Raw genomic sequence first — 72,089 nt, 5'->3', positions numbered from 1 at the left:
GCTCAAAGAGCTTGTGATTTCAAATAAAGCTGTTGGATAATAACCTAGTGTTGTGTGACTTCTTACAACTGCTCAGAGTTACACACCTTTCTCTCTCGCTCCTTGTCTCTCTCTATCACAGCACAGAGTTACACACCTTTCTCTCTCGCTCCTAGTCTCTCTCTATCACAGCACAGAGTTACACACCTTTCTCTCTCGCTCCTAGTCTCTCTCTCTATCACAGCACAGAGTTACACACCTTTCTCTCTCGCTCCTAGTCTCTCTCGATCACTGCATAGAGTTAAACACCTTTCTCTCTCGCTCCTAGTCTCTATCACTGCACAGAGTTACACACCTTTCTCTCTCGCTCCTTGTCTCTCTCTATCACTGCACAGAGTTACACACCTTTCTCTCTCGCTCCTAGTCTCTCTCTATCACTGCACAGAGTTACACACCTTTCTCTCTCGCTCCTAGTCTCTGTCACAGCACAGAGATACAAACCTTTCTCTCTCGCTCCTAGTCTCTCTCTATCACTGCACAGATTTACACACCTTTCTCTCTCGCTCCTAGTCTCTCTCTATCACAGCACAGAGTTACTCACATTTCTCTCTCGCTCCTAATCTCTCTCTATCACAGCACAGAGATACAAACCTTTCTCTCTCGCTCCTAGTCTCTATCACAGCACAGAGTTACACACCTTTCTCTCTCGCTCCTGGTCTCTCTCTATCACTGCACAGAGTTACACACCTTTCTCTCTCACTCCTAGCCTCTCTCTATCACAGCACAGATTTACATACCTTTCTCTCTCGCTCCTCGTCTCTCTCTATCACAGCACAAAGTTACACACCTGTCTCTCTCGCTCCTAGTCTCTCTCTATCACAGCACAGAGTTACACACCTTTCTCTCTCGCTCCTAGTCTCTCTATCACAGCACAGAGTTACAAACCTTTCTCTCTCGCTCTTGGTCTCTCTCTATCATAGCACAGAGTTACACACCTTTCTCTCTCGCTCCTAGTCTCTCTCTAGCACTGCAGAGTTACACACCTTTCAATCTCGCTCCTTGTCTCTCTCTATCACAGCACAGAGATACACCCCTTTCTCTCTCGCTCCAAGTCTCTCTCTATCACAGCACAGAGTTACACACCTTTCACTCTCGCTCCTAGTCTCTCTATCACAGCACAGAATCACACACCTTTCTCTCCCGCTCCTAGTCTCTCTCTATCACAGCACAGTTACACATCTTTCTCTCGCTCCTGGTTTCTCTCTATCACAGCACAGAGTTACACACCTTTATCTCTCTATCACTGCAAAGAGTTACACACCTTTCTCTCTCGATCCTAGTCTCTGTCACTGCACAGAGTTACACACCTTTCTCTCTCGCTCCTAGCCTCTCTCTATCACAGCACAGAGTTACACACCTTTCTCTCTCGCTCCTAGTCTCTCTCTATCACAGCACAGAGTTACACACCTTTCTCTCTCGCTCCTTGTCTCTCTCTATCACAGCACAGAGTTACACACCTTTCTCTCTCGCTCCTAGTCTCTATCACAGCACAGAGATACAGACCTTTCTCTCTCGCTCCTAGCCTATATTACTGCACAGAGTTACACAACTTTCTCTCCCGCTCCCAGTCTGTCTCTATCACAGCACAGAGTTACACACCTTTCTCTCTCGCTCCTAGTCTGTCTCCATCACAGCACAGAGTTACACACCTTTCTGCTCGCTCCTAGTCTCTCTCTCTCACAGCACACAGTTACACACCTTTCTCTCTCGCTCCTAGTCTCTCTCTATCACAGCACAGAGTTACACACCTTTCTCTCTCCCTCCTAGTCTCTCTCTATCACAGCACAGAGTTACACAACTTTCTCTCTCGCTCCTAGTCTCTCTCTATGACTGCACAGTTACACACCTTTCTCTCTCGCTCCTAGTCTCTATCACAGCACAGAGTCACACACATTTCTCTCTCGTTCCTAGTCTCTCCCTATCACAGCACAGAGTTATGCACCTTTATCTCTCTGTCACTGCAAAGAGTTACACACCTTTCTCTCTCGATCCTAGTATCATTCACTGCACAAAGTTACACAACCTTCCCTCTCGCTCCTAGTCTCTCTCGATCACTGCGCAGAGTTACACACCTTTCTCTCTCGCTCCTTGTCTCTCTCTATCAAAACACAGTGTTACACACCTTTCTCTCTCGCTCCTCGTCTCTCTCTATCACTGCACAGAGTTACACACCTTTCTCTCTCGCTCCTAGTCTCTCTCTTTCACAGCAGAGTTACACACCTTTCTCTCTCGCTCCTAGTCTCTCTCTATCACTGCACAGAGTTACACACCTTTCTCTCTCGCTCCTAGTCTCTCTCTATCACAGCACAGATTTACACACCTTTCTCTCTCACTCCTAGTCTCTCTCTATCACAGCACAGAGTTACACACTGTCTCTCTCGCTCCTAGTCTCTATCACAGCACAGAGTTACACACCTTTCTCTCTCGCTCCTAGTCTCTCTCGATCAGTGCGCAGAGTTACACACCTTTCTCTCTCGCTCCTTGTCTCTCTCTATCAAAGCACAGAGTTACACACCTTTCTCTCTCGCTCCTAGTCTCTATCACAGCACAGAATTACACACCTCTCTCTCTCGCTCCTAGCCTCTCTCTATCACAGCACAGATTTACATACCTTTCTCTCTCGCTCCTCGTCTCTCTCTATCACAGCACAAAGTTACACACCTGTCTCTCTCGCTCCTCGTCTCTCTCTATCACAGCACAGAGTTACACACCTTTCTCTCTCGCTCCTAGTCTCTCTATCACAGCACAGAGTTACAAACCTTTCTCTCTCGCTCTTGGTCTCTCTCTATCATAGCACAGAGTTACACACCTTTCTCTCTCGCTCCTAGTCTCTCTCTAGCACTGCAGAGTTACACACCTTTCAATCTCGCTCCTTGTCTCTCTCTATCACAGCACAGAGATACACCCCTTTCTCTCTCGCTCCAAGTCTCTCTCTATCACAGCACAGAGTTACACACCTTTCACTCTCGCTCCTAGTCTCTCTATCACAGCACAGAATCACACACCTTTCTCTCCCGCTCCTAGTCTCGCTCTATCACAGCACAGTTACACATCTTTCTCTCGCTCCTGGTTTCTCTCTATCACAGCACAGAGTTACACACCTTTATCTCTCTATCACTGCAAAGAGTTACACACCTTTCTCTCTCGATCCTAGTCTCTGTCACTGCACAGAGTTACACACCTTTCTCTCTCGCTCCTAGCCTCTCTCTATCACAGCACAGAGTTACACACCTTTCTCTCTCGCTCCTAGTCTCTCTCTATCACAGCACAGAGTTACACACCTTTCTCTCTCGCTCCTTGTCTCTCTCTATCACAGCACAGAGTTACACACCTTTCTCTCTCGCTGCTAGTCTCTCTATCACAGCACAGAGTTACACACCTTTCTCTCTCCCTCCTAGTCTATCTCGATCACTGCACAGAGTTACACACCTTTCTCTCTCACTCCTAGTCTCTCTCTATCACAGCACAGAGTTACACACTGTCTCTCTCGCTCCTAGTCTCTATCACAGCACAGTTACACACCTTTCTCTCTCGCTCCTAGTCTCTCTCGATCAGTGCACAGAGTTACACACCTTTCTCTCTCGCTCCTTGTCTCTCTCTATCAAAGCACAAAGTTACACACCTTTCTCTCTCGCTCCTAGTCTCTATCACTGCACAGAGTTACACACCTTTCTCTCTCGCTCCTAGTCTCTATCACTGCACAGAATTACACACCTTTCTCTCTCGCTCCTAGTCTCTCTCTTTCACAGCAGAGTTACACACCTTTCTCTCTCGCTAATAGTCTCTCTCTGTCACAGACCAGAGTTACACACCTTTCTCTCTCGCTCCTAGTCTCTCTCTATCACTGCACAGAGTTACACACCTTTCTCTCTCGCTCCTAGTCTCTCTCTATCACAGCACAGAGTTACACACCTTTCTCTCTCGCTCCTTGTCTCTCTCTATCACAGCACAGATTTACACACCTTTCTCTCTCGCTCCTAGTCTCTTTCTATCACAGCACAGAGTTACACACCGTTCTCTCTCGCTTCTATTCAATTCAATTCAATTCAAATGCTTTATTGGCATGAAAGTTTACAGAGAACCATATTGCCAAAGCTTACATTGCAAAAAGGTACAGTTTTCTAACATTCTGTAGGTGTCAATCGATTTGACATTTGTTGGGTACATACAATATTACTTTTAAACAATATTAATTTTAAACAGTCTTTGTACTTCATTTGGTACGTTCAATATTAATTTTAAACAGTCTTAATTTTAAACAGTCCTCAGGTTGTGACATGTTGTTACATATTTGGCCCCAAGGTATGGTCTGTCTCCTTCTCCTAGGACTAATCTCAATTTTGACAGATCATCCAATTCCTTGAAATCTGGGGTTGTTTGGCTTAGCGTGTTGAATAATATGTTTCTTCTCTCTCTATCACTGCACAGAGTTACACACCTTTCTCTCTCGCTCCTCGTCTCTCTCTATCACAGCACAGAGTTACACACCTTTCTCTCTTGCTCCTAGTCTCTCTCTATCACAGCACAGAGTTACACACCTTCGTCTGACGCACTCGCTCCTACTTTCTTTCTATCACAGCACAGAGTTACACACATTTCTCTCTCGCTCCTGGTCTCTCTCTATCACAGCACAGAGTTACACACCTTTGTCTGACGCACTCGCTCCTAGTCCCTCACTAACACTGCACAGAGTTACACACCTTTCTCTCTCGCTCCTAGTCTCTATCACAGCACAGAGTTACACACCTTTCTCTCTCACTCCTAGTCTCTCTCGATCACAGCACAGAGTTACACACCTGTCTCTCTCGCTCCTAGTCTCTCTCTATCACTGCACAGAGATACACACCTTTCTCTCTCGCTCCTGGTCTCTCTCGATCACAGCACAGAGTTACACACCTTTCTCTCTCGCTCCTAGTCTCTCTCTATCACTGCACAGAGTTACACACCTTTTCCTCTCCCTCCTAGTCTCTATCACTGCTCAGAGTGGTGTGGAGATGCCGGAGTTGGACTGGGGTGGACAAATGTAAGAAGTCACACAACACCAGGTTATAGTCCAACAGCTTTATTTGAAATCATAAGCTTTCGGAGCGCTGCTCCTTCTTCAGATGAAGTGGAGAAATGCATAAAGACACATCTGACATGATTCTCTGACTATATAAGCTGTGTCTTTATGCATTTCTCCACTTCACCTGAAGAATGAGCAGCGCTCAAAGAGATTGTGATTTCAAATAAAGCTGTTGGACTATAACCTGGTGTTGTGTGACTTCTTACAACTGCTCAGAGTTACACACCTTTCTCTCTCGCTCCTTGTCTCTCTCTATCACAGCACAGAGTTACACACCTTTCTCTCTCGCTCCTAGTCTCTCTCTATCACAGCACAGAGTTACACACCTTTCTCTCTCGCTCCTAGTCTCTCTCTATCACAGCACAGAGTTACACACCTTTCTCTCTCGCTCCGAGTCTCTCTCGATCACTGCACAGAGTTACACACCTTTCTCTCTCGCTCCTAGTCTCTCTCGATCACTGCACAGAGTTACACACCTTTCTCTCTCGCTCCTGGTCTCTCTCTATCACAGCACAGAGTTACACACCTTTCTCTCTCGCTCCTAGTCTCTCTATCACAGCACAGAGTTACAAACCTTTCTCTCTCGCTCCTAGTCTCTCTCTATCACAGCACAGAGTTACACACCTTTCTCTCTCCCTCCTAGTCTCTCTCGATCACTGCACAGAGTTACACACCTTTCTCTCTCGCTCCTGGTCTCTCTCTATCACTGCATAGAGTTAAACACCTTTCTCTCTCGCTCCTAGTCTCTATCACTGCACAGAGCTACACACCTTTCTCTCTCGCTCCTAGTCTCTCTCTATCACTGCACAGAGTTACACACCTTTCTCTCTCGCTCCTAGTCTCTGTCACAGCACAGAGATACAGGTCTTTCTCTCTCGCTCCTAGTCTCTCTCTATCACAGCACATAGTTACACACATTTCTCTCTCGCTCCTAGTCTCTCTCTATCACAGCAGAGTTACACACCTCTCTCTCTCGCTCCTAGTCTCTCTCTATCACTGCACAGATTTACACACCTTTCTCTCTCGCTCCTAATCTCTCTCTATCACAGCACAGAGATACAAACCTTTCTTTCTCGCTCCTAGTCTCTCTATTACAGCACAGAGTTACACACCTTTCTCTCTCGCTCCTAGTCCCTATCACAGCACAGAGTTACACACCTTTCTCTCTCGCTCCTCGTCTCTCTCTATCACTGCACAGAGTTACACACCTTTCTCTCTCACTCCTAGTCTCTCTCCATCACAGCACAGAGTTACACACCTCTCTCTCTCGCTCCTAGCCTCTCTCTATCACAGCACAGATTTACACACCTTTCTCTCTCGCTCCTAGTCTCTCTCTATCACAGCACAGAGTTACACACCTGTCTCTCTCGCTCCTAGTCTCTCTCTATCACGGCACAGTGGTGCACACCTTTCTCTTGCTCCTAGTCTCTCTCAATAACAGCACAGAGTTACACACATTTCTCTCTCGCTCCTAGTCTCTCTCTATCACAACACAGAGTTACACACCTTTCAATCTCGCTCCTTGTCTCTCTCTATCACAGCACAGAGATACACCCCTTTCTCTCTCGCTCCAAGTCTCTCTCTATCACAACACAGAGTTACACACCTTTCACTCTCGCTCCTAGTCTCTCTATCACAGCACAGAATTACACACCTTTCTCTCCCGCTCCTAGTCTCTCTCTATCACAGCACAGTTACACATCTTTCTCTCGCTCCTGGTTTCTCTCTATCACAGCACAGAGTTACACACCTTTATCTCTCTATCACTGCAAGAGTTACACACCTTTCTCTCTCGATCCTAGTCTCTATCACTGCACAGAGTTACAAACCTTTCTCTCTCGCTCCTAGTCTCTCTCTATCACAGCACAGAGTTACACACCTTTCTCTCTCGCCCCTAGTCTCTCTCTATCACAGCACAGAGTTACACACCTTTCTCTTTCGCTCCTAGTCTCTCTCGATCACTGCACAGAGTTACACACCTTTCTCTCTCGCTCCTGGTCTCTCTCTATCACTGAATAGAGTTAAACACCTTTCTCTCTCGCTCCTAGTCTCTATCACTGCACAGAGTTACACACCTTTCTCTCTCGCTCCTTGTCTCTCTCTATCACAGCACAGAGTTACACACCTTTCTCTCTCGCTCCTAGTCTCTCTATCACAGCACAGAGTTGCACATCTTTCTCTCTCACTCCTAGTCTCTCTCTATCACAGCACAGAGTTACACACCTTTATCTCTCTGTCACTGCAAAGAGTTACACACCTTTCTCTCTCGATCCTAGTCTCTATCACTGCACAAAGTTACACAACCTTCTCTCTCGCTCCTAGTCTCTCTCTATCACAGCACACAGTTACACACCTTTCTCTCTCGCTCCTAGTCTCTCTCGATCAGTGCGCAGAGTTACACACCTTTCTCTCTCGCTCCTAGCCTCTCTCTATCACAGCACAGAGTTACACACCTTTCTCTCTCGCTCCTAGTCTCTCTCTATCACAGCACAGAGTTACACACCTTTCTCTCTCGCTCCTTGTCTCTCTCTATCACAGCACAGAGTTACACACCTTTCTCTCTCGCTGCTAGTCTCTCTATCACAGCACAGAGTTACACACCTTTCTCTCTCCCTCCTAGTCTATCTCGATCACTGCACAGAGTTACACACCTTTCTCTCTCACTCCTAGTCTCTCTCTATCACAGCACAGAGTTACACACTGTCTCTCTCGCTCCTAGTCTCTATCACAGCACAGTTACACACCTTTCTCTCTCGCTCCTAGTCTCTCTCGATCAGTGCACAGAGTTACACACCTTTCTCTCTCGCTCCTTGTCTCTCTCTATCAAAGCACAAAGTTACACACCTTTCTCTCTCGCTCCTAGTCTCTATCACTGCACAGAATTACACACCTTTCTCTCTCGCTCCTAGTCTCTCTCTTTCACAGCAGAGTTACACACCTTTCTCTCTCGCTAATAGTCTCTCTCTGTCACAGACCAGAGTTACACACCTTTCTCTCTCGCTCCTAGTCTCTCTCTATCACTGCACAGAGTTACACACCTTTCTCTCTCGCTCCTAGTCTCTCTCTATCACAGCACAGAGTTACACACCTTTCTCTCTCGCTCCTTGTCTCTCTCTATCACAGCACAGATTTACACACCTTTCTCTCTCGCTCCTAGTCTCTTTCTATCACAGCACAGAGTTACACACCGTTCTCTCTCGCTTCTATTCAATTCAATTCAATTCAAATGCTTTATTGGCATGAAAGTTTACAGAGAACCATATTGCCAAAGCTTACATTGCAAAAAGGTACAGTTTTCTAACATTCTGTAGGTGTCAATCGATTTGACATTTGTTGGGTACATACAATATTACTTTTAAACAATATTAATTTTAAACAGTCTTTGTACTTCATTTGGTACGTTCAATATTAATTTTAAACAGTCTTAATTTTAAACAGTCCTCAGGTTGTGACATGTTGTTACATATTTGGCCCCAAGGTATGGTCTGTCTCCTTCTCCTAGGACTAATCTCAATTTTGACAGATCATCCAATTCCTTGAAATCTGGGGTTGTTTGGCTTAGCGTGTTGAATAATATGTTTCTTCTCTCTCTATCACTGCACAGAGTTACACACCTTTCTCTCTCGCTCCTCGTCTCTCTCTATCACAGCACAGAGTTACACACCTTTCTCTCTTGCTCCTAGTCTCTCTCTATCACAGCACAGAGTTACACACCTTCGTCTGACGCACTCGCTCCTACTTTCTTTCTATCACAGCACAGAGTTACACACATTTCTCTCTCGCTCCTGGTCTCTCTCTATCACAGCACAGAGTTACACACCTTTGTCTGACGCACTCGCTCCTAGTCCCTCACTAACACTGCACAGAGTTACACACCTTTCTCTCTCGCTCCTAGTCTCTATCACAGCACAGAGTTACACACCTTTCTCTCTCACTCCTAGTCTCTCTCGATCACAGCACAGAGTTACACACCTGTCTCTCTCGCTCCTAGTCTCTCTCTATCACTGCACAGAGATACACACCTTTCTCTCTCGCTCCTGGTCTCTCTCGATCACAGCACAGAGTTACACACCTTTCTCTCTCGCTCCTAGTCTCTCTCTATCACTGCACAGAGTTACACACCTTTTCCTCTCCCTCCTAGTCTCTATCACTGCTCAGAGTGGTGTGGAGATGCCGGAGTTGGACTGGGGTGGACAAATGTAAGAAGTCACACAACACCAGGTTATAGTCCAACAGCTTTATTTGAAATCATAAGCTTTCGGAGCGCTGCTCCTTCTTCAGATGAAGTGGAGAAATGCATAAAGACACATCTGACATGATTCTCTGACTATATAAGCTGTGTCTTTATGCATTTCTCCACTTCACCTGAAGAATGAGCAGCGCTCAAAGAGATTGTGATTTCAAATAAAGCTGTTGGACTATAACCTGGTGTTGTGTGACTTCTTACAACTGCTCAGAGTTACACACCTTTCTCTCTCGCTCCTTGTCTCTCTCTATCACAGCACAGAGTTACACACCTTTCTCTCTCGCTCCTAGTCTCTCTCTATCACAGCACAGAGTTACACACCTTTCTCTCTCGCTCCTAGTCTCTCTCTATCACAGCACAGAGTTACACACCTTTCTCTCTCGCTCCGAGTCTCTCTCGATCACTGCACAGAGTTACACACCTTTCTCTCTCGCTCCTAGTCTCTCTCGATCACTGCACAGAGTTACACACCTTTCTCTCTCGCTCCTGGTCTCTCTCTATCACAGCACAGAGTTACACACCTTTCTCTCTCGCTCCTAGTCTCTCTATCACAGCACAGAGTTACAAACCTTTCTCTCTCGCTCCTAGTCTCTCTCTATCACAGCACAGAGTTACACACCTTTCTCTCTCCCTCCTAGTCTCTCTCGATCACTGCACAGAGTTACACACCTTTCTCTCTCGCTCCTGGTCTCTCTCTATCACTGCATAGAGTTAAACACCTTTCTCTCTCGCTCCTAGTCTCTATCACTGCACAGAGCTACACACCTTTCTCTCTCGCTCCTAGTCTCTCTCTATCACTGCACAGAGTTACACACCTTTCTCTCTCGCTCCTAGTCTCTGTCACAGCACAGAGATACAGGTCTTTCTCTCTCGCTCCTAGTCTCTCTCTATCACAGCACATAGTTACACACATTTCTCTCTCGCTCCTAGTCTCTCTCTATCACAGCAGAGTTACACACCTCTCTCTCTCGCTCCTAGTCTCTCTCTATCACTGCACAGATTTACACACCTTTCTCTCTCGCTCCTAATCTCTCTCTATCACAGCACAGAGATACAAACCTTTCTTTCTCGCTCCTAGTCTCTCTATTACAGCACAGAGTTACACACCTTTCTCTCTCGCTCCTAGTCCCTATCACAGCACAGAGTTACACACCTTTCTCTCTCGCTCCTCGTCTCTCTCTATCACTGCACAGAGTTACACACCTTTCTCTCTCACTCCTAGTCTCTCTCCATCACAGCACAGAGTTACACACCTCTCTCTCTCGCTCCTAGCCTCTCTCTATCACAGCACAGATTTACACACCTTTCTCTCTCGCTCCTAGTCTCTCTCTATCACAGCACAGAGTTACACACCTGTCTCTCTCGCTCCTAGTCTCTCTCTATCACGGCACAGTGGTGCACACCTTTCTCTTGCTCCTAGTCTCTCTCAATAACAGCACAGAGTTACACACATTTCTCTCTCGCTCCTAGTCTCTCTCTATCACAACACAGAGTTACACACCTTTCAATCTCGCTCCTTGTCTCTCTCTATCACAGCACAGAGATACACCCCTTTCTCTCTCGCTCCAAGTCTCTCTCTATCACAACACAGAGTTACACACCTTTCACTCTCGCTCCTAGTCTCTCTATCACAGCACAGAATTACACACCTTTCTCTCCCGCTCCTAGTCTCTCTCTATCACAGCACAGTTACACATCTTTCTCTCGCTCCTGGTTTCTCTCTATCACAGCACAGAGTTACACACCTTTATCTCTCTATCACTGCAAGAGTTACACACCTTTCTCTCTCGATCCTAGTCTCTATCACTGCACAGAGTTACAAACCTTTCTCTCTCGCTCCTAGTCTCTCTCTATCACAGCACAGAGTTACACACCTTTCTCTCTCGCCCCTAGTCTCTCTCTATCACAGCACAGAGTTACACACCTTTCTCTTTCGCTCCTAGTCTCTCTCGATCACTGCACAGAGTTACACACCTTTCTCTCTCGCTCCTGGTCTCTCTCTATCACTGAATAGAGTTAAACACCTTTCTCTCTCGCTCCTAGTCTCTATCACTGCACAGAGTTACACACCTTTCTCTCTCGCTCCTTGTCTCTCTCTATCACAGCACAGAGTTACACACCTTTCTCTCTCGCTCCTAGTCTCTCTATCACAGCACAGAGTTGCACATCTTTCTCTCTCACTCCTAGTCTCTCTCTATCACAGCACAGAGTTACACACCTTTATCTCTCTGTCACTGCAAAGAGTTACACACCTTTCTCTCTCGATCCTAGTCTCTATCACTGCACAAAGTTACACAACCTTCTCTCTCGCTCCTAGTCTCTCTCTATCACAGCACACAGTTACACACCTTTCTCTCTCGCTCCTAGTCTCTCTCGATCAGTGCGCAGAGTTACACACCTTTCTCTCTCGCTCCTTGTCTCTCTCTATCACTGCACAGAGTTACACACCTTTCTCTCTCGCTCCTAGTCTCTATCACAGCAGAGAGATACACACCTTTCTCTCTCGCTCCTAGTCTCTATCACTGCACAGAGTTACACACCTTTCTCTCTCGCTCCTAGTCTCTCTCTTTCACAGCAGAGTTACACACCTTTCTCTCTCGCTCCTAGTCTCTCTCTATCACTGCACAGATTTACACACCTTTCTCTCTCGCTCCTAGTCTCTCTCTATCACAGCACAGATTTACACACCTTTCTCTCTCACTCCTAGTCTCTCTCTATCACAGCACAGAGTTACACACTGTCTCTCTCGCTCCTAGTCTCTATCACAGCAGAGAGATACACACCTTTCTCTCTCGCTCCTAGGCTCTATCACTGCACAGAGTTACACACCTTTCCCTCTCGCTCCTAGTCTCTCTCTATCACAGCACAGTGTTACACACCTTTCTCTCTCGCTGCTAGTCTCTCTCTATCACAGCACAGAGTTACACACCTTTCTTTCTCGCTCCTAGTCTCTCTCTATCACAGCACAGAGAGATTAGCGTGTAAGATTAAGGCACATGGGATTGGGGGTAATGTATTGAGTTGAATAGAGAACTGGTTGGCAGACAGATAGCAAAGAGTTGGAATAAATGGGTCCATTTCCGAGTGGCAGGCAGTGACTAGTGGGGTACCGCAGGGGTTCATCCTTGGACCCCAGCTATTCACAATACATATTGATGATCTGGACAAGGGAACTAGATGTAATATCTCCAAATTTGCAGATGACACAAAGCTGGGTGGGCTTGTGTGCTTTGAGAAGGATGTTGAGAAACTCCAGGATGATTTGGACATGTTGGGTGATTGGGCAGAAACATGGCAAATGCAATATAACGTGGATAAATGTGAGGCTGTCCACTTTGGTGGTAAAAACAGGAAGGCAGATTATTATCTAAATGGCAATAGATTGGGAGAAGGGGAAGTGCAACGAGACCTGGGTGTCCTTGTGCACCAGTCGCTGAAGGTAAGCATGCAGGTGCAGCAGGCGGTTAAGAAGGCAAATGGTATGTTGGCCTTCATAGCGAGAGGGACAAGGATGTCTTGCTGCAGTTGTACAGGGACTTGGTGAGACCACATCTTGAGTATTGTGTGCAGTTTTGTTTGCCTTATCTGAGGAAGGATGTTCTTGCCATGGAAGGAGTTCAGCGAAGATTCACCAGTTTGATACCTGGGATGGCAGGAATGACGTATGAGGAGAGATTGGGTCGATTGGACATGTTTAGAAGAATGAGAGGTGATCTCATTGAAACTTATAAAATTCTGACAGGAATGGACAGACTAGATGCAGGAAGGATGTTCCGATAGTCGGGGAGTCCAGAACCAGGGGACACAGTCTAAGGATAAAGGGTAGGACATTTAGGACAGAAATGAGGAGGAATTTCTTCACCCAGAGAGTGGTGAACCTCTACCACAGAAGGGGGTGGAGGCCAGTTCATTAAATATATTCAAGAAGGTGTAGGATATATTTCTTAAGTCTAAAGGGATCAAAGAGTATGGGGAGAAAGCAGGGACCGGGTACTGAATTTGGATGATCAGCCTTCATCGCATTGAATGGTGGAGCAGACTCGATGGACCGAATGGCCTACTCCTGCTCCTATCTTCTATGTTTCAAGTCCCCGATCACCAACCCCACGGGAGGGCAGCATGGGGGAGAGCGGCTCACTACAATATCAACCCCAGTGAGCCCAGTGTAGACAGTGTGTGAGTGAGTTTGTGAATGACCCCGATCACTGGCCCCACGGCCCGGGTGAGAGCGGCTCACTACAATATCAACCCCAGTGAGCCCAGTGTAGACAGTGTGTGAGTGAGTTTGTGAATGACCCCGATCACGAGCCCCGTGGAGGCCTGAGGGCGTGTGGCTAACCACAATATCAGGACCAGGGAGCCCAGTGTAGACAGTGCGTGAGTGAGTGCATGAATGTCCCAGATCACTGGCCCCGAGGCCTGGGGGAGATCGGCTCACAACAAGATCAGACCCAGGGAGCCCAATGTGGACAGTGTCTGAGTGAGTGTGTGAATGTCCCCGATCACTGGTCCCACAGCCTGGGGGAGAGCCGATCGCCACAATATCAGACCCATGGAGCTCCGTGTAGACAGTGTGTGAGTGAGTGTGTGAATGTCCCCGACCGCTGGCCCCGCAGCCTGGGGGAGAGCGGCTCACCACAATATCAGACCCAGGGAGCCCAGTGTAGACAGTGTGTGAGTGAGTGTGTGAATGTCCCCGATCACTGGCCCCGCGGCCTGGGGGAGAGCGGCTCACCACAATATCAGACCTAGGGAGCCCAGTGTAGACAGTGTGTGAGTGAGTGTATGAATGTCCCAGATCACTGGCCCCGCGGCCCAGGGGAGAGCGGCTCGCCACAATATCAGACCCATGGAGCTCCGTGTAGACATTGTGTGAGTGAGTGTGTGAATGTCCCCGATCACTGGCCCCGCGGCCTGGGGGAGAGCGGCTCACCACAATATCTGACCCAGGGAGCCCAGTGTAGACAGTGTGTGAGTGAGTGTGTGAAAGTCCCCGATCACTGGCCCCACGGCCCGGGGGAGAGCGGCTCGCCACAATATCAGGCCCAGGGAGCCTAGTGTAGACAGTGTGTGAGTGAGTGCGTGAATGTCCCCAATCACCAGCCCCACGGCCTGGGGGAGAGCGGCTCACCACAATATCTGACCCAGGGTGCTCCGTGTAGACAGTGTGTGAGTGAGTGTGTGAATGTCCCCGATCACTGGCCCCACGGCCCGGGGGAGAGAGGCTCACCACAATATCAGACCCATGGAGCTCCGTGTAGACAGTGTGTGAGTGAGTGTGTGTGAATGTCCCCAATCACCAGCCCCACGGCCCGGGGGAGAGCGGCTCACCACAATAACAGGCCTAGGGAGCCCAGTGTAGACAGTGTGTGAGTGAGTGTGTGAAAGTCCCCGATCACTGGCCCCACGGCCCGGGGGAGAGCGGCTCGCCACAATATCAGGCCCAGGGAGTCCAGTGTAGACATTGTGTGAGTGAGTGTGTGAATGTCCCCGATCACTCTCCCCACGGCCCGGGGGAGAGCGGCTCACCACAATATCAGACCCAGGGAGCCTAGTGTAGACAGTGTGTGAGTGAGTGTGTGAATGTCTCCGATCACTGGCCCCACGGCCCGGGGGAGAGCGGCTCACCACAATATCAGGCCCATGGAGCTCCGTGTAGACAGTGTGTGAGTGAGTGTGTGAATGTCCCCGATCACTGGCCCCGTGGCCCGGGGGAGAGTGGCTCACCACAATATCAGGCCCATGGAGCTCCGTGTAGACAGTGTGTGAGTGAGTGTGTGAATGTCCCCGATCACTGGCCCCGTGGCCCGGGGGAGAGCGGCTCACCACAATATCAGACCTAGGGAGCCCAGTGTAGACAGTGTGTGAGTGAGTGTGTGAATGTCCCCGATCACTGGCCCCGTGGCCTGGGGGAGAGCGGCTCACCACAATATCAGACCTAGGGAGCCCAGTGTAGACAGTGTGTGAGTGAGTGTGTGAATGTCCCCGATCACTGGCCCCACGGCCCGGGGGAGAGAGGCTCACCACAATATCAGGCCCAGGGAGCCCAGTGTAGACAGTGTGTGAGTGAATGTGTGAATGTCCCCATCACTGGCTCCACGGCCCGGGGGAGAGAGGCTCACCACAATATCAGGCCCAGGGAGCTCCGTGTAGACAGTGTGTGAGTGAGTGTGTGAATGTTCCCGATCACTGGCCCCACGGCGTGGGGGAGAGCGGCTCACCACAATATCAGGCCCAGGGAGCCCAGTGTAGACATTGTGTGAGTGAGTGTGTGAATGTCTCCGATCACCGGCCCCACGGCCTGGGGGAGAGCGGCTCACCACAATATCAGGCCCATGGAGCTCCGTGTAGACAGTCTGTGAGTGAGTGTGTGAATGTCTCCGATCACCGGCCCCATGGGACGGTGGCCTGCGTGAGCGTGGTTCACCACAATATCATCCCCAGGGAGCCCAGTGTAGGCAGGTTGTGAGTGAACATGTGAATATCCCCAATTACCGGCCCCGTGGCGGCCCGGGAGCGAGTGGCTCAGCAGAATATCAGACCCAGGGAGCTCTCAGGCTGCAAAGTCTCCGCTTCTTCTCATCCTTTAATGAATTTTACAAACCGAGTAAAGGGATATTTCCCCACATTCTTCAACTGCTCTCTGAACTTAGTCTGGGTCACGGCATAAATCCCAGTGTTTGTGCAGCAACTCAGCAGCTGCAGCCCGAATCCCACTTCCCTTACATAATATGGTAGATATACGGAGCCATACCGCAAATACCTCATCCGGTACCATATAAAATAAACCATAAACACTGCCCATAAAAGGATGAAATTGCCCGAGATAACAAATAGTAAAATGATCGATTTCCTGCGGCTCTCCATCTCTGGGTCTCTGGGACTCTCCCCACTGCTGGGACCCCGGAGTCTCCTGCGGGCTCTGCTGGCCACTAAAATGTGTCTGACCGTGACAGCATTGAGTAGCAGAATTAGAACAAATGGGACCCCCGGGGTGAGAACATAATGAAGGAACTCGATTACTGCCCAGATCCGAGATTGCAAAACACCCAGTGTTGCAGCACAAAACCAGGGGAGATTCGCAAGGTAATATTGATCTGTGAACATAAAATACCAGAAAATGTTCTTTAAACCGCTCAGCACAGTCACTGTTCCCAGAACCACAGCCGCCGTTTTCTCGGTGCAATATTTAGTTTTCAGCTTCTGCCAACAAATGGCCACAAATCGATCGAAGGTGAAAGTGACGGTGAACCAGACAGAACAGTCTGTGGCTGCATAAAGCAGAACGGCGTGGATATTACACACGGGGATGGACCGCACGAAATCAAAGTGTACCCAATAAACAATCGGAATGTGCCTCAATATCAGGTCCAATATAATGACCAGTAGATCCGCTGCTGCCATGGCCACCAAGTAGCGAGTGACACATTTGGAGAGACCGCACTTTCCCCGAGACAGGATCACAATCGTCACTAGGTTCACTGTGAGCAAGGGAAATAACAGGGAAATTATACATCAGGCTGGGGAAAAAATTGCAATTTGATGGAATTCGGGGTGAAATATGCAATTCATTGGCGAAATTCAATGATATATTCTAATTCTTTTACATGTGGAGCTGAGTACAGGGTTCATTGTAAGAATAATCGGAATACATTGTGGAATCAATAAATGAAATGGGAATAAATATATCATTAAATTAAAAGATGTTTGATCAATGAGTGATTAAATGATCGATCTATATTTAGACAAGCAGACAAAAGCACCGTCCGAGGTATCAGGGACACAACGGAACAGAACCTCTCAGGATGCCTTCGTGCCCCGGGATCAGTCAGCATTTGGACCGGGGAAATTAACTTCTGTGCCCCTGTGTTAGGGAGGGGGGAAATCCCGCTTGTACTCCTGCTCCTGGTTAGAATATCCATTATATCTAGAACTGAAAATGAATGCAACAGCAAAACCCAGAAACTGCAACGATGGCAATAATTACAGTCAATTGTATTTAAAATGTACGGGTGTAATAGGACAATGCTAAAATAATAAATACAAGTGCACTGCAGTTATAAAGATAACTGGGCTTTCAGAAGTGTTTTGAAAATTGAGTTTTCTTTTTTGTTGAAACACATAAATTGTACCTCATTGAAATGAATATTGGCCAAGTAACATTGCAAATAATGGACGCTGAATTAAAGTAAATAGCTATCCATCACCAGGTAATGTCCCACTAAATGCATTTATCAGCATCAGAATTAGATGACTGATCCCACAGGCAAAGTGCCGCCAAAAGCTTTTGTAAATTACCTGAACACAAATGGAAGAGATTTATCCTTGTACTTTTTCAACTGTTGGTTTCCAACTTGTGCAGAAAATATTAGACAAAAAGATATCAAAGGATTTTGTATCCTCAGTACTTCAGTCACAATCAGCTGGGATTAATTATCCTGAAGTACAGCAGGGGGCTGGGTCTCACTGAGAGATCCACTGAACTGTGACAGACGGGTATGGGATACAATTGTAAAGTCAGAACCAAGATTGGAAATAAATGTATTGAATCTGTCTGAATGAGCATTTTGTGAGAATGTAAATTAGCCTTGTATTCCTACTTCAACCACCAGCAGCAGCGCCACTAATGCAGAACTGCAGATGGTGGGAAACTGGCTGGAACTGAATGATTAGCGGATATTTCAGGCATTTAATGATGTGTTTATGATCTGCCAGGATTTGTTCCTGTGATTCTGTAAGTAACCATAACGAGCATTAGGTGAAAACAAAAGCAAAATACTGTGGATACTGGAAATCTGAAATGAGAACAGTAAATGTCGGAAATATTCAGCGGGTCAGGTATCGTCTGTGGAGAGAAAAAGAGAGTTAACGTTTCAGGTCGATGAACATTCGCCATTCGGTGAAGTGTCTCCTAAACCAAGACAACATTCTTCTGATCTGTTACAAATGTTCAGGGTAGATACTAGACTGAATATCGTTAAATAAAGAGTCACGGACAATAAATTTGCTTGAGTTGAATATAAAAGATTAGAATCTTGGTAACACGATATCACCTTCAGAATCAATAGCTGACCGAAGCGGGGATGGGATGGGATGGCGAATGACAAAGAGAGAAATACAGTTAAACATGATCTACAGAATTAATAGCTGGATAATGAGCAAATGCGCAATATCTCACCCGCCCATAAACAAAAACCATAAGAATTAAGAGCATAGAAGGCCACACGGCCCTTCGAGCTTGCTCGGCCAATCAATAAGATCATGGCTAATCTTCGGCATGAAATCTAAATGTCACCCCACCCCCTCCACATCACCATATCCCATGATTCCTGTAGAGTCCAAAAATACGGATGATAGAACAGGGAGAACGGAGTTTCTCTCCCTGGATTGATCTAAATCTATGAATAAAAGGCGAGAAAGTGACCGAAAAAGGAAAATATAAAACATGGAATCATAGAATGGTTACAGCACAGAAAGAAGCCATCATCCCATAGATCCCGTGCTGTCGAATGCCTTTTGGAAGTCCATGTACACAACATCACTCGCATTACCCTCATCAACCCTCTCTGTTACCGCCTCAAAAAAATCCATCAATCTAGTTGTCAGGGTCCCAGCTACACTTTCCTCTGCTGGCCACCAGAGGGCGGTTTAGGATGCCTCAGTACACTGCTGCCATGTCTCTGGAGCTCTCTCCTCACCTGTGTCTCATTAGAGTAATTGTCTCATTAAAGTAATCAGGCCTGTTTTTTAAGCTGACTATTTCAAGCCGCTGTCACTCAGTCTTGAGTTCTCATGCCTGCAAGTCACAGGTTAGTTTATCATCCTTGCCCTGCGTTTGGTATACTCGCTTTTGTTTCTTTGCATTGTTACTTTGATCTTTTGTTTGAAGAATTCTCTGTATGTCCTATATTTGAAGAGCCTTCTAGTAAAGCATCTTTTGAGTTTTACTCCATCTCAAGTCTCTGGCTGTCTGTCTGCATTTGGGTCCACTACCGCACCCGTAACAGCAAGACTGAGTCATCAACATGGACCCAGCAGAAACCAGCAAACCAAGGGAGGACATTAATCAACTGCACTCTGCCCTGATGAGCCAGGGTGCCATGGTCGGGAGGCATGACCAACTGCTGCAGGAGATTCGTGACAGCCTGCATTCCCTAACCGAGGCTGTCAGGCACGGCCAGCAGTCGGGTTCCGCACAACCATCAGCATCTAATCCTCGACAAGACAAGGATCCAGACCTTCCAGCTCCCGAACGATACAACAGTCACCCGGGCAAGTGTCGCGTCTTCCTCATACAGTGTTCACTGCCATTCGAGCTCCAGCCTTCCAGATTCCCCTCCGATCATTCTAGGGTCGCGTACATCATCTCCCTGCTCACTGGGAGAGCCCTCGCTTGGGCCACGGTCATGTGGGAGCGACAAACCCCTGCCTGCTCCAACTGTCGGATGTTCACCAAGGAGATGAGGCGAGTCTTCAACCATCCAGTTAGCGGCGAGAGGCGGCCAATAGACTGCTCCATCTCCATCAGGGGAATCATTGTTTATCGGACTACGCCATAGAATTCCGTACTCTCGCCACTGAAAGTCTTTGGAATATGGAGGCACTCATCGCCACTTTTTTTCACGGACTTTCGGAGGAGGTCAAAGATGAACTGGCCTCTCACAGATCTATCAACAATTTCGAGGCTCTTATCGATGTGGCCATTCGGATTGACAATCGACTCCGCGGGCAGCGAAGAGAATGCCGCCGTCCGTTTCTCTCACCCCCAGACCCAAATGCAGCACCCCCGAGCCCAACGCCACCTACCGCCGTGGAGGAGCCCATGCAGCTGGGCAGAACTCGACTCTCCCAATCTGAACGGGAGCGACGAATGCGCGAGAGTCGCTGCCTTTACTGTGGGGAATTCGGGCACTTCCGCGATTCCTGTCCCAAGTTGGCGGGAAAAGCCAGGACTTGTCCAGCAGTGGGAGAACTGTGATGAGTGAAAACACCACTCCCGAATCTGCTTCTTCCGGTCTCCGTCTCTACTCTTTCCTCTCCTGGGGTAATCAGCAACACACCCTCCGTGCTTTCTTGGATTCCAGAGCGGTAGGGAATTTCATGGAACTCAACTTCGCTAGACAGCTCAAGATCCCGACGGTCGACCTCGACCATCCTCTTACAATTACTGCCCTTGATGGTAGACCCCTTGGCTCTGGTAACGTCCACCGAATTACTGACCCCCTGTGGCTATTTGTGGAGAAGCACCACCAAGAGACAATCCAGCTCCACCTCATTCATTCTCCCGAGTTTCCTCTGGTCCTGGGCTTTCCCAGGTTGTCTCTCCATAATCCACATATCAACTGGTTTACCGGGGTGCTCATGGAATGGGGTCCTACCTGCCATGCCACCTGCCTGTTCTCAATGCCACTTCTTGATTCTCCCGAGCTTTCAGTTTCCCCGATCCTTCTCGAGTCCCAGCTGCCTTTACTGACCTTATAGAGGTCTTCAGTACGAGACAGGCCATCTCCCTTCCTCCTCACCGCCCGTATGACTGTGCCATCGACTTGCTACCAGGCACTTGTCCTCCTCCGGGTCGCCTCTTTTCTCTCTCCGCTCCTGAGATCGCTGCCATGGAGGAGTATATCCGTGACGCCCTCGCCACTGGTGCTATCCATCCTTCCACCTCTCCTGCCGGGGCAGGCTTCTTCTTTGCAGTAAAAAAGGATGGGGGTCTCCACTCATACATTGATTACCGCGGCCTCAACCGGGTCACTGTGAAGAACCGCTATCCCCTTCCTCTTATGTCCACGGTGTTCGAGCTCATGCAGTGGGCCAAACCTTTACCAAGCTGGATCTTCGCAATGCCTACAATCTGGTCCGCATAAGGGAGGGAGACGAGTGGAAACAGCTTTCAACACCCCTACTGGCCATTATGAGTAATTAGTAATGCCATTCGGTCTGGCCAATGCACCCGCGGTCTTTCAAGCCCTGATTAACGACGTTCTCCGTGATCTGCTTAACCGGTTCGTCTTTGTCTACCTCGACGACATTCTCATCTTTTCGAGCTCCCCCCAAGAACATGTTCAGCATGTCTGAGAGGTACTGCACCGGCTTCTTAAAAACCACCTTTATGTCAAGCTCGAAAAATGTGAGTTCCATGTCCCCACTGTCTCCTTCCTGGGCTTCGCCATCACCAATGGCAGCATCCAGATGGACCCAGACAAGACCCAGGCCGTCCGTGAGTGGCCAACACCCACTTCAGTCAAACAGGTCCAACGCTTGCTCGGCTTGGCCAACTTCGACAGAAGGTTCATCAGAAACTTCAGCTCCATAGCGGCACCCCTCTCGGCTTTAACCAAGACAACATCCACCCTTTTTCACTGGTCACCCGTGGAGGAGAAAGCATTCAAAGAACTCCACCGGCGCTTCACGACGGCTCCCGTTCTGGCCCTCCCCGATGCATCTCTTCCCTTCAGGGTCGAGGTGGATGCCTCTGTAATTGGAGTAGGGGCCGTCCTGTCCCTACGTTCTGTCACAGACCAGAAACTCCACCCGTGTGCCTTCTTCTCCAGGCGGCTCTTGCCTGCAGAGCACAACTATGACATCGGGACCAGAGAACTGCTTGCTGTCAAGTTGGCGTTGGAGGAATGGAGGCACTGGCTAGAGCGGGCCAAACATCCATTCGTGGTCTGGACTGACCACAAGAACCTCGCCTACTTCCAGGACGCCAAACGCCTCAATTCTCGCCAGGCCCGGTGGGTGCTCTTCTTCACTCGGATCAACTTCATCCTCTCTTACCGCCCCGGGTCCAAAAACCTGAAAGCTGACACGCTATCCCGGCAATTCGACCCCCCGGATATAAGTGAAACACTGACACCCATCCTTCCGAGCTCCAGGATTTTGGCTCCGGTTCGCTGGGGCATCGACACAACCATTCGAGAGGCACAACGGCGGGAGGCCGATTCAGGCGGCGGACCCCTGAATCGACTGTTTGTTCCCACAACAGTCCAATCCCAAGTCCTGCAGTGGGGACATTCGTCCCGGCTGACTGGGCATCCAGGGGTCGCCCGGATGCTCCAGTTTATCCACAGTAGATTCTGGTGGCCGTCGATCAAGAGGGATGTCCGGTCATTTGTCTTAGCTTGCAGCACCTGTGCCCAGCAGAAGAACCCCAGGACACGACCACATGGCCTCCTTCACCCACTCCCCATTCCAAACCATCCTTGGTCCCACCTTTCCCTGGACTTTGTCACCAATCTGCCACCGTCCCAGGGTAACATTGCCATCCTAGTTGTTGTCGACCGGTTCTCCAAAGCCTGCCAGTTCATCCCCCTGCCCAGGCTGCCTTCCGCCCGAGAAACTGCAGAACTCATGGTGCAGCATGTCTTCCGCCTACACGGCCACCCCCTAGACATAGTGTCAGACCATTGTCCCCAGTTCACCTCCCGGTTCTGGAAGGCTTCCTGTCGTCTCCTGGGTGCGGCGGTCAGCCTCTCCTTGGGTTATCATCCCCAGTCCAATGGGCAGACCGAGAGGATGAATCAGGACCTGGAGATGACTCTGCGCTGCCTTGCCTCCTCCAACCCCTCTACTTGGAGCAAACACTTCATTTGGGTGGAATATGCTCACAACACATTACAGAACTCCTCCATTGGGATGTCACCGTTCGAGTGTCAGTTCAGTTACCGACCTCTGTTGTTCCCCAAGCAGGAACCTGAGGTGGGGGTACCGTCGGCAGAGTCGTTCGTCCGGTGCTGCCAGTGGACCTGGAGAAAGGCCCGTCCTGCGCTGCAACTGGCATCAAGTCGACAGAGGATCCAGGCCAACCGATGATGCAATCCTGCCCCTTTGCTCCGGCCTGGGCCAATGGTTTGGCTCTCCACCCGGGACCTTACCCTGCGGGTCGAGTCCCGCAAATTGGCTCCTCGCTTCGTCAGTCCATTCAAGATACTCCGGAAGATAAACCCAGTTACCTACCGTCTCCTGTTGCCTCGATCCATGAGGATCCATCCATCCTTCCATGTCTCCTGTCTCAAACCTGTGCAGACCAGTCCCCTATCCCCAGCCACCAGACCACCTCCAGCCCCTCGACTAGTAAGGGGCCAGCCCGCCTACACTGTCAGCCGTCCCCTTCGCTCCCGCCTGGTCTGCGGAGTCTCCAGTATTTGGTGGACTAGGAGGGTTACAGTCCAGAGGAGCGCTCCTGGGTTCCGGCTCGTGACATCCTGGATCCTGGGCTTATCTGGGAGTTCCACCGGCGCCAGCCAGAGGCTACTGCGGGTACATCAGGTGCCGTCCCTAGGGGGGGGTGGGTTCTGTCAGGGTCCCAGCTACACGTTCCTCTGCTGGACGCCAGAGGGCTGTTAGGATGCCTCAGTACACTGCTGCCATGTCTCTGTAGCTCTCTCCTCACCTGTGTCTCATTAGAGTAATTTACTCATCAGAGTAATCAGGCCTGTTATTTAAGCTGACTATTTCCAGCCCCAGTCACACAGTCTTGAGTTCTCATGCCTGCAAGTCACAGGTTAGTTCATAGTCCTTGCTCTGCGTTTGGTATACTCGCTTTTGTTTCTTTGAATTGTTACTTTGATCTTTTGTTTGAAGAATTCTTTGTATGTCCTGCATTTGAAGAGCCGTCTAGTAAAGCATCTTTTGAGTTTTACTCCATCTCAAATCTCTGGCTGTCTGTCTGCATTTGGGTCCACTACCGCACCCAAAACACTAGTTAAGCACGATTTGCCTTTGACAGATCCATGCATGCTTTCCTTAATTAATCTAAACTTAACCAAGTGACTGCTAATTTTATCCTTGATCATCGTTTCTAAAAGCAACCCCGCCACCAAAGTTGCTGGATTTATCCTTGCGCCCGTTTTTGAACTAGGGTATAACATTTGCAGTTCTCCAGTTCTCTAGCACCACACCGTATCTAAGGAGAGCTGGAAGATTATGGCCAGTACCTCCGCAATTTATACCCTTACCTCCCTCAGCATCCTAGGATGCATCCCATCCGCTCCTAGTGACTGATCTACTTTCAGTACAGCAGGACTTTATGTTCCTCGCATTTATCAATTTTTAGCCCATCCAATATCTAAACTACCTCCTCTTTCACTATGGCTTTGGCAGCAGCTTCTTCCTTGTTGAAGACAGATGCAAAGTATTAATGTAATATATCAGCCAGGCCCTCTGCTTCCACTCCTAGTTCTCCTGTTTGGTCCCTTTTCGGCCCCGCCCCTCCTTTTCCTACCCATTTACTATTTATATGCATATAGAAGACTTTTAGATTCCATTTTCTGTTAGCTGCCAATCCATCCTCAAACTCTCTCTTTGCCACTCTTATTTCCTTTTTGACTTCATCTCTGAACTTTCTATGTTCAGCCTGTTTCTCACTTGTATTCTCAACCAGACATCTGTCATACTCCCCCTTTGTCTGTGTCATCTTACTCACTATCTTTTTCGTCATCCGGGGTGCTCCGGCTTTGTTTGCCCTACCTTTCCCCCTCGTGGGAATGTACCTCGATTGTACCCGAATCATCGCTTCTATAAAGGCAGCCCATTGTTCAATTACAGTTTTTCCTGTTAATCTTTGTTTCCAATTTACCAGCTCCGTTCTCAACCCACTGAAACTGGCACTCCTCCATTTAAGTATTTTTTACTATAGATTGTTCCCTGTCCTTTTCCATAGCTAATCTAAAGCTAATGATGCTCTGATCGCTGTTCCCTAAATGTTCCCTTACTGAAACTTGCTCCACCTGACACACCTCATTCCCCAGAACCAGATCCAGCAATGCGTCCTTCCTCTTTGGACCAGAAATGCACCAATCTCGAAAATCCTCTTGAACTCACTTCAGAAAGTCTTCCCCTTGTCTGCCCTTTATACTTTTACTAACCCAGTCTATATTAGGTTAATTGAAGTCCCACATTATTACTACTCTACATTTCTTCCACCTCCCTGTAATTTCCCTGCACATTTTCTCCTTTGTATTCTTCCCACTAGTTGGTGGCCTACAGAATAAACTAGTCGTGTAATGGCACCTCTATTGTTTCTTAACTCTAACCAAATAGATTCTGTCCTTGACCCTCCTAGACATCCTCACTCTCTAGCTCTGTAATTTGCTCCTTAATCAGTACTGCTACCCAATCTTCTTTCTTTCCTGCACTATCTTTCTCGAACATCGTATATCCAGGAATATTTAGTATCCAATCCTGCCCTTTTTAGAGCCAGGTCTCTATTATCGCCATGACATCATTTTCCTAGGGGAATGAGTGACCAACAGGCAGAGTAATAGGTGCAGGCAGTTAGTGCAGTGGACCCTGTGGCCATCCCCCTCTCCAACAGGTACACCACTTTGAGTACTGTAGGGGGGGATTGCTTATCAGAGGAAGGCAAGAGCAGCCAACTTCCTAGCACCAGGGGTGGCTCTGCTGCACAGCACGGGAGGAAAAAGGGGTAGAGCTATAGTAATAGGGGATTCTATTGCAAGGGGAATAGATAGGCATTTCTGCGGCTGCAAACGAGATTCCAGGATGGTGTGTTGCCTCCCTGGTGCAAGGGTCAAGGATGTCTCCGAACGGCTGCAGAACATCTTGGAAGGGGAGGGTGAACAGCCAGTTGTCGTGGTGCATATAGGCACCAACGATATAGGTAAAAAGCAGGATGAGGCCCTAAAAGTGGAATATAGGGAGTTAGGAGATAAATTATAAAACAGGACCTCAAAGGTAGTAATCTCGGGATTGCTACCAGTGCCACGTGCTAGTCAGTGTAGAAATAGAAGGATACTTCAGATGAATATGTGGCTCGAGGAATGGTGCCAGGGGAAGGGATTCAAGTTCCTGGGACATTGGAACCGGTTCTGTGGGAGGTGGGACCAGTTCAAACCGGATGGTTTGCACCTGGGCAGGGCTGGATGATGTCCTAGGCGGAGTGTTTGCTAGTGCTGTGGGGGAGGGTTTAAACTAAAATGGCAGGGGGTTGGGAACCTGAGCAGGGAGGCAGAGGAAAGGGAAACAAGGATAAAAGCAAAAGATAGGAAGGAGAAAAACAAAAGTGGCAGTCAGAGAAATCAACGGTTTAAATCAAACGTGGCCACAGTAAATAATAATTCTAATAGGTCTAAGAGCGTTAAAAAAAACAAGCCTGAAGTGTTTGTGTCTTAATGCGAGGAGCACTTGTAATAAGGTGGATGAATTGGCTGCGCAAAAAGAGGTCAACGAATATGATTTGGTTGTGATTACAGAAACGTGCCTCAAGGATGGCCAAGACTGGGAACTCAACTTCCAGGGGTATTCGATATTCAGGAAAGATAGGCAAAAAGGTAAGGGAGGTGGTGTAGCATTACTGGTTAAAGAAGGGATTAACACAATTGTAATGAAGGATATTAGCTCTGATGATGTGGAATCTGTATGGGTAGAATTGAGAAATACTAAGGGGAAAAAACGTTAGTGGGGGTGGTATATAGACCTCCAAACAGAAAGGCGGAGGTTGGGGATGGCATTAAAAGGGAAATTAAAGAAGCGTGCAATAAGGGCTCAGGAGTCATCATGGGTGACTTTAATCTGCATATAGATTGGTCCAACCAAATTAGTTAAAATAATGTGGAGGAGGAATACCTGGAGTGTTTACGGGATGGTTTCCTAGACCAATATGTCGAGGAACCAACCAGAAATCAGGCCACCTTAGATTGGGTATTATGTAATGAGAAAGGATTAATTAGCAATCTTGTTGTACGAGGCCCCTTGGGTCGGAGCGATCATAATATGACCGAATTCTTCATTAAGATGGAGAATGAAGTAGTTGACTCAGAGACTAGGGTCCTCAATTTAAATAAAGGAAACTACGATGGTCTGAGGAGCGAGTTGGGTAGGATTGATTGGGGAATGGCACTCAAAGGGTTGACGGTGGAGAGGCAATGGCAAACATTCAAAGACCGAATGGATGAGCTACAGAATTTGTTCATCCCAGTTTGGCATAAAAATAAAACAAAAAAGGTGACTCAACCGTGGCTAACGAGGGAAATTAGGGATAGCATAAGATCGAAGGAGAGGACATATGAATTGGCCAGAAAAAGCAATAATCCTGAGGATTGGGAGCAGTTTAGAATTCAACAAAGGAGGACAAAGGTATTAATTAAGAAAGGGAAAATAGAATATGAGAGTAAGCTTGCAGGGAACTTAAAAACTGACTGTAAAAGCTTTTACAGATATGTGAAGAGAAAAAGATTGGTGATGTCAAGCGTAGGTCACTTGCAGTCAGAATCAGGGGAATTTATAATGTGGAACAAAGAAATGGCAGACCAACTAAATATATATTTTGGTTCTGTCTTCACAAAGGAGGACACAAATAACCTCCCAGAGATGCCGGGGAACATCGGGTCTGATGAAAGAGTGGAACTGAAAGAAATCAGTATTTGTAGGGAAATGGTGTTAGGAAAATTGATGGACTGAATGCCGATAAATCCCCAGGGCCTGATAATCTATATCCCAGGGTACTTAAGGAAGTGATCCTAGAAATAGTAGATGCACTGCTGGTCATCTTCCAGAACTCGATAGACTCTGGAACAGTACCCATGGAGTGAAGGGTAGCTAATGTTACCCTACTATTCAAAAAAGGTGGTAGAGAAAAAGTGGCGAGTTATAGACCAGTAAGCCTGACATCAGTAGTGGGGAAAATGCTGGAGTCCATTATAAAAGATGTAATAGCAGAGCACTTGGAAAGCAGTGACAGGATCGGACAAAGTTAACATGGATTTACAAAAGGTAAATCATGCTTGACTAATCTACTGGAATTTTTTGAGGATGTAACTGGTAAAATAGATCAGGGAGAACCAGTGGATGTCGTGTACTTGGACTTTCAGAAGGCTTTCGATAAGGTCCCGCATAAGAGATTAGCGTGCAAAATTAAGGCACATGGGATTGGGGGCAAGGTATTGACTTGGATAAAGAACTGGTTGGCGGACAGAAAGCAAAGAGTTGGAATAAACGGGTCATTTTCTGAGTGGCAGGCAGTGACTAGTTGGGTACCTCAAGGATCGGTCCTAGGACCCCAGCTGTTCACAATATATATTAATGATCTGGACGAGGGAATTGGATGTAATATCTCCAAATTTGCAGACGACACAAAGCTGGGTGGGAGGGTATGCTGTAAGGAGGATGTCGTGAAACTGCAGGACGATTTGGACAGGTTGGGTGATTGGGCAGAAACATGGCAAATGCACTATAATGTGGATAAATGTGAGGTTATCCACTGTGGTGGCAAAAACAGGATGGCAGATAATTTTTTGAATGGCAATAGATTGGGAGAAGGGGAAGTGCTAAGAGACCTGGATGTCCTTGTGCAGCAATCGCTGAAGATAAGCATGCAGGTACAGCAGGTGGTTAAGAAGGCAAATGGTATGTTGGCCTTCGTAGCAAGAGGGTTCGAGTACAGGAACAAGGATGTCTTGCTACAGTTGTACAGGGCCTTGGTGAGACCACACCTTGAGTATTGTGTGCAGTTTTGGTCGCCTTACCTGAGGAAGCACGTTCTTGCCATGGAAGGAGTGCAGCGAATATTTACCAGGCTGATACCTGGGATGGCAGGAATGACGTATGGTGAGAGATTGGGTCGATTGGGCTTATACTCACTGGAGTTTATAAGGTTGAGAGGGGATCTCATCGAAACCTATAAAATTCTGTCAGGCCTGGAGAGACTAGATGCAGGAAGGATGAGTCTGCTGGCCGGGGAGTCCAGAACCAGGGGTCATATTCTAAGGATAAGGGGTAAGCCATTTAGGGCTGAAATGAGGAGGAATTTCTTCACCCAGAGAGTGGTGAACCTGTGGAATTCTCTGCCACAGAGGGCGGTGGAGGTCAGTTCATTAAATATATTCAAGAAGGAGTTGGATATATTTCTTAAGACTAAAGGGATCAAGGGATATGTGGAGAAGGCAGGGACAGGGTACTGAATTTGGATGATCAGCCATGATCTCATTGAATGGCGGAGCAGGCTCGAAGGGCCGAATGGCCTACTCCTGCTCCTACCTTCTATTTTTCTATGTTTCTATGTGTCTATGTTTCATTAAGTGTATATTGCCTCTCCCTGTTGGTTCTAACGAACTCCATCACCTCACACTTCTCTGTATTAAATTCCATCTGTCACTTGTCTTTCCACACTACTAGCCTTTCTATGTCCTGTTGCAGCCGATTGATATCATCCTCACTGTTTGCCACACCCCCAAGTTTGGTGTCACTGGCAAATTTAGAAATTCAACACTATATTCCAATATCCAGGTCATTTATGTATATCAAAAAAAGCAGTGCAGTGACCCCAGCACTGGCCCTTGCGGAACACCACTGGCTACCATCCTCCAATCTTAAAAACAGCCATTTACCACAACACGCTGTTTTCTGTCATTAAGCCAATTCCTTATCCAAGCTGCCACTGACCATTCTATTACAAGAGCCTCAATTAATTTTGTTAACCAGCCTTCTATGTGGTACGTTGTTAAACGCCTTCCTAAAATCCATGTAGACAACATCCATTGCATTCCTTTCATTAATCCTCCCTGTTACTTCGTCAAAAAATTAATTTAGATTAGTCAAACACGATCTGGCTTTCACAAATCTGGGTTGGCTTTCCTTAATTAGCTTAAACCTCTCCAAATGCCCGTTAATTTTTTTCTTGATTATTGTTTCTAAACCTTTACCCAACACTGCTGTTAAACTGACCGACCTGTAGTTACTAGGACTGTCCTTACACCCTTTCTTGAACAGTGGTGTCATTTTTGCCACTTTCCAATCCTCGGGCACCTCCCCCGCATCTAGGGAAGATTGGAAAATTATGGCAAGCCCTTCCGTTATCTCATCCCCCAATTCCCTTAGCAACCTGGGATGCAAGCCATCTGGACCAGTCGACTTATCTACACTAAACAAACCCAGCCTTTCTAATACATCCTGTGTATCTATTTTTACCCCGTCCGTTGCTGCTACCTTTTCCACAACTACCGATTTTTTGACGGCATCCACCTCCTTTGTAAACACCGATACAAAGTATTCAATGGGGCAGTAAATCCTCCCCAAACGCGTGAGTACGGAAGGGGTACTCACGCGTCTGGCCGGAGGAAATGCCGGTTTTCAGCATGCACAGCGCATGCGCTGAAAACCAGCATTTCCTCTCCTCTAACCCAAGAGGTGAAGAGGCTAGTGTGTGCGCTGTAGGGGGCAGCGCATGCGTCTTGGATTTCCTCTGTTTTGGGGAATTTGCGCATGTGTAAATGCCTCCGCTCTTTATGCTTGTAAAAAGCACATGTAAGTATTTATTTTTACAGGTAAGTTGTGTTTTAGTGCAATTTAGAATTTTTTTTCCACAGGTTTATTATTTTAAAGAATCTACAATAACGTAAGTTTAGTTTTAGACACTTATTATTAAAAATTTATTTTTTTCAAAAAAAAAATTATTGTTTAAATTATTTTTAAAAACTTATTTATACTTAATTTAATGATTGGGGTGTTTAAAAAAATGTATTTAAAGTTTAAGTAGTGTTTTGGGGTGCAGTACTTCTCATGAGTTTGACAGTTCTTACTCTCAAACTTATGAATGAAGTTTCCCCTCCCCTGATTGGCTGAACAGTGCTCACCTGATCCCAGCCGGCACATCGCACTAACTACGCCGCTGGGTCAGGTTAGCACAGCGCGCCGACATCAGAACCGGGCCACTGACAGGAAATCCACTGCAGGCCAGGTTTCAGATGTCGGCGCACCGGGTAAGTGCACACCGGGGGCTTGAACGCGCGGCAAGCCCCCGACACCAAGTTCTGGGCCATTGAGTATTCTAGACTTGCCCTGCGTGTCTAAGCATATATCAGCTTCTTTGTCCTTAATTGGCCCCACCCCGCCTCTTACTACCCGCTTGCTATTTTCATTCCAGCAGAAGATTTTTGGGTTCCCTTTTATGTTTACTGCCATTCTACTCTCATATTCCCTCTTTGCCAATTTTATTTTCATCTTCACTTCCCCTCTCAACTTAACGTATTTGGTGTGGTTCTCCCTTGAAGATTTAAACTGACATGAATCACACACCCTCCTTTTTTGTTTCATCGTCGTCTCTGTCTCCCTCGCCATCCAAAGAGCCCTTGCATTGGTTCCCTTACCCTTACCTCTTATTGGAATGTACCTAGCCTGTACTTGGAACATCTCCTCCTTAAAGATCACCCATTGTTCTGTTACAGTTTTTCCTTTCAGTCTTTGGTTCCATTTTACCCTGGCTAGATCCTTTCGCATCCCATTGAAGTTAGCCCTATTCCAGTTTAGAAAGTCCACTCTAGATTGTTCCTTTCTCCTCTCCATTGCTAATCTAATTCTTATGATACGATGATCACACGTGCCAAAGTGTTCTCCCATAGTCACTTGGTCGAGCTGGACCACCTCTTTCCCCAGCACCAGATCCAGCAATGCCTCCTTTCTAGTTGGGCCAAGAATATACTGGTCAAGGAATTTATCCTGAACACATTTCAGAAAATCCTCCCTCTCATTTCACTTTACCCTAGCATTATCCCAATCGATGTTTGGGTAATTAAAGCTCCCCAATATCAGCATGCACTAGCTCTTGCATATCTCTGTGCTTTCCCTGCAGATTCACTCCTCTACCTCCCTCTCACTATTTGGAGGCCTATAGAATACCCCCCCTAGCGTGATCATACACTTTTTGCTCCTCAGCTCTAACCAAATGGATTCTGTCCTTGTCCCCTCAAGAACATCCTCCCTTTGCAACACTACAATGTCTTCCTTAATCGGCACTGCCACCCCACCTCCCTTTTTTTATTTCTCTATCTTTTCTGAACACCTTGTACCCTTGAATATGAAGTGCCCAGTCCTCATCGTTTTTAAGCCACATTTGCGTTATTGCCACAACATCATATTGCCACACTGCTAATTGGGCTTGTAGCTCACCAAACTTATTCACCACACCTTATGCGTTTATGTACATGCATTCTAGACCCATTTTTCGATTTATTGTAAATTTTCTTAGTCTGTTCCTATCTAATATAATACTACTTCTGCCTCTAACACTACTTTCTTTTCTTGTACTAACAAACACACTCACTGCTTTATGCACCTTATTCCTCTTTTCTACTCCTATATGCTGGTGCCCACCCCCCTGCCAAGCTAGGTTAAACCCTCCCCAACAGCACTAGCAAACCTCCCCGCGAGAATATTGGTCCCGTCTCCGTTGAGTTGTAACCCGTCCAGCTTGTACAGTTCCCACCTTCCCCAGAAAGGATCCCAATGCCTCGGGAATCTAAAGCCCTTCCTCCTGCATCACCTCTCCAGCCACGGATTCATCTGTTCTATCCTCCTATTCCTGTAGGCGCTAGCACTTGGCACTGCGAGTAATCCAGAGATTGCTACCTTTGATGCCCTGCCTATTGATCTCTTTCCTAGCTCCCTTTCGTCTGCCTGCAGGACCTCATCTCTCTTTCTGCCTATTTCGTTAGTGCCAATATGGACAATGACGTCTGGCTGTTTACCGTCCCCACTCAGAATGTTCTTCAGCCGCTCAGTGACATCCTGGCACTCTCTCCACTTCACCTGACGAAGGAGCAGCACTCCGAAAGCTTGTGACTTCAATTAAAGCTGTTGGATTATAACCTGGTGTTGTGTGACTTCTTACATTTGTCCACCCCAGTCCAACTCTGGCATCTCCACACCATGTAGGTGAGTCACATCGTTCCATCAGTGGTATCAGCTCTAAGATCCTGTCGTTTAGGGCAATTCATTGATTGTTATTTTTTTGATCCTGAAATCCTGGTATGGAGTAAATCATAGAACAAGTTTTGTGGAAATCCATTTTTTTCAGTGGCCTGCACAGAGTGATCCTAAAAGGAGTGCTTCTAAACAGAGTGCTATGGTTGTGAATTTGGAGAGAGTAGGAATTAGGGGCAGAGGGGGGAGGAGGAGAGAATGAGAGGGGCAGCTGCAGATAAAGGTAGGCCAGAGAACCCGGAGCCGGGAGCGAGCATAAGGGAGCGAGGTAAGTGACGTCAGCACAAGGAAAGATGCTGAAACAAGAAATGGTGAGTAGATGATGACTTTTTTAAGTCTTGAGTTTAATTCTGTTAAGTTAATTAATAGTCAATTAAGTAGAGGCATGAGCCAGCACCTCAGTAACGTGGAGTGCACATCCTGTGCCATTTGGGAATCCCAGGACACTTCCCACAAATTTTGGAGCTTGAGAAGCCGCTGATGACAGTGCGGTCCATCTGTAGGCTGAGAGCTACGTGGATAGCACGTTTCAGGTGGTGGTCACCCGGCAGCTTAAGACTGTGTAGACAGAGAGGGAATGGGTGACCATCAGACAGACGTAGTTCATAGCCCATCTAAAAGAGGGAGGTGCTGATTGGTGAGAAGCTTTTGAGAGTTTCTTGTAAAGTTTTAAGTTTATTTCTGCGAAATTATCCCAATAGACTGGTAAATAGAGGCATGGCAGGGTAGCTCAGTACTGTCATTTGCACATCGTGTGCATGTGGGATATCCTGGATGCTTCTTATGGCCTAGACGACCACATGTGCAGGAAGTGTCGCCAACTGCATCAACCTGAGCTCCGTGTTTGGAGCTTGAGCGGCAGCTGGAGTCACTACAGTGCATCATGGAGGCAGAGAAATACTTGGAAAGCATGCTCCTAGAAGTGGTCACCCCACAGCCTCAGAGTGTGCAGGCAGAGAGGGAATTGGTGACCAGCAGACAGAGTATGAGGACCAGGCAGGTAGGGCAGGAAACCCCAGAGTGCATCTCGCTCACTAACTGGTTCACAGTTCTGGAAACTTGTGGTGGTGATGGCTCCACTGGGAAGAGCAGCCAGAGAAAAGGCCATGGCACCACTGGGGGATCAGCTGCACGGGGGGTGGGAGAGAAGAATGACCACTTCTAGGAGCATTACCCAGCTTTCTGGAGAACAGCGACCACGACACCACACAACCCTGCCACAGCAACCTCTGCAAGACATGCCAGATCATCAACACAGATACCATCATCACACGTGAGGACACCACCCACCAGGTACATGGTACATACTCATGTGACACGGCCAACGTTGTCTACCTCATACGTTGCAGGAAAGGATGCCCCGGAGCATGGTACATTGGCGAGACCATGCAGACACTGTGACAACGGATGAACAGACACCGTGCAACAATCGCCAGGCGGGAGTGTTCCCTCCCAGTCGGGGAACACTTCAGCAGTCAAGGACATTCAGCCTCCGATCTTCGGGTAAGCATTCTCCAAGGTGGCCTTTGAGACACACGACAACGCAAAATCGTCGAGCAAAAACTGATAGCCAAGTTCCGCACCCATGAGGACGGCCTGAACCGGGATCTTGGGTTCATGTCACGCTACATGTAACCCCACCTGACGTAGGGTCATCCAGACTCGAGTCGTTGTTGGCTTGTTCTCTCTACACAGATGCGGCCTGACCTGCTGTGATTTCCAGCAGAAAAAAAGTTTTTTGTCTGTTTTATTGTTTTTCACACAGACCCCAGCATCTGCAACATTTGACCCTTAGTGACACCACCTCATTGTTCGTTGATGTAATGTTTTCCTGACTGACCTGTTTGGACACCATTCACACCTTTAATTGCTGTGATTATCTCTCTGCCGAGGTTTGATAAATGGCAGTTAGAAAGATTACCTGTAAACATCTGACATTATTCTCTGACTATATAAGCTGTATCTATATGCATCTCTTCACTTCACCTGACGAAGGAGCAGCGCTCCGAAAGCTTGTGACTTCAAATAAAACTGTTGGACTATAACCAGGTGTTGTGTGACTTCTTACATTTACTCATCTACATGACATTGCTCCCGCCTCAACCCAGGAATTTCCTTCCAAGGGCCACCTAGTTTACATTGCTCCCACCTCAATCCAGGAATTTCATTGCCAGGGCCACCTAGTTTACATTGCTCCCGCCTCAATCCAGGAATTTAATTGCCGGGGCCACCTAGTTTACACTGCTCCCGCCTCAATCCAGGAATTTCATTGCCAGGGCCACCTAGTTTACATTGCTCCCGCCTCAATCTAGGAATTTAATTGCCAGGGCCACCTAGTTTACATTGCTCCCTCCTCAATCCAGGAATTTAATTGCCGGGGCCACCTAGTTTACACTGCTCCCGCCTCAATCCAGGAATTTCATTGCCAGGGCCACCTAGTTTACATTGCTCCCGCCTCAATCTAGGAATTTAATTGCCAGGGCCACCTAGTTTACATTGCTCCCTCCTCAATCCAGGAATTTCATTGCCAGGTCCACCTAGTTTACATTGCTCCCGCCTCAATCCAGGAATTTCATTGCCAGGTCCACCTAGATTACACTGCTCCAGCCTCAATCCAGGAATTTCATTGCCGGGGCCACCTAGATTACACTGCTCCAGCCTCAATCCAGGAATTTCATTGCCGGGGCCACCTAGATTACACTGCTCCAGCCTCAATCCAGGAATTTCATTGCCGGGGCCACCTAGTTTACACTGCTCCAGCCTCAATCCAGGAATTTCATTGCCGGGGCCACCTAGATTACACTGCTCCAGCCTCAATCCAGGAATTTCATTGCCAGAGCCACCTAGTTTACTCTGCTCCCGCCTCAATCCAGGAATTTCATTGCCAGAGCCACCTAGATTCCACTGCTCCAGCCTCAATCTAGGAATTTCATTGCCAGAGCCACCTAGTTTACACTGCTCCCACCTCAATCCAGGAATTTCATTGTCAGAGCCACCTAGATTACACTGCTCCCGCTTCAATCTAGGAATTTCATTGACAGGGCCACCTAGTTTACACTGCTCCCACATCAACCTAGGAATTTCATTAGCAGAGCCATCTAGTTTAAAGTGCTCCCTCCTCAATCCAGGAATGTAATTGTTAGAGCCACCTAGTTTACACTGCTCCTTCCTCAATCCAGGAATTACATTCCCAGGACAGCAAAGATTACACTGCTCCAGCCTCAGTTCAGGAATGTTGTTCTTCAGGCTGACTATATTTCCCTGCTCCCGCCTCAGTCGAGGAATTTCATTCCCAGGGCCACCTAGATAGCTCTGCTCCAGCCTCATTCCGGGAATTTCATTCCCTGGGCTGCCTAGTTTACACTGCAGCCACCTAAATCCTGAGATTTAATTTCGAGGTTGCATAGATTTTACTGCCCCCGCCTCAGTTCAGGAATTTGATTCCCATTTCATTTCTATCTTGTCTGAAACTAGGACAAGAACAAGAACAGCAAGTTTATAAAGAGTGACCTTAACCACACAAACATGTGGTGGTGTTTGACTGAGGGGAAGAAAGATTAACAGGAGCAAAGGACTGATACGAAGGAATCAAAAGAAAATGCTTCAAACATTAACCAATGAGATAAATACCCTGTATGCATCTCAATAGTCCATTAAACCCTCTGGAAATATTGAATTCTCGCATAGTCTTACTCACAGAATAATTCCTATCAGTCAATATTTCCGACTCCCTCATCACCGTCCCAGGGTCTGCACAGACCGAATAGAGGTGGAGGCACAGGGATCTACAGTTGGGAGGGAGAAACCCTTCGGGTCCTCAACATTGACTAAGTACATAATTCAGTCGTATTTCTTCCAGTCAGACATGGTAAGGTCACTTCCTGCTGATTACCCCCTACCGCCCTCCCTCAGCTGATGACTCAGCGCATGTTCATGCTGGAAACCGAGTGCAGAAAGGATACAAATACACTCTGGGTCGGGAGAGGGTAAAGCTCAATGTCCATCACCAAGAGTGGCTCGGAAATATCATCATTAACCAATCCCTGAAAAACGCAGCTGTTAGACTGGGATTGTGGCAGGTGGTGGGAGAACCAAGATGAGAGCACAGCCTGACTGACCTCGTCCTCACCAACCTACCTATCGCATATGCATCTGTCCATGACGATATTAGTAGGACTGACCACTGCATAATATTTGTGGAGAATAGTCTCGCCTTCACCCCGAGGACACCCTCCATCATATCATATGCCACTACCATCGTGCTCAGTGGATGAAATGGGACAGAGCCAAGTGATCCCACAACCAACAGATCAGATTATTTTAAAGCTGTCATATCATGTCGTGAATGGTAATGAAAAATTGAGCCGTTTCCACATAGCCCTGATGTTGTCTCATTTTCAAGTATATATTCAATTACCTTTTGTAACTTACAGTTAAGAAAGAGAGAATTGCATTTATGTAGCGTTTTTCAAGATCTTAAGATGTCCCAAAACGCTTTACAGCCAATGAAGTGCTTTTGAAGTGTAGCCACTGCTGCAGGAAACGTAGCAGCCAAATTGTGCACAGCAAGCTCCCACGAACAACAATGTGATAATGACCAGATAATCTCCTTTGGTGATGTTGATTGAGATAAATATTTGTCAGAACACTGGGTTAACTCTGCTGCTCTGCTTCGATGTATTTCCATGGGAACTTTTACGTTCACCTTAGAGAACAGACGGGGCCTCGGTTTAACGTCACATCCAAAAAACGTCCCTTCCTACAATGCAATGCTCCCTCAATACTGCCTCTTCAACACTGCAGCGATCCCTCAGTACTGCATTGCAGTGTTAGCCTCGATTTTTGTGTTCAAATGGCTGGAGTGGGACTTCAACCCACAACCTTCTGACTTAGAGTTGAGAGTGCTATTACCTGAGCCCACTGAATCTGCTTCCACCAGACTTTCAGAGTTCATTCCAGATCATAACAACTCACCGTGTGACCAAAGTTCTCTCTTCTGCTCTCTGTTTCTTTCACCGATTATTTTTTTCTGTGTCCTTTCCTTTTGGTAATGACAAGGCAAGTAGTGGAAACAGTTTCTCCATGCTTACTGTATCAAAACCCCTCATCATTTTGAACACTATTCAAATCTCCCACTAAACCTCTCTGCTATAAGGAGAACAATCCCAGCATTTCTTGTCTCCCCACTCCCCACTCCCTACATAACTGAAATCCCTCATCCCTGGTGTCATTATGGTAAATTCTCCCCACACAAGTGGCGGACAATGACCACCTCCAACAAGAGGGAATCTAACCTCTTCCACTTGACAGTCAATGGCATCTCTACCACCGAGACCTGGGGAGGCTGAGTCATTGAATATATTTTGGGTGGAGATAGACAGATTTTTGAAAGATAATGGAGTCAAGAGTTATTTGGAGTGGAAAATGAAGTGATGTTGAGACCAAGATCAGTTCAGCCAGGATTTTATTGAATGGCGGAGCAGGCTCGGGGTGCAAAATGATCCACTCCTACTCCTACTTATTATGTTCTTATGAATCCTCCAACATCAAAATCCTAGGAGTCGCCATTGATCAGAGACTCACTGGACCAGCCACATAAATGTCGTGGCTACTACAGCAGGTCAGAGGCTGGGAATTCTGTGGTGAATAACTCCCCTGCTGACTCCCCAAATTATCTCCAATACCTATAAGGCACACGTCAAAAGTGTTATACATTACTATCTATAGACAGAGGGATGACATGTGGGCAAGAACCTACTAATTCTAATAACTTTATTAAACATTTCTCTATATTAAGGACAAGTACACATAGTACGAATTAATGTAAGCAAAATAAGCAGGTTCTAAGGGGCCATATTCAGTTCAATATTAGAACCTGTGAATGAACATTAATGGACTGAGAATCTGTAAGGACAGATCTGATGGCCGATAAATTCCAATCAGAATTTCGGGTCTGATACCGCCTGTTTTAAACCACCGCCCGAGAGCAATTTCTAGGCCGTTTCATTTGCAGCGTTTGTTTCTTTAAAAAGCCTGTGTGACTGGTCCTGTCTCTTTATAAAGCCTGTGTTTCTGGTCCTGTCTCTTTATAAAGCCTGTGTGACTGGTCCTGTCTCTTTATAAAGTCTATGTGACTGGTCCTGTCTCTTTATAAAGCCTGTGTGACTGGTCCTGCCTCTTTATAAAGTCTATGTGACTGGTCCTGTCTCTTTATAAAGCCTGTGTTTCTGGTCCTGTCTCTTTATAAAGCCTGTGTGTCTGGTCCTGTCTCTTTATAAAGCCTGTGTGTCTGGTCCTGTCTCTTTATAAAGCCTGTGTGACTGGTCCTGTCTCTTTATAAAGCCTGTGTGACTGGTCCTGTCTCTTTATAAAGTCTATGTGACTGGTCCTGTCTCTTTATAAAGCCTGTGTGTCTGGTCCTGTCTCTTTATAAAGCCTGTGTGACTGGTCCTGTCTCTTTATAAAGCCTGTGTGTCTGGTCCTGTCTCTTTATAAAGCCTGTGTGACTGGTCCTGTCTCTTTATAAAGCCTGTGTTTCTGGTCCTGTCTCTTTATAAAGCCTGTGTTTCTGGTCCTGTCTCTTTAAAAAGCCTGTGTTTCTGGTCCTGTCTCTTTATAAAGCCTGTGTGACTGGTCCTGTCTCTTTATAAAGTCTATGTGACTGGTCCTGTCTCTTTTTAAAGTCTATGTGACTGGTCCTGTCTCTTTCTAAAGTCTATGTGACTGGTCCTGTCTCTTTATAAAGTCTATGTGACTGGTCCTGTCTCTTTATAATGACTGTGTTTCTGGTCCTGTCTCTTTATAAAGCCTATGTGACTGGTCCTGGCTCTTTATAAAGCCTGTGTGACTGGTCCTGTCTCTTTATCAAGCCTGTGTGACTGGTCCTGTCTCTTTATAAAGCCTGTGTGACGGGTCCTGTCTCTTTATAAAGCCTGTGTTTCTGGGCCTGTCTCTTTATAAAGCCTGTGTGTCTGGTCCTGTCTCTTTATAAAGACTGTGTGACTGGTCCTGTCTCTTTAAAAAGACTGTGTGACTGGTCCTGTCTCTTTATAAAGCCTGTGTGTCTGGTCCTGTCTCTTTATAAAGCCTGTGTTTCTGGTCCTGTCTCTTTATAAAGACTGTGTGACTGGTCCTGTCTCTTTAAAAAGACTGTGTGACTGGTCCTGTCTCTTTATAAAGCCTGTGTGACGGGTCCTGTCTCTTTATAAAGCCTGTGTTTCAGGTCCTGTCTCTTTATAAAGCCTGTGTGACTGGTCCTGTCTCTTTAAAAAGACTGTGTGACTGGTCCTGTCTCTTTATAAAGCCTGTGTGTCTGGTCTTGTCTCTTTATAAAGCCTGTGTTTCTCGTCCTGTCTCTTTATAAAGCCTGTGTTTCTGGTCCTGTCTCTTTATAAAGCCTGTGTGACTGGTCCTGTCTCTTTAACAAGCCTGTGTGGCTGGTCCTGTTACTTTATAAAGCCTGTTTTTCTGGTCCTGTCTCTTTATAAAACCTGTGTGACTGGTCCTGCCTCTAAAAAAGCCTGTGTGACTGGTCCTGTCTCTTTATAAAGCCTGTGTTTCTGGTCCTGTCTCTTTATAAAGCCTGTGTTTCTGGTCCTGTCTCTTTATAAAGCCTGTGTGACTGGTCCTGTCTCTTTATAAAGCCTGTGTGACTGGTCCTGTCACTTTATAAAGCCTGTGTGACTGGTCCTGTCTCTTTATAAAGCCTGTGTTTCTGGTCCTGTCTCTTTATAAAGCCTGTGTTTCTGGTCCTGTCTCTTTATAAAGCCTGTGTGTCTGGTCCTGTCTCTTTATAAAGCCTGTGTGTCTGGTCCTGTCTCTATATAAAGCCTGTGTGACTGGTCCTGTCTCTTTATAAAGCCTGTGTGTCTGGTCCTGTCTCTATATAAAGCCTGTGTGACTGGTCCTGTCTCTTTATAAATCCTGTGTGACTGGTCCTGTCTCTTTATAAAGCCTGTGTGACTGGTCCTGTCTCTTTATAAAGTCTATGTGACTGGTCCTTTCTCTTTATAAAGCCTGTGTGTCTGGTCCTGTCTCTTTATAAAGTCTATGTGACTGGTCCTGTCTCTTTATAAAGCCTGTGTGTCTGGTCCTGTCTCTTTATAAAGCCTGTGTGACTGGTCCTGTCTCTTTATAAAGCCTGTGTTTCTGGTCCTGTCTCTTTAAAAAGCCTGTGTTTCTGGTCCTGTCTCTTTATAAAGCCTGTGTGACTGGTCCTGTCTCTTTATAAAGCCTTTGTGACTGGTCCTGTCTCTTTATAAAGCCTGTGTGACGGGTCCTGTCTCTTTATAAAGCCTGTGTTTCTGGTCCTGTCTCTTTATAAAGCCTGTGTGTCTGGTCCTGTCTCTTTATAAAGACTGTGTGACTGGTCCTGTCTCTTTAAAAAGACTGTGTGACTGGTCCTGCCTCTTTATAAAGCCTGTGTGTCTGGTCCTGTCTCTTTATAAAGCCTGTGTTTCTAGTCCTGTCTCTTTATAAAGACTGTGTGACTGGTCCTGTCTCTTTAAAAAGACTGTGTGACTGGTCCTGTCTCTTTATAAAGCCTGTGTGACGGGTCCTGTCTCTTTATAAAGCCTGTGTTTCTGGTCCTGTCTCTTTATAAAGCCTGTGTGACTGGTCCTGTCTCTTTAAAAAGACTGTGTGACTGGTCCTGTCTCTTTATAAAGCCTGTGTGTCTGGTCCTGTCTCTTTATAAAGCCTGTGTTTCTGGTCCTGTCTCTTTATAAAGCCTGTGTTTCTCGCCCTGTCTCTTTATGAAGCCTGTGTTTCTGGTCCTGTCTCTTTATAAAGCCTGTGTGTCTGGTCCTGTCTCTTTATAAAGCCTGTGTTTCTCGTCCTGTCACTTTATAAAGCCTGTTTTTCTGGTCCTGTCTCTTTATAAAACCTGTGTGACTGGTCCTGTCTCTATAAAAAGCCTGTGTGACTGGTCCTGTCTCTTTATAAAGCCTGTGTTTCAGGTCCTGTCTCTTTATAAAGCCTGTGTTTCTGGTCCTGTCTCTTTATAAAGCCTGTGTGACTGGTCCTGTCTCTTTATAAAGCCTGTGTGACTGGTCCTGTCACTTTATAAAGCCTGTGTGACTGGTCCTGTCTCTTTATAAAGCCTGTGTTTCTGGTCCTGTCTCTTTATAAAGCCTGTGTTTCTGGTCCTGTCTCTTTATAAAGCCTGTGTGTCTGGTCCTGTCTCTTTATAAAGCCTGTGTGTCTGGTCCTGTCTCTTTATAAAGACTGTGGCCTAGAGATTCACTTTGGGCCCGCCAGCTGGCATGTGCCCAAAAGTTAGCGCTGACCGTGGAGCCAGTTGCGCCCGTCAGATATTCAGTTTTTGCGCCCCAATTCGGAACCGGGCGCTATTCCAGGGTGTGCCCGCCCCCGCTTGGGGCGCTGAAACTGAATTTCAGCGCTCTAGGCGCCGCTGCGCCACCCGCTGCGGAGCGGCAGGCTGCGGTACTGCAGGCCTCCTCCTTCTCTTAAGGGGGAGGTGCCTGCAATGGGGAGATCGCCGCTGGATAGTGCCGGCAAATGAGCCCGGCGCCACGGAGAAGTGCCGGGTTCGCGGAAAGCAGCTGGCAATGCCGCGGGGGGGGGTGGAGGAGGCCGGGGAAGGAGGTGCGGGCAGGCGGCCGCCGAAAAAGCGGCCAGCCGCACCTCCACCTTAAAGCGCCCCACTAAGGCTACAGGACGGCCCCGTTTTCTGATTGCTGTTTGCGGCCGCTACGGAAGAGGCGGCCGCAACTAAATATGGCGGTCGGGCCGGTAGCGGGGTGGTAGCGGGGCACTGCGCACAGCGATGACATCATCGGTGGTGGCGCTGCGCTACTGGTTAACGCCGCCATTACCGCAGCGCTGAATATCGGCGAAAGCTCAGCAAGTGGCGCAAAAGCCCTCTTTGGGTGAAAACTGGGTGCAAAGCGTACTGAATTTCTAGCCCTGTGTGTCTGGTCCTGTCTCTTTATAAAGCCTGTGTTTCTGGTCCTGCCTCTTTTTAAAGCCTGTGTGTCTGGTCCTGTCTCTTTATAGTTTTTATAGTTATATGTAAAGAAAAAGGGTGGCTAAAGTAAATGTTGGTCCCTTAGAGGATGAGACCGGGAAATTAATGGTGGGAAATATGGAGATGGCAAGAACACTGAATGAATATTTTACATCAGTCTTTACAGTAGAAGACACTAAGAATATCCCAACACTGGACAAACAGGGGGCTAAAGGGGGGGAGGAGCTAAACACGATCAAAATCATTAAGGAAGCGGTACTCGGTAAAATAATGGGACTCAAGGCGGATAAATCACCTGGACCTGATGGCTTACATCCTAGGGTCTTGAGGGAAGTGGCGGTAGGGATTGTGCATGCATTGGTAATAATTTTCCTAAACTCCCTGGACTTGGCAAAGGTCCCGGCAGACTGGAAAACTGCTAATGTAACACCCTTATTTAAAAAGGGCAGTAGACAGAAGGCTGGAAACTATAGACCGGTTAGCCTAACATCTGTGGTAGGTAAAATTTTGGAGTCCATTATTAAGGAGACAGTAACAGGACATTTGGATAATCATAATTTAATAGGACAAAGTCAGCATGGTTTTATGAAGGGGAAGTCATGTTTGACAAATTTGCTGGAGTTCTTTGAGGAAGTAACGTATAGGGTGGAAAAAGGGGAACCAGTGGACGTAGTGTATTTAGACTTCCAAAAGACATTTGACAAGGTGCCACACAAAAGATTATTGCTTAAGTTAAAAAATCACGGAATTGGGGGTAATATTCTGGCATGGATAGAGGATTGGCTATCTAACAGAAGGCAGAGAGTTGGGATAAATGGTTCATTCTCAGACTGGCAATCAGTAACTAGTAGTGTTCCGCAGGGGTCAGTGCTGGTTCCCCAACTCTTTACAATCTATATTAACGACTTGGAGGAGGGGACCGAGTGTAACATATCAAATTTGCAGATGATACTAAGATGGGAGGGAAAGTAGTGAGTGAGGAGGACATAAAAAACCTGCAAGGGGACATCGACAGGCTAAGTAAGTGGGCAGAGGTTTGGCAGATGGAATACAATACTGGAAAGTGTGAGGTTATGTACTTTGGCAGGAAAAATCGTAGAGCAAGTTATTATCTTAATGGCAAGAAACTTGAAAGTACTGAAGTACAAAGGGATCTGGGGGTCCTGGTGCACGAAACTCAAAAGGTTAGTATGCAGGTGCAGCAAGTGATTAAGAAGGCCAATGGAATATTGGCTTTCATTGCTAGGGGGATAGAATATAAAAATGGGGAGGTATTGCTACAGTTGTACAAGGTATTGGTGAGACCGCACCTGGAATACTGCGTACAGTTTTGGTGTCCATACTTAAGAAAGGACATACTTGCTCTCGAGTCAGTACAAAGAAGGTTCACTCGGTTAATCCCGGGGATGAGGGGATGGACATATGAGGAGAGGTTGAGAAGATTGGGACTCTACTCATTGGAGTTCAGAAGAATGAGAGGCGATCTTATTGAAACTATTAAGATTGTGAAGGTGTTGGATTGGGTGGATGCGGGGAAGATGTTCCCGATGATGGGTGAAACTAGAACTAGGGGGCATAGTCTTAGAATAATGGGCTGCTCTTTCAAAACTGAGATGATGAGGAACTGCTTCACTCAGATTATGGTAATTCCATGGAATATGCTGCCTCAAAAAGCTGTAGAAGCTACATCATTACATAAATTTAAAACAGAAACAGACAGTTTCCTAGAAGTAAAGGGAATTAAGGGTTACGGGGAGCGGGCAGGAATTTGGACATGAGTCTAGGTTCGGATCGGTCATGGCCCTGTGGGTAGCGGAGCGGGCCCAGGGGCCATGTAGCCTGATCCTGCTCCTATTTCGTGTGTCTAATTCTGTTAGACTCAGGAGATGGTTCTGTGATAGTGGATTGGTGGTTAGGATCAGATCAGCCAATATCTTATTGAATGGCAGAGCAACCTCGAGGGGCCGATTGGCCTACTCCTGCTCCTACTTCTTATGTTCTTATGTTCTTATGTTCTTATGTTCTTTATAAAGCCTGTGTTTCTGGTACTGTCTCTTTACAAAGCCTGTGTGACTGATCCTGTCTCTTTATAAAGCCTGTGTGACTGATCCTGTCTCTTTATAAAACCTGTGTTTCTGGTCCAGTCTCTTTAAAAAGACTGTGTGACTGGTCCTGTCTCTATAAAAAGACTGTATGACTGGTCCTGTCTCTATAAAAAGACTGTGTGACTGGTCCTGTCTCTTTAGGAAGACTGTGTGTCTGGTCCTGTCTCTATAAAAAGACTGTGTGACTGGTCCTGTCTCTTTAGAAAGACTGTGTGTCTGGTCCTGTCTCTATAAAAAGTATGTGTGACTGGTCCTGTCTCTTTAGAAAGACTGTGTGACTGGTCCTGTCTCTTTATAAAGCCTGTGTGACTGGACCTGTCTCTTTATAAAGCCTGTGTGACTGGTCCTGTCTCTTTATAAAGCCTGTGTGACTGGTCCTGTCTCTTTATAAAGCCTGTGTTTCTGGTCCTGTCTCTTTAAAAATCCTGTGTGACTGGTCCTGTCTCTTTATAAAGCCTGTGTGACTGGTCCTGTCTCTTTATAAAGCCTGTGTTTCTGGTCCTGTCTCTTTATAAAGCCTGTGTGACTGGTCCTGTCTCTTTAAAAAGCCAGTGTGACTGGTCCTGTCTCTTTATAAAGCCTGTGTAACTGGTGCTGTCTCTTTAAAAAGCCTGTGTGACTGGTCATGTCTCTATATAAAGCCTGTGTGACTGGTCCTGTCTCTATATAAAGCCTGTGTGATAGGTCCTGTCTCTTTAAAAAGCCTGTGTGACTGGTCCTGTCTCTTTAAAAAGACTGTGTGACTGGCCCTGTCTCTTTATAAAGCCTGTGTGACTGGTCCTGTCTCTTTAAAAAGCCTGTGTGACTGGTCCTGTCTCTTTATAAAGCCTGTGTGCCTGGTCCTGTCTCTATATAAAGCCAGCGTGACTGGTCCTGTCTCTTTAAAGAGACTGTGTGACTGGTCCTGTCTCTTTAAAAAGACTGTGTGACTGGTCCTGTCTCTTTATAAAGCCTGTGTTTCTGGTCCTGTCTCTATATAAGGCCTGTGTGACTGGTCCTGTCTCTTTATAAAGCCTGTGTGACTGGTCCTGTCTCTATATAAAGCCTGCGTGACTGGTCCTGTCTCTTTAAAGAGACTGTGTGACTGGTCCTGTCTCTTTAAAAAGACTGTGTGACTGGTCCTGTCTCTTTATAAAGCCTGTGTGACTGGTCCTGTCTCTTTAAAAAGCTTGTGTGACTGGTCCTGTCTCTTTATAAAGCCTGTGTGACTGGTCCTGTCTCTATATAAAGCCTGTGTGACTGGTCCTGTCTCTTTAAAAAGACTGTGTGACTGGTCCTGTCTCTTTAAAAAGACTGTGTGACTGGTCCTATCTCTTTAAAAAGACAGTGTGACTGGTCCTGTCTCTTTAAAAAGACTGTGTGACTCGTCTGGCCTCTTTAAAAAGCTTTTGTGAGTATTTCTGTGTCAGTGGCTGCGGCTCTGCCCTCTTGTTTGTGTGTTAATTGAATTTTATCTAAATAAGAATAACCAGATTCACCCCTGTGCTCGCTGACCTACATTGGCCCCCAGTCCGGGAATGCCTCGTTATTAATATTCTCCTCCACGTGTTCAGCCCCAGCTCATTGCCAAGTGTTCAGTAAAATTTTTGCCTCTAGTTTGTTTATGCTTCTGATTTAACTGTAAGTACGTTTCACCCCCAGGGCCACAGATGTTGTCTGCAATTGGCATCAAGGGGACAAGAGGCACAGAGGAAGGGTTAATATTCGACTCGGACTGTAGCACAGAACGCCATCAACCCCAAGGCACACAGTATCCAGTCTTAGATTTGTTTTATGCATTCACGGGATGTTGGCACCGCTGGCAAGGCCTTCATTTATTGTCCATCCCTAGTTACTTTGAGAAGGTGGTGGTGAGCCGCCTCATACAACTGAGTGGTTTTCTAGGCCCTTTGAGAGGGCAGATACGAGTCAAACACATTGCAGTGAGTCTGGAGTCACATTTCGGTCAGACCGGGTAAGGACGGCAGATTTCCTTCCCTAAAGGCCATTAGTGAACCAGATGGATGTTTGCAATAGTCCAGTAGTTTCATGGTCACCATTACTGACACTAGCTTTTTATTCCAGATTTGTCTAAATAATTGAATTAAAATTCCCCAGCTGATGGGATTTGAGTTCTTGTTCTTTCGTCCTGGCATCTGGTTTACTAGCCAACAACATAACCACTATGCTACCAAACCCTTCAAATGTATCACTGTTCCTTCATCATCACTGGGTCGAAAGCCTGAAATTCCTTCAGTAACAATATTGTGGGAGGATCTTCACTGCACGGACTGCAGTGGCTCAAGCTGGAGGCCCACCATTTTCTCATGGGTAACTAGGGATGGGCAAGTAATATTGGCCTTGACAGCATCACCCATTGGCTGAGAACAAATAGATAGAAATAATAAAATAGGATTAAATTCAATGATTTTGTTATTCACTGATTGAACCCAGGTGAGGCCTGTGATCAGAGCGGGGCGGCAACACAAATTGGCCCACCAGTTCTATGATTCTATGATGCTATGATTGCTACTGCCTATACTTTCTCAATTTGCCTATCCATCAAAAGGCGTCCGATAAAGTACCACATAATACCAACATTGAAGCCTATGGGATTAAAAAGTCAGTGGCAACATGTCTCGGAAATTGGATAAGCGACAGAAATCAGAGAGTAGTGTTAAATGAAATAACAACAGAAAATGCTGGAAACACTAAGCAGGTCAGGCAGCATGGAGTGAGAGAGAAACAGAGTCAACGTTGCGGGTCGAACCCCTCGTCAGAACTGGAAAATGTTAGGGAAGAGAGATTTTCAAGCAGGGGCAGGGAGGAGGGTCAGAAAGAACAAAGTGAAGGTCTGTGATAGGATGGAAGGCAGGAGGGATTGACTGACAAAAGGCATGATGGTGCTAGGAAAAAGGAAAGGTAATGGGACAAGATAAGATACAAAATATAGCTCCAGACGATGCGTGAATGATGATGGCAGCAACATTAAAAGCTACCATGTGAGCAAACAAGAGAAATAAATATAAAGAAATACAGGGTCCGCTTTATAGTGTGAAATTGTTGAACTCGATGTTAATTCCAGAAAGCTGTAAAGAGCCTAATAGCAAGATGAGGTGCTGTTCCTCAAGCTTAAGTTGAACATCATTGGAACAGTGTAAGAGTCCGAGGATGGAGAGATCAGAGTGGGCGTGGAGCGGTGAATTAAAGTGGCAGGCAACAGGAAGCTCGGGGTCACCCTTACGGACTGAATGGAGGTGTTCGGCAAAGCAGTCACCCAATCTGCGTTTGGTCTCCCCAATGTAGAGGAGACCGCATTGTGAGCAGCGAATACAGTAAACTAAATTGTAAGAAGTACAATTAAATTGCTGCTTACACTGGAAGGAATGTATAGGGCCCTGGACAGTTCGAAGGGAGGAGATAAAAGGGCAGGTGTTGCATCTCCTGTGCTTTCATGGGAAGGTGCCGGGCAAAGGGGAAGGGGTGTTGTGGGTGATAGAGGAGTGGACCAGGGTGTCGCAGAGGGTGTGGTCCGTTCGGAATGCCGAAAGGGGAGGTGAGGGGAAGATGTGTTTGGTGGTGGAATCACGCTGGAGGTGGCGGAAATGGAGGAGGATGATCCGCAGAATGTGCAGCCTGGTGGGGTGAAAGCTGAGGGCAAGGGTCGCTCTATCATGCTTGTGGGAGGGAGGGGAAGGGGTGAGAGCAGAAGTGTGGGAAATGGACCGCTCACGGTCAAGGGCCGTGTCAACCACAGTAAGCTCGAGTAACAGCACCTCATCATTCTATTAGGCACTTTGCAGCCTTCTGGACTTAACAGCGACTTCAACAATTTCAGACTATAAATCAGCCCCTGTATTTCTTTACATAGATATTTTTCTTTTGTTTCCTCACAAGGAAGCTGTTAATGTTGCTGCCATCATCATTCACACATCATCAAGAGCCATCTTTTGTTTCTTACCTTGTCCCATTACTTCTCCTTTTGCCTTACACAATCATCCCTTTTGTCAGTCAATCTCTCCTGTCTTCCATCCTATCGCAGACCTCCCCTTTGTTCCTTCTGCCCCTCCTCCCTGCCCCTGCTTAAAATATCTCTTCCTTAACTTTTTCCAGTTCCTGCCAAAATGTATCACTTCACCCTTCTCTGTGTTAAATTTTATCTGTCATTATTCTGCCCGTTTCACCAGACTGTCTGTGCCCTCCTGATGTATTTTACTGTCCTTCTCACCGTTTATTAACATTTATGCGTTTCCTGACATCTGCAAACTTTGAAATTATGTGGTGTGTACCCAAGTCATTGTCATTGATGTACATAACAGACCAGTGGTCTGAACAGGAACCCCTGGTGGACACCACTGTATGCTTCCCAGCTACTGAAAAACAACCATTTGCCACTATTACAATAGCAAAATACTGCAGATGTTGGAAATCTGAAATAATAATAGAAAATGCTGGAAACACTCAGCAGGTCAGCCTGCATCGAGGAGAGAGATAAAGGATCAACGTTGCGTGTCGAACCTTTCGACAGAACTGGAAAAAGTTAAGGAAGAGATATTTTAAGCAGGGGCAGGGAGGAGGGGCAGAAAGAACAAAGGGGAGGTCTGTGATAGATGGAAGACAGGAGAGATTGACTGACAGAAGCGATGATTGTGTAAGGCAAAAGGAGAGGTAATGGGACAAGGTAAGAAACAAAAGATGGCTCTAGATGATGTAATATAAGCTAAACTGTACAATTTTAAAGGGAGTGCACGATCAGAGAGACCTGGGGTGTACTTATTCCAATCTTTGAGGGTGGCAGGACAATTTGCGACATCTGTTAATAAATGCAGGCCTTGGCTTTACAAACTGAGGCAAAGATAACAAAATTCTGGAAGAAAGGCTACCGTTTTCCAAATCACTGGTTAGGCCCCTGCTTTAATATTGTGTCGAATTCTAAGAAACACACTTTTGCCAGCAGTTCAAGGATTAGAGAAGGTGTAGAGGAGATTTACCAGAATTGTACAAAGGATATGGGATTTCAGTTACCAGGAGAGACTGGAGAAGCTGGGATTGTTCTTTTTTAGAGCAGCGAATGTTAAGAATCATAGACCTTTACAGCACAGAAGGAGGCCAATCAACCCATCGTGTTCACGATGGCTGCAAAAGAGCTCTCCAGCCTAATGCCACTTTCTAGCTCTTGGTCCACAGCCTTGCAGGTTACAACCCTTCAAGTGCATAACCAGGTACTATACAATCTTCCTCTTAACTAAAATTCCCCAGTCCTGGCAACAAAGTCGTAAATCTCCTCTGTACCCTCTCCAGTGGAATCACATCGTTCCTGTAATATGATGGCCAGAACTGTAAAGAATACTCTAGCTCTGACCTAACTGGTGTTTTATACAATTCTTGCATAACCTACCTTCTGTTATATTCTATGCATCGATTAATAAAGCAAAGTATCCAGTATACCTTCTTACCCACCCTGTTTAAATGGTCTGCTACTTTCAGAGATCTGTGGAGATGCGCTTCAAGGTCCCCCTGTTCCTCTACACTTCTCAGTATCCTGCCATTTATTGTGTATTGTCTTGTCCTATAAGCCCTCCCCAAATGTATTACCTCACACATATCCAAATTGAATTCCATTTGCCAAGTTTCTGCCCACCTGACCAGACCACTGATATCTTCCTGCAGGCTACAACTTTTTTCCACACTATCAACAACACAGCCAATTTTTGTATCATCTGCAAACTTCTTAATCATGCGCCCTACATTGAAGTCTAAATCATTGATAGATACCACAAAAAGTATGGGAGCCAGTACTGAGTCTTGTGGAACTCCACTGGAAACAGCCTTCGAGTCACAAAATCCCCGTCGACCATTACCCTTTGCTTCCTGCCAATGAGCCAATTTTTGTACCCAACTTGCCACTTTCCCTTGGATGCCATGAGCTTTTACTTTTTTGACCAACCTGTCATTCGGGCTCTTATCAAAGGCCTTGCTAATATCTATACAGACTACAGCAAATAGACTGCCCTCATCGACCCTCCTCGATACTTCCTCGAAAAATTTAATCAAGTTACTCAGACAAGACCTTCCCTTAACAAATCCATACTGACAGTCCTTGATTGTGCCATGCCTTTCTAAATGCCGATTTATACTGACTGTCAGATTTTTCCAATAATTTTTCCTGCACCGAATTCAGGCTGACTGGGCTGTAATTGGTCTATCCCTTTCTCCCGTTTTAAACAACTGTAGAGAATAAGAATTACTCCATTCCTCTGACGGCATGCCAGTAGCCACAGAGGATTAGAAAATGATGGTCTGATCCTATGCTGTTTCCTCTGTTGCCGGTCTTAACAGTCTGTGATACATTTCATCCGGGCCTGGAAATTGTCTACTTTCAAAGATGCTAAGCTCTTTTACATTTCTTCTCTCACTATATTTATATCATCTAATATTTCAGACTCCTCCTCAACTACAATGTCAGCGTCATCACTTCTGCTGTGAAGTCAGACGCAATGTATTTATTAAGGACGAATCCCACGACTCCTGCCTCCACCATTTTGGTCTCTAATAGGCCGTATTCTGTCTTCAGTTATCTTCATGCTCTTTATTCATTCATAAAACATCTCTGGGTTTTCCTTGATTTTACTTGTCAATATCTTTGATGCCCTCTCTGTGCTTTCCTAATTTCATTTTTTAATTGAACCCCTGTGATCTCTATACTCCTCTGGGATTTCTGTCTTATTTTGCTCCTGGATACTGACAAACTCTTCCCTTTTCCCCTTAACCTGCCCTGTATGCCTCGTGACATCCAGGGGACTCTGGATTTGGGAGGCCCACCCTGTTGATTTGTGGGAACATATTTGCCATGAACCCTCACTATCTCCTCGTTGAATGCCTCCCACTGCTCAGACACTGATTTCCCGTCAAGTAGCTGTTTCCAGTTCACTTTTGCTAATCACATCTCAGCTTAGTAAAATTATCCTTTCCCCAACTGAGAACCTTTTTCCTCGTCTATCCTTGTCCTTTTTCATAAGGGGAGATTTAATACAGATGTTCAATATCATGAAGGGTTTTGATAGAGTAAGTAAGTCTGTTTCCAGTGGAAGAATGGTGGGTAAACAGAGGACACAGAATAAAGGTATTTGGAAAAGAACCAGAGGAGAGATGTGAAGAACTTTCTTTATGCAGTGAGTTGTTCTGATCTGAAATGCACTGTCTGAAAATGTGATGGAAGCAAATTCAGCAGCAACTTTTGAAAGGGAATTTGATATTTAGTTGAAGGGAAAATGAACTACAGGGCTCTGGCTAAAGAATAGGTCTAATTAGATAGCACTTTCAAATTGACAGCATGGACACGATGGGTCGAATGGCCTCCTTCTGTGCTGTACTATTCTAGGATACTATGAGCAAGAGACAGAGAGAGACAAGAGGGAGAGAGATAGAGTGAAGGATAGAAATAAAAAATAGAGACAGAAAGACTGGGAGAGGTAGAGAGGGGAAGATATTAAATTTAAAAGGGGAATTGGATAATACTTGAAGGGGAGCACTTTGCAGGACTATGGGAAAAGAGCAGGGAATGGGACTAATTGGAGGGGTGAGGCCATTGTTGGCTTTGAACACATGGATTAGAATATTAAAATCGAGGTATTGCCGGATCGGGAACCAATGTAGGTCAGTGATCACAGGGGTGATGGGTGAACGGGACTTATGCTAGTTAGGATATGGGCAGCAGAGTTTTGGATGAGCCCTAGTTTATGGATGCTTGTAACTGGGAGGCCGGCCAGTGGAGTATTGGAATAGTCGAGTCAGGATTAACACAGGCACAGGTGAGGGTTTATGCAGTGGAAGCACGGAGACAGATGATATTATGGAGGTGGTAGTAGGCTGGTCTGGTGATTCATAGGATATCAAGTCGGAGCTCATCTCAGGTTCAAAGAGAACGGCGAGGTTGCGAACTGTCTGGTTCAGCCTCAGACATTGGCCAGGGAAGAGGACTGAGTTGGTAGATAGAGGAAGGAGTTTATGACGAGGACCGAAGAAAATGGCTTTCTTCTTCCCAAGATTTAAATGACAAAAACAGTAATTCAGTAAAACGTGGTTTACAGATCAAATTGCTGGATATAGAGAATTACCAGGGACACCAACAGCAGCAAAGATGAGAGAGTAGCTCACAAGAACAGTAATACAGTTGGCAAAGGTTTGTAGAGTTAATAGCTGAATTCAGAGACTTACCTGGAATAACAGTCGCAGCAAGGAGGGAGAGTAAATGGCATGAACATTAATACAGTAAAATATGGTTAATAGAATAGCTGGATAGAGAGACTTACCAGGAACAACAACAGCAGCAAGGAGTGGATAGTAAATATATTGAATAATCTGAAGTGCCAACTGTATCCGATAGTCTAATGGTAGTCCATCATAATATGCAGCAAGAACGTCAAACTCCCAAATGAAACTCCTGCCGATTGTTGTAACATTCCAATTTACTGCTCTCAGATTCCGACCCATTGTTGCAACATTCCAATATACTATTCTCAGATTCCGAGTCCCTCTCTGTGGAGCAGCATGCTGATCACTGTTAATGTTGGAGGTGATGCTCTCACTGGCACTATGGGATAACACATTGAAAGGAGACCCTTATTAATAGAAGAGGGAAACCCTGCACTGATACAATTTGAGTCCACAGAGACTGACATTCATTGCAGTCACTGAACAAACACCTTGACTTAGCCCTTGGAGACTAACATTAATTACAATCACTGAACAAACAGCTTCAATTAACCCCTGTCCATCCCGCAATTCTTATACCACAGCAAAGTAGAACATTTCCCTGGTCCTGATGGGATGTATGAGAGTTGCTGAGGGAAGGAGCGGTGGAAATAGCGCAGGATCCGGCCAGAATCTTTGAAGCCTCCTTGGATATGGGAGTTGTGCCAGAGGAATGGAGTGTTGCAAATGTTACACCTTGTTAAAAAAGGAGGGTGATAAACGCTTTTACTACAGGCCAGTCCGCCTTACATCGGTGGTGGGGAGACTTCTAGAGGCCATACTCCTGGAGAAAATTATATGACACTTGGAAAAATCATAGGTTAATAAATGACAACCAGCATGGATATCTTAACAGAGAGATGTGTCTGGCAAACCTGATTGAGTTATTTGATGAAGTAACGGAAATGTTTGAAGGGCATAGTGTGGTTGCTGTTGTGTATATGGAATTTAAAAATGGGGTTGATAATGTGCCATTGAATAGAGTGGTTAGGACCAAAGGGGAAATGGTAGCGCTGATCTGACATTGGCTAATGGACTGAAAACAAGAGTAGTGGTGAAAAGCTGTTGTTCAGACTGGGAGGAAGTGCACTGTTGTGTCCTCCTGGCGTCGCTATTCGGACAACTGCTCTTTTTGATATATATTAATGATATAGACATAAATATATAAAGAGCATAATTTGAACATTTGCAGATGAAACTGAGGGGATCAAATTAGGCTTCAGGAGGACATAGATAGACTGGTGAAATTAGAAAAGTGATTAAAGGTGTCGTTAACAGTGCTATTAAATGGCACTGACTCATCAGTAACCTGCTCACCGCTGCTGACTTTGCATTCCGTCAGGACCACTGGGCTCCATGTCATTACAAACATGGACAAAGAGCTGAATTTCAGAGGTGAATTTAGAGTGTCTGCCCTCGACATTAAGGCATAATTTGAACGAATGTCACATTAAGGAGCCCTCCTAAAACAGAAGTCAATGGGAATGACGGGGAAATCTCTCCACTGGCTGGAGTCATACATATCAAAAAGGAAGATGGTTGTGGTTGTTTGTGGTCAATAATCTCAGCCCGTGGACATCGCTGCAGGAGTTCCTCAGGGCATTGTTCTCGGTCCAACCATCTTCAGCTGCTTCATTAATGATCTTCCTTCCATCATCAGGTCAGAAGTGGGGATGTTTGCTGATGACTGCACAGTGTTCAGTTCCATTCGGAAATCCTTAGATGATGAAGCATTCAATGCCCGCATGCAACAACACCTGGCCGAATTTCAGGCTTGTGCTGAAAGGTGGCAAGTATCACAAACATCGCACAAGTGCCAGGCAATGACTATCTCTAACAAGCGAGAGTCTAGCCACTGCCCCTTGACAATCAATGGCATCACCATCGCCAATTCCACCACCATCAATATACTGGTGGTCACCATTCACCAGAAAATTAACTGGACCAGCTGCATTAGTATTGTGGCTACAAGAGCAGGACAGATGTTGGTATTCTGCAGCGAGTGTCTCAGCTCCTGCCTCCCCAAATCCTTTCCACCATCTACAAGGCACAAGTAAGGAGTGTGATGGAATACTCTCCACTTGCCTGAATGAGTTCAGCTCCAACAACATTCAAGAAGCTCGATGCCATTCAGGACAAAGCAGCCCACTTGTTCGGCACCCCATCCACCACCTTAAACGTGCACTCCCTCCACCACCAGCGTACCGTGGCTGCAGTGTGTACCATCTACAAGATGCACTGCAGCAACTCACCCAGGTTTCTTCCCAGCACTTCACAAACCCGCGGACTCTTCCACCTAGAAGGACAAGGGCAGTAGTCGCATATGAACCCCAGCAACTATAAGCCCCCCACCCAACGCAAATGCCATCCTGACTTGGAAAGATATTGCCGTTTCTTCATCATCGATCGGTCAGAATTCTGCAAACCCCTCTGTAAGAGCACTGTGGGAGTACCTTCATGGACTGGAGTGGTTCAAGAATGCTGCTCACCACAAGCTTCTAAAGGGCAAAGAGGGATAGGCAATCAATGCTGGCAATGCCAGCGGTGGCCACATCCCATGAAGGATTTAAAATAATTACAAAATGTCAGAAGGCTGATTAAAACTAATGTAGAGAAGTGAGAAAGAGTAACCTTGGAGGAAAATTAGAAGAGGCAATATAAACTAAACTGAACAATTTTAAAGGGGGTGCAGGAAAAGCGAGACATGGACATTTACATACACAAGCCTTAGAAGATGGCAGGACAAGGTGATACGTTTGTTAATAAAGCGCATGGGCTCCTTAGCATTGAAAACCGAGGCAGACAACAATAGCAACAAAGTTATGCTGAACCTTTATAAATCACTGGTTAGGCCCTGGCTGGATTATTGTGTTCAATTCTGGTCACGATGGAGACTTGCCATGGCGCCTCCCACGGTTCAATAGCAACACACAGCACTGACCCGTGAAGGAACTGCCTGAGGATCCCAGACACCAGTGAGAGACACAACATTCTGGTGTGAACAGACGGAGTTTATTAATAACAGGATTGACAAAACCAAACAGTGTGTCTGGGTTTAAACCTTAAGACTGTGAAGCGTGGGGAATGGCAACCATTTAAGTTTAAACTGCTGCCCCAGCAGTCACAGCACGATTAGATATAGAATAAGTTCCATCTACACTGTCCCAACAAAATCTCACAGGGCAGGTACAGCACGCGATAGATTCAGTGTAAAGCTGCCACTACAATGTCCCATCAAACACTCCCAGGGCAGGTACAGCGCAGGTTAGATACTGAGTAAAGCTCGCTCTAAACTGTCCCAACAAACACTCCCATGGCAGGTACAGCACTGGTTAGATACAGAGCAAAGTTCCCTCTACACTGTCCCATCAAACACACCCAGCACAGGTACAGCACAGATTAGATACACAGTAAAGCTCCCTCTACACTCTCCCATCAAACACTCCCAGGGCAGGTACAGCACAGGGTTAGATACAGAGTAAAGCTCCCACTACACTGTCCCATCAAACAATCCCAGGGCAGGTACAGCACAGGTTAGATACAGATTAAAGCTCCCACTACACTCTCCCTTCAAACATTCCCATGGCAGGCACTGCGCAGGTTAGATACAGAGTAAAGCACCCTTTACACTGTCCCATCAAACACTCCCAGCACAGGTACAGCACAGATTAGATACAGAGTAAAGCTCCCTCTACACTCTCCCATCAAACACTCCCAGGGCAGGTACAGCACAGGGTTAGATACAGAGTAAAGCTCCCACTACACTGTCCCATCAAACAATCCCAGGGCAGGTACAGCACAGGTTAGATACAGATTAAAGCTCCCACTACACTGTCCGATCAAACACTCCCGGGGGGTGGTAAGCGCAGCACGTGTTAGATACAGAGTAAAGCTCCCTCTACACTGTCCCATCAAACACTCCCATGGCAGGTCCAGCACGGGTTAGATACAGAGTAAATCTCCCTCTACACTGTCCCATCAAACACTCCCAGGGAAGGTCCAGCACGGGTTAGATACAGAGTAAAGCTCCCTCTACACTGTCGCATCCTCTGAGTATGTGGGGCTCAGTACCACAGTGGATATGATGTCGGGTAACTCAGCAGGCCGGGGATGGGGCATGGGCTTTTCCTACTCTGCGTGTGGGGCTCAGTACCACACTGGGTGTGTGATCAGGTTAACTCAGCACAGAACGGGGATGGAGCCTGAGCCTTTCCCAATGGTCACTGCATCCCCTCTCTCAGTGATGTCCCTCCCTGGGACGCTCTGCTCCAATCTCTCAGTGAAGCCGCTCCCTGGGACACTGTGCTCCAGTCTCTCAGTGAAGCCGCTCCCTGGGATGCTCTGATCCAGTCTCTCAGTGATGTCCCACCCTGGGACGCTCTGCTCCAGTCTCTCAGTGATGTCCCTCCCTGGGACGCTCTGCTCCAGTCTCTCAGTGATGTCCCTCCCTGGGGCGCTCTGCTCCAGTCTCTCAGTGATGTCCCTACCTGGGACACACTGCTCCAGTATCTCAGTGATGTCCCTCCCTGGGACGCTCTGCTCCAGTGTCTCAGTGATGTCCCTCCCTGGGACGCTCTGCTCCAGTACCTCAGTGATGTCCCTCCCTGGGACGCTCTGCTCAGGTCTCTCAGTGATGTCCGTCCCTGGGGCACACTGCTCCAGTCTCTCAGTGATGTCCCTCCCTGGGACACACTGCTCCAGTACCTCAGTGATGTCCCTCCCTGGGACACTCTGCTCCAGTCTCTCAGTGGAGCCGCACCCTGGGACGCTCTGCTCCAGTCTCTGAGATGGTGTCCTTCCCTGGGGCGCTCTGCTCCAGTATCTCAGTGATGTCCCTCCCTGGGGCGCTCTGCTCCAGTATCTCAGTGATGTCCCTCCCTGGGACACTCTGCTCCAGTCTCTCTGTGAAGCCGCTCCCTGGGACGCACTGCTCCAGTCTCTGAGACGGTGTCCTTCCCTGGGGCGCTCTGCTACAGTATCTCAGTGATGTCCCTCCCTGGGGTGCTCTGCTCCAGTCTCTCAGTGAAGCCGCTCCCTGGGACGCTCTGCTCCAGTCTCTCAGTGATGTCCCTCCCTGGGGCGCTCTGCTCCAGTATCTCAGTGATGTCCCTCCCTGGGGCGCTCTGCTCCAGTATCTCAGTGATGTCCCTCCCTGGGACACTCTGCTCCAGTATCTCAGTGAAGCCGCTCCCTGGCACGCTCTGCTCCAGTCTCTGAGGCGGTGTCCTTCCCTGGGGCGCTCTGCTCCAGTCTCTCAGTGATGTCCCTCCCTGGGACGCTCTGCTCCAGTCTCTCAGTGATGTCCCTCCCTGGGACACTCTGCTCCAGTCTCTGAGATGGTGTCCTTCCATGGGGCGCCCTGCTCCAGTCTCTCAGTGATGTCCCTCCCTGGGATGCTCTGCTCCAGTGTCTCAGTGAAGTCCCTCCTTGGGACGCTCTGCTCCCGTCTCTCAGTGATGTCCCTCCCTGGGACGCTCTGCTCCAGTCTCTCAGTGATGTCCCTCCCTGGGACGCTCTGCTCCAGTATCTCAGTCATGTCCCTCCCTGGGACGCTCTGCTGCAGTCTCTGAGACAGTGTCCCTCCCTGGGACGCTCTTACCCAATCTCTGAGACGGTGTCCCTCCCTGGGGCGCTCTGCTCCAGTCTCTCAGTGATGTCCCTCCCTGGGACGCTCTGCTCCAGTCTCTCAGTGATCTCCCTCCCTGGGGCGCTCTGCTCCAGTATCTCAGTGATGTCCCACCCTGGGACGCTCTGCTCCAGTATCTCAGTGATGTCCCTCCCTGGGACGCTCTGCTCCAGTCTCTCAGTGATGTCCCTCCCTGGGACACTCTGCTCCACCATCTCAGTGATGTCCCTCCCTGGGACGCTCTGCTCCAGTCTCTGAGTGATGTCCCTCCCTGGGACGCTCGGCTCCAGTCTCTCAGTGAAGCCGCTCCCTGGGACGCTCTGCTGCAGTCTCTGAGACGGTGTCCCTCCCTGGGACGTTCTGCTCCAGTCTCTCAGTGATGTCCCTCCCTGGGACGCTCTGCACCAGTCTCTCAGTGATGTCCCTCCCTGGGACGCTCTGCTCCAGTCTCTTAGTGGAGCCGCCCCCTGGGACGCTCTGCTCCAGTCTCTCAGTGATGTCCCTCCCTGGGACGCTCTGCTCCAGTCTCTCAGTGAAGCCGCTCCCTGGGACTCTCTGCTCCAGTCTCTCAGTGATGTCCCTCCCTGGGACGCTCTGCTCCAGTATCTCAGTGATGTCCCTCCCTGGGACACTCTGCTCCAGTATCTCAGTGATGTCCCTCCCTGGGGTGCTCTGCTCCAGTCTCTCAGTGATGTCCTTCCCTGGGACGCTCTGCTCCTGTATCTCAGTGATGTCCCTCCCTGGGACGCTCTGCTCCAGTGTCTCAGTGAAGACCCTCCCTGGGGCGCTCTGCTCCAGTATCTCAGTGATGTCCCTCCCTGGGACGCTCTGCTCCAGTCTCTCAGTGATGTCCCTCCCTGGGTCGCTCTGCTCCAGTCTCTCAGTGATGTCCCTCCCTGGGACGCTCTGCTCCAGTATCTCTCATGCCCCTCCCTGGGACGCTCTGTTCCAGTCTCTGAGACAGTGTCCCTCCCTGGGACGCTCTTACCCAGTCTCTGAGATGGTGTCCCTCACTGGGGCGCTCTGCTTCGGTCTCTCAGTGATGTCCCTGCCTGGGACGCTCTGCTCCAGTCTCGCAGTGATGTCCCTCCCTGGGGCGCTCTGCTCCAGTATCTCAGTGATGTTGCACCCTGGGACGCTCTGCTCCAGCATCTCAGTGATGTCCCTCCCTGGGACGCTCTGCTCCAGTCTCTCAGTGATGTCCCTCCCTGGGACGCTCTGCCCCAGTCTCTCAGTGATGTCCCTCCCTGGGACGCTCTGCTCCAGTCTCTCAGTAATGTCCCTCCCTGGGACGCTCTGCTCCAGTCTCTCAGTGATGTCCCTCCCTGGGACTCTCTGCTCCAGTATCTCAGTGATGTCTCTCCCTGGGACACTCTGCTCCAGTATCTCAGTGATGTCCCTCCATGGGGTGCTCTGCTCCAGTCTCTCAATGATGTCCCTCGCTGGGACGCTCTGCTCCAGTGTCTCAGTGATGTCCCTCCCTGGGGCGCTCTGCTCCAGTATCTCAGTGATGTCCCTCCCTGGGACGCTCTGCTCCAGTCTCTCAGTGACGTCCCTCCCCAGGATGCTCTGCTCCATTCTCTCAGTGATGTCGCTCCCTGGGACGCTCTGCTCCAGTCTCTCAGTGATGTCCCTCCCTGGGGCGCTCTGCTCCAGTATCTCAGTGATGCCCCTCCCTGGGACGCTCTGCTCCAGTCTCTCAGTGAAGCCGCTCCCTGGAACACTCTGCTCCAGTATCTCAGTGATGTCCCTCCCTGGGACGCTCTGCTCCAGTCTCTCAGTGATGTCCCTCCCTGGGACGCTCTGCCCCAGTCTCTCAGTGATGTCCCTCCCTGGGACGCTCTGCTCCAGTCTCTCAGTAATGTCCCTCCCTGGGACGCTCTGCTCCAGTCTCTCAGTGAAGCCGCTCCCTGGTACGCTCTGCTCCAGTCTCTGCGACGGTGTCCCTCCCTGGGATGCTCTGCTCCAGTCTCTCAGTGATGTCCCTCCCTGGGACACTCTGCTCCAGTATCTCAGTGATGTCCCTCCCTGGGACGCTCTGCTCCAGTATCTCAGTGATGTCCCTCCCTGGGACGCTCTGCTCCAGTATCTCAGTGATGTCCCTCCCTGGGGTGCTCTGCTCCAGTATCTCAGTGATGTCCCTCCCTGGGACGCTCTGCTCCAGTGTCTCAGTGATGTCCCTCCCTGGGGCGCTCTGCTCCAGCATCTCAGTGAAGCCGCTCCCTGGGACGCTCTGCTCCAGTCTCTCAGTGATGTCCCTCCCTGGGACACTCTGCTCCAATCTCTCAGTGATGTCCCTCCCTGGGACGCTCTGCTCCAGTATCTCAGTGATGTCCCTCCCTGGGACGCTCTGCTCCAGTGTCTCAGTGATGTCCCTCCCTGGGGCGCTCTGCTCCAATATCTCAGTGATGTCCCTCCCTGGGACGCTGTGCTCCAGTCTCTCAGTGATGTCCCTCCCTGGGACGCTCGGCTCCAGTCTCTCAGTGAAAACGCTCCCTGGGACACTCTGCTCCAGTATCTCAGTGATGTCCCTCCCTGGGACGCTCTGCTCCAGTCTCTCAGTGATGTCCCTCCCTGGGATGCGCTGCTCCAGTCTCTCAGTGATGTCCCTCCCTGGGACGCTCTTCTCCAGTCTCTCAGTGATGTCCCTCCCTTGGACGCTCTGCTCCAGTCTCTCAGTGAAGCCGCTCCCTGGGACGCTCTGCTCCAGTCTCTGAGACATTGTCCCCCCCTGGGACGCTCTGCTCCAGTCTCTCAGTGGTTTCCCTCCCTGGGACACTCTGCTTCATTCTCTCAGTGATGTCCCTCCCTGGGATGCTCTTCTCCAGTCTCTCAGTGATGTCCCTTCCTGGGACGCTCCGCTCCAGTCTCTCAGTGATGTCCCTCCCTGGGACGCTCTGCACCAGTATCTCAGTGATGTCCCTCCCTGGGACGCTCTGCTCCAGTCTCTCAGTGATGTCCCTCCCTGGGGCTCTCTGCTCCAGTCTCTCAGTGATGTCCCTCCCTGGGGCACTCTGCTCCAGTATCTCAGTGATGTCCTTCCCTGGGGCGCTCTGCTCCAGTCTCTCAGTGATGTCCCTCCCTGGGACGCTCTGCTCCAGTCTCCCAGTGATGTCCCTCCCTGGGAAGCTCTGCTCCAGTCTCTCAGTGATTTCCCTCCCTGGGGCGCTCTGCTCCAGTATCTCAGTGATGTCCCTCCCTGGGACGCTCTGCTCCAGTCTCTCAGTGATGTCTCTCCCTGGGGCGCTCTGCTCCAGTATCTCAGTGATGTCCTTCCCTGGGACGCTCTGCTCCAGTCTGTCAGTGATGTCCCTCCCTGGGACGCTCTGCTCCAGTCTCTCAGTGAAGCCGCTCCCTGGGACGCTCTGCTCCAGTCTCTGAGATGGATCAGTGTCGAGAGATCAATTCCTGTTTCTGTCATCCCAGTGTATTTAAAATAATCAATTTTCTTACTAGAACAACTCATTTGATTTTCCAGCAAGCGGCTTCTGTTTTGCTGTCAACAGCTCAGCACTGTGCTATTACTGGAGATTAAAAAAAGTGTGATCACACCCAGTATTTAAGCACATTCTGTCAAAGGATAATTAACTGCTCAAATGACCACAGCATATCAGAATTTAGAGAACAAAGAGAGTGTCACATCTCCCTCTGTCTATAATCTGCTACGCACTCTTGTTTGTCTGCTATCATCTCTTTCTTCACTATCTCTGTCACCCCCTCTCTCTCCCTATCTATATCTAATAAACGTGCCTATCTATCTATTTCCATCTATCTCTCTTCTATCCCTATCATCCTCTCTCTCGCCCTATCTGTATTTGATAATCTCTCCTCTCTCGATCACCATCCGTCTCTCCTCTATATCTTTCATCCCTCTCTCTCCCTATCTATATCTAATAATATTTCCTCTCTGTAGACCTATCTGTATCTCCTCTATCCCTATCACACTTCTACTTATCTATATCTAATAATCTCTCCTCTCTCGATCACCATCCATCTCTCCTCTATATCTGTCACCCGATCTTTCTCTCTATCTAGTAAGATTATAAGCACATAAGGACATACAAAATAAGAGCAGGAGTAGGCCATACGGCACCTCGAGCCTTCTTCACCATTCAATAAGATCATGGCTGACCATCGAGCTCAACTCCACTCTACCGCCCGATCTTCATATCCCTTGATTCCCCTAGTATTTAAAAATCAATCTATCGCAGCCTTGAATATACTCAGAGACCCAGCATCAGCCCACTGGGGCAGAAAATGCCTAAGATTCACAACCCTCTGAGCGAGAAATTCCTCCTCATCTCGGTCTTAAATGACCTGCCCCTTAACCTGAGACTATGCCCCCTAGTTCTAGACACTCCAGCCAGGGGAAACAACCTCTCAGCAACTAACACTTTCATTCCTTTCAGAATCCTGTATATTTCAATGAGATCACCTCTCGTTCTTCTACACTCCAGAGAGTAGAGTCCCATTCTACACAATCTCTCATTATAGGACAACCCTCTCATCCCAGGATCTCTCCTCACTCTATCACCATCTATCTGTCCTCTATCTCTGTCAACCTCTTTCTCCCTTTCTATATCTAATAATCTCTCCTCTCTGTCTCTCCTCTCTGTTTCTACCAATCTGTCCCTCTTCTTCTCTCTCTCTGTCACGCCATCTCTCTCTGCCTATCTGTCTCTCTCTCTCAGTCTCTCTTACTCTCCCTCAGTCTCTTTGACTCTCCCTCTCTGTCTGTCTCTAACTCTCTGTCTCTCTCTGTCTCTCTCACTGTCTCTTCCTCTCTCTGTATCTGCCTCTTTCTCTACTTCTCCCCCTCTCTCTCTGTCTCTCTCTCTATTTCTCTCTCTGTCTCTCTTTCTTTCGCTCTCTCTCTCTCTGTACATCTGATTATCTGTCTCTCTGACTATCTCTCTCTCTCTCTCTCAATTCAATTCAATTCAATTCAAATTGATTTATTGGTATGACAAGATACATCTTATGTTGCCAAAGCACAGAAAAACATGTATGATTGAACACATAAATGCAGATCTAGACATACATTGTATAGGCAAGTATACATAAATATACACACATACAATATACATATAATCTTTTCTTAGATTTAATGGTCACTGGTTGTCCCTCTGCTTATGGCAAGCTGTAACATAGTTTGCTGCTAAAGTTACGCATTGTCTCTGTTCCCTTAATAGATATGGGAGTTTTTGGTGGTTATTCAAATTATTGAATTCAGGGCATATTTTTATGAATTTTGGGTAGAAATTCCCCCTTATGCCCTGATAGCTTCCACAAGTCGTGAGTAAGTGCATTTCTGTCTCCACCACTCCCTGACTGCAGTGAGAGCATATCCTGTCCGCTCTCGGCAGCCAGGTCTGCCTGTGTCTGCCTTTTTCGATGGCCAGGCTATGCTCACTAAGTCTGTACGTTGTCAAGGTTTTTCTCAGTTTGCTATCTTTTACCATGGTCAGGTAATCAGCCGTGGTGTATTGTCTGTTTAGGGCCAGATAGCAATCGAGTTTTTTTTTTTTTTTTTGTCGTTTCTGTCCAGTAGGTCAAATATTTTAATTTTTGTTTACTAATGATTGTGGTGGGTCGAATTCTCTGTGCTAGCATGTCACTGTCCTGGGGCTGATTATTATTAGTAGTGTTAGTAGTTACTCCACTGAGTCCCAGGACCAGTTGACTGAGGGAACTCTTCTCTATGATCATCTCTTGGCAGTTCAAGGCTTTGTAATGATAGCACTGGGGGTTGCTCCTTTTTAGGTGTTTCCAAAATTTGATGGCTCTTTTTTGGATATTAATTAGTAGTGTATATTGGCCTAATTCTGCCCTGCATGCATTGTTTGCAGTTTTCCTCTGGGTCCAGTGGATACTTTTACAGAATTCTGCATGTAGGACCTCAATTGGATGTTTGCCCCATTTTGCAAATTCTTGTTGTGTAAGCGAACCCCACACCTCACTGCCATGAAGTGCAATTGGTTCAATTACTGATTTAAAAATTTTGAGCCAAATGCCAATTGGAAATTAGAACATAAGAACATAAGAAATAGGAGCAGGAGTAGGCCAATCGGCCCCTCGAGCCTGCTCCACCATTCAATAAGATCATGGCTGATCTGATCCTAACCTCAAATCTACTATCAGTCTCCATCCCACCCGAACCCATGTGATCTCCCGGGAGAGGCGAAAAACCAGATAAAAAAAACAATGGCCAATTTGGGAGAAAAAATCTGGGAAATTCCTCTCCGACCCATCTAGGCAATCGAAACTCGTCCAGGAGATCACTCTGTCCCTATATTTCCTACAGTACTTACCTTCTGTAAAAGGCGATCTCCACCCCAGACAGGAACAGGAATAGAACCATCTCCTGAAATCTAACACCGAATTAGAACACAAGAAGTAGGAGCAGAACCAGGCTACACAGCCCCTGGGCCGCTCCGCTACCCACAGGGCCTTGACCATTCTGAACCGAGACTCATGTCCAATTACCTGCCCGCTCCCCATAACCCTTAATTCCCTTTACTTATAGGAAACTGTCTATTTCTGTTTTAAATTTATTTAATGATGTAGCTTCCACAGCTTTCTGGGGCAGCAAATTCCACAAACCTACTACCCTCTGAGTGAAGAAATTTCTCCTCACCTCAGTTTTGAAATAGCAGCCCCTTATTCTAAGCTTATGCCCCCTAGTTCTAGTTTCACCCATCATTGGGAACATCCTCACCACATCCACCCAATCAAGCCCCTTCACAATCTTATATGTTTCAATAAGATCGCCTCTCATTCTTCTGAACTCCAATGATTAGTGTCCCAATCTACTCAACCTCTCCTCATATGTCCACCCCCTCATCCCCGGGATTAACCGAGTGAACCTTCTTTGTACTGACTCGAGAGTAAGTATGTCTTTTCTTAAGTATGGACAACAAAACTGTATGCAGTATTCCAGGTGCGGTCTCACCAATACCTTGTACAACTGCAGCAGTACCTCACTGTTTTCATATTCTATCCCCCTAGCAATAAAAGCCAACATTCCATTGGCCTTCTTGATCACTTGCTGCACCTGCATACTAACTTTTTGAGTTTCGTGCACCAGGACCCCCGATCCCTTTGTATTAGAGTACTTTCCAGTTTCTTGCCATTAAGATAATAACTTGCTCTATGAATTTTCCTGCCAAAGTGCATAACCTCACACTGTCCAGTATTGTGTTCCATCTGCCAAATCTCTGCCCACTTACTTAGCCTGTCTATGTCCCTTTGCAGGTTTTTTATGTCCTCCTCACTCCCTACTGTCCCTCCCATCTTTGTATCATCTGCAAACTTTGATATTTGGATTGACTTTTTAATGGCATAGAAAGCCTTTTTTGCTTTCTTTCAGTTCATTCACAGGCAAATGAAAATTTCCCGTAGAACGGATTTTTAAGCCTAAGTATGTGTAATTTGTAGTTTGTTCAATTTTAGTTGCTCCTAATGTGAAGTTTATTCTGGGTCCCTGATGTCTGGATCTTTGCTGGAATCTCTCTCTCTCTCTCACTCTCTCTCTCCCTCTGTCACTCTCTGTCTTTGGTAGTCTATTCCTCAGCCCATAATCTCTGTTTATATGTCTGTCTCTGTCTCGTTTTATCTCTCCATCTCATTCTTTCCTTCTTGTCTCGATCTCTGGCTCTCTCACCATCTGTGTCGTTTGCTCTTGTCTGTCCATTCCTCTTTAGCTCTGCCTACCTCTAACACTATTTCTATTCCTCTCTCTTACAGTCTGTCTATGTCCCTCTCTAGTGCTCGCTCTCATTATGCATCTCTCTTTCCCTCTGTCTCTTTCTGCCTGTATCTTTGTCTGTATCGCCCCATCTCTCGCTGTCTTCCCCTCTGTCTCTCCTTCTCTGTATCTTTATCTCGATGTTTCGCTCCCCCAGGCTGTCTTTGTCTCATCCTCCCCTATATCTCCCCATATCACCCTGTCCCTGTCTCTTTCTCTCTGCCTCCCTCTCACTCTCTTTAACTATTTCTGACTCTCTGGCTTTGTTCACCTCTCTTCCTCTCTCTCCCTATCTCTCTCACTCTCTCTGTCCCACTCTTTATTCCTCTATCGTTCTGTATCTATTACTTTATCTATGTATCGCACACGGTGTATTTACACTTTTCTTGCTCCGGCTGCATCTCTCTCCCATTCTCTTTCTCTCTCGTCCTATTGTCATAGTGAAGGAGGAGGTAATTGAGATATTGGATGGGATAACAATGGCTAAACAGGAGGTACTAGGAAGGCTGGCTGTACTTAATGTAGATAAGTCACAAGGACCGGACAGGACGCATCCTATGAAGCTGAGGAAAATAAAGGTGGAGATTGCGGAGGTGCTGTGGCCATAATCTCCCAATCCTCCTTGGATACTTGGATGATGCCAGATGACAGGAGATTTGCAAATGTTACTCCCGTGTTCAAAAAGGGGTGTAAGGTTAAACCCAGCAACTACAGGCCAGTCAGTTTAGTCTCGGTAGTGGGGAAGATTTTGGAAACAATTAACAGGGATAAAATGAACAGTGACTTTCACAAGTCTTGATTAATTAAGGGAAGCCAGCACGGATTTGTTAAAGACAATTCGTTTTTAACCAACTTGATTGAATTTTCTGATGAAGTAACAGTCAGAGTTGATGAGGGCAATGCTGTTGACGTGGTGTACGTAGACTTGCTAATGGCTTTGATAAAGGGTGCAAATATAAACCCAGCAGCTACAGGCCTGTCAGTTTAATCTCGGTAGTGGGGAAGCTTTTAGAAATAATAAACAGGAATAAAATGAAACGTCATTTGGACAACTGTGGATTAATTAAGGGAAGCCAGCACGGATTTGTTAAAGACAAATCGTGTTTAACCAACGTGCTTGAATTTTCTGATGAAGTAACAGACAGGGTTGATGAGGGCAATGCGGTTGACGTGGTGCACCTGGATTTCCCAAAGGCTGTTGAAAAGGTGCCACATAATAGGCTTGCCAGCAAAGTTGAAGCCCATGGGATAAAAGGAACAGTGGCAGCATGGATACAATATTGGCAAAGTGGGAGGAAGCAGCGAAGAGTGGTGAATGGCTGTTCCTCGGACTGGAGGTGCTTCCCAGGGGTCAGTACTAGGACCACTGCTTGTCTTTGTTGTATCCGTGTGTTAATGGAGACACGGAATGCAGGAGTTGGTTTCACAGGTGTTTACTGCACAAAGTCTGGAGGTGAACTAACAGATACAAGGCACTATACAGGCTTATATAGCCCGAGTGGCCATTACCGGCATTACAGTACACAGGGGCTCTTAAAGGCACATACACCACAATTCCTCCCCTTTTAGACAACCAGTACATAACATTTTAAGTAATCATTAATTAACATGTTACAAGAACAATAATCTACACATTTGCTGCAGTTAATCAATTATAAGTCAGTCTCTCTGGAGGCTTCCTGACTCGGTCCGGATAATGCCTCAGTGGTGTAGTAGGTTTTGGTGGTGTAGTCGGTTCTTTTGGCAAGATCGATTCGGCTTGAATGCCAGTGTCGGGTTCATCTGGTTCCAGTATCACCGGATCGGAGGTAGATACTATGGGTATCTCTGCTTCATCATTAGGCGTATAGAGTTGTGGTGTAGGTTGTCCCTTTTCGGATGACTCTATGATCTGGTCAGCATGGCGCCTTATTATGCTTTCTCCAATGTCCACAGTATAATTCAACGGTCCTAGCCATGTGCAAATAGTTCCAGGCTGCCATTTCTCAGTACGGTAGTCCCGGGCCAAAACTTGTTGACCTATCTGGAAGGTTCTAGTTGGCCTTTCATTCATGCCTTGAAATTACCGGTTCTCCACGTCCCTTCTGATGTTTGGCTTGATCAAATCCAGCCGGCATCTTAGGCTTCTATTGAAGAACATCATGGCGGGAGTTTGGTTTGTAACCACATGTGTTGCATTCCTGTATGCAAACAAGAAGTTATCTACCTTATGCTGTAGATTTATGTCTTCATTACCCATGGCCTTTATGGACTTCTTGAAGGTCTGGACAAACCGTTCAGCCAATCCATTGGTGGCAGGATGGTATGGGGCGGACGTGTAGTGCTGAACCCCATTGTTTTTAAGAACTTCCTGAATTCTTCGGATACAAATTGTGGTCCATTATCAGAACAGATCTGTTCAGGCAGCCCATTCCTGGCAAATATGGTCCTTAATACTGTGATGGTTTTTTCCGTGGTAGTGGAGGACATCTTTATTACCTCCAGCCACTTGGAGTGTGCATCAACCGTGATTAAGAACATTGAGTCCATAAATGCACCAGCAAAGTAGATGTGTACCCTTTGCCATGGAGATGAGGGCTACTCCCATGGATGTAGAGGGGCTTGTGGTGGGGCGTTTTGGACCTTCTGGCATCCTAGGCAGCTCTTGGTCATTTCTTCGATGCCTCCATTGATACCTGGCCACCACACAAACGCTCTGGCTAGGTTCTTCATTTTCACTCCACCCAGATGCCCCTCGTGAAGCTCCTTTAGCACTTTATCCTGGAGTTTGGGTGGAATCACCACTCTGGATCCACACATCAAGGTTCCTCGGCACACTGACAGCTGTTCTCTTCTTTGCGAGAATGCTGGCAACAGTGGTTCACCATGTGCTGGCCATCCCTTCACCGTTAAATTGTAGACTCGTGAGAGAGTCGGGTTATTTCTCATTTCCTTTTCAATGGCAGAATTTGTTACTGGTAGACATTCCACTATGGTTGAGTGGAACATCTCCACTGGGTCCACTGTAGGTGCCTCTTCTAACATTGGCAATGGTAGGCGTGATAAACCATCAGCATTCTCATGCTGTTTTGATCCTTTGTATTCTATGTCATATTGGTGTGCCCCTAGGAAAAGGGACCACCTCTGTAGCCTTTGCACTGTCATAATGGGAACACCCTTTTTAGGGTTGAATATGGAGACGAGGGGTTGATGATCAGTCAACAAGGTAAATTTTTGTCCATGTAGGTAATGGTTGAATTACTTCACTCCCCATACCAGGCTGAGTGCTTCCCCGTCGATCTGGGCATAGTTACGCTCAGCTGAGTTCAATGAGCGTGACGCAAAAGCTATCAGCCGCTCCGAGCCATCAGGGTATCTATGCGATAATACCACTTCTACGCTATAAGGGGATGCATCACACGCCAGTCTGATTGGCAGTGATGGGTTGTAATGAGCCAAAACTTGCTTGGACGTGATCAAGCCTTTGCATTTATGGAAGGCACGTTTACAGTCTTCGCTCCATTTCCAAATTACTCCCGTTTGTAGCAGTTCATTAAGAGGGTGCAGAAGAGTTGACAAGTTCGGTAAAAATTTATGATAGTAATTTATCAATCCCAGGAATGACCTTAATTGTGAGACATTTTCAGGTGCTGGGGCTTTTATGACCGCTTCAATTTTTTCAGGTGGCTTATGCAACCCTTCCTCGTTAATTATGTGGCCACAATATGGTATTTGTTTCTGGAAAAATTCGCACTTGGGGCGATTTGCTCATAGGCCCCGTTCTTTCAGCCTAGTGAGCACCTGCTCCAAATTGGCAAGGTGCTCGTTGTCGTTTTCTCCTGTTACAAGGATGTCATCTAGGTAGCATTGAGTCCCCGGAATCCCTTGGAGGACTTGCTCCATAGCTCTTTGCCAGATAGCTGGAGCGGATGCTACTCCGAAAACCAGTCGATTGTACTGGTACAGGCCTTTGTGTGTATTTATCGTGAGATACATTTTAGAGGCCTCTTCATCCTCCATCTGTAGATATGCTTGTGCCAAGTCAAATTTGGTGAAACGTTTCCCTCCGGAGAGTGAGGTGAAAATATCTTCTATCCTCAGATGAGGATACTGTACCATGTGAAGGACCGGGTTTACAGTCACCTTGAAGTCCCCACAGATGCGAATTTTTCTCTGTTCTTCAGATTTATCATTATTCAACGTTTTCTTCATGACCGGGACGATGGGTGTTGCCCACTCGCTCCAATCTATCCTGGATAATACGCCTGCCTTTTCCAAATTCTCCAGCTCTGCCTCGACTGCTGGACGAATTGCGTATGGCACCGGCCTTGCATTAAAAAACTTGGGAATTGCTGCATCTTCCACTTTTATTGAGGCGGTGACGCCTTTCAAGGTTTCTAGTTCCTGTTGAAACTGTGACGGGGTGGGGGCCACGGGGCCGTGTAGACATGGGGCCGTGCTGTCCGGGCGAGGTAGGTTCTGGACCCAAGTGCAGAAACGAGGCGAGAGGCAAATATACAGTACTTTGTTTGAACTTTACTAGATTCACACATAACTAGATTCACACAAGGAACACAGCAACAAACATAAGAACTTAAGACAAGCTACCAAATGGCTAGTCAAGATAGGAACTCAGGACAGCTTCCATGAGGCAACCCACTTGTCCATACTGAGCCTGAGACAAGCTACCACAAGGGCAACCAGCTTGCCGAGACGAGACTCGAGACAAGCTACCACAGGGGTAATTAGCTTATCAATACAGAGCTCAAGACAAGCTCCCACATAGCAACACGCTTGTCCAAACAGCACCTTATCAAGACAAGCAACTTGACAGCACCTAGTCAAGACCGAGAACAAAAGACAGAACAACAGACTTAGATACAAGCAACAACCATGGCAACCAGCTTGTCAAGGCAAGCTGCCACAGAGCAAAGGCTAGTCAAGACAGAGCACCTAGTCAAGACAGAGAACATTGTCAAGACTAACTCCCTTGTGAGGACTGAGCACAGAGGGAAGAAACCACAGAACATATATACCACAAATGACAGGTGAAACTCATGAACAGATAACAGGCAGTTAACTAATTAACACAGGAGACCAGAAACAATTAACCAAGAGAAACAAACAAGTGAAGGTGCCATCTAGAGGTTACTGAAAGAACGGACTGGCACCCTCACAGAAACACTTCCTTGGCATTGGCCAAGATGTCTTTTAATCATTCAGGTATGACATCATCATCATTATTTATCTTACTGGTCACCGTCAGTGCCTGAATGGAGTGCCAGTCTAAACGTATCTTCCTGATCCATTCACGTCCCAACAGCGGTGGACCACCATCTTGCAG

General features: G+C 47.2%; 1 protein-coding gene across 1 annotated transcript; it reads right to left on the bottom strand.

The window, feature by feature from the left end:
• Positions 1 to 15,904: 15,904 nt before the first annotated feature.
• On the bottom strand, positions 15,905 to 53,830 carry LOC147086910 (putative G protein-coupled receptor 139). Its single transcript, XM_085978157.1, has 2 exons — positions 53,453 to 53,830; positions 15,905 to 16,831 (listed from the first exon to the last, which is right to left on the bottom strand). The coding sequence occupies exons 1-2, from the start codon at positions 53,631 to 53,633 to the stop codon at positions 15,930 to 15,932; spliced, it is 1,083 nt and encodes a 360-aa protein (XP_085834283.1). The 5' UTR covers positions 53,634 to 53,830; the 3' UTR covers positions 15,905 to 15,929.
• Positions 53,831 to 72,089: the final 18,259 nt, after the last annotated feature.

The sequence above is a fragment of the Somniosus microcephalus genome, unplaced genomic scaffold, assembly GCF_052327205.1.
Source record: "Somniosus microcephalus isolate GS21.2 unplaced genomic scaffold, FLI_Smic_1.0 unresolved_chr6, whole genome shotgun sequence".
Lineage (NCBI taxonomy): Eukaryota > Metazoa > Chordata > Chondrichthyes > Squaliformes > Somniosidae > Somniosus > Somniosus microcephalus.
Note: the sequence above shows the minus strand (reverse complement) of the source record. Positions and strands in the feature narration are given on the sequence as shown.

Coding starts and splice junctions, on each gene's coding strand:
- LOC147086910 (XM_085978157.1), bottom strand. CDS start 53,633: ATGGGTCGGAATCTGAGAGCAGTAAATTGGAATGTTACAACAATCGGC. Junction 16,832..53,452: donor TGCTGCTGTTGTTGTTCCTG/GTAAGTCTCTCT, acceptor CCTTGCTCACAG/TGAACCTAGTGACGATTGTG.